The following is a 65,330-nucleotide window of genomic DNA, read 5'->3' as shown; positions in this document are numbered from 1 at the left end:
TTTCATAGGAAAAAATCTCAATCATAATGACCTAATTAATGCTGATCAAGAAGATAAATGAAAAATTAATAGTATTTTTATCTGTTTTTAAACAAGGAATAAATATATATATATAAAATTTCTGTTTATAAAGTTTGCCACCAGTTACATCTGCATTCATCTGCATTATTTCCTCTCTATTTCGGAAGGTTCAGAAGCAGAATAGTAAGGGTTTCATTCTCCTCAGGCAGACTTACCTGTTTTTAAAATACAAAACTCATATATTTGTGTAGTTTGTGCACCAGCAACAGGGACTGACATGTCTGTGCTTTGCCACACAACCTCCTGACATCTTGCAATCCCAGTTCTGTAATGATGTGTCTGTTACAAAGATGAAAAGCAGAAGTGTGCGACAGGGAGTGAGAAAGATCTGCTGACCTGGAACCAGTCAAATCTGCAGAGACGCTGCGATTGAGTAATGCATGAGCCAGGAGCACTACTTAACAAAGCATAAATTAAAACTTGGGAGAGATCAATTTATTCAATGTGTAAAGCATCTGTGATTCCTACTTTGAAAAGCACTTCAACACTCATAAAAATGAGGCATGTCTCAAAACAAAATCTAATAGCTTCGGGAGATTCATAAATTTCAGTAACAATGGTCCTTTGTGCACTGATGAACTTAAGCTGTACATACAGTATAAAGAATTCTATTAAAAATTCACTGCTCATGTAGGTGGACAAAAGAGCTGATTTTTTAATAGGTAATTTGCAATTTCCCTAATTATGATTTCAGTTTGTTCTTACTAGCGATTTGCAAATTTTTTACATGCTGGAGGTATGAGATGCAACCAAGGGGGCCTGAACAGCCTGGAGAGATGGGAACTTCTCATCAAGTTTTTCAACAAGTACTGGTGCTGCGCCTGGGCCAGGGCAACCCCTGGGGCTGATCCATACTGGGGATGAAGTAGGATACAGGGATTTTGATTGTGATGATGACTGTCATTAGATTTTTTGCCAATACAGTTTCTACATAACAATTCCATACTCTATTATCCACTCTTGCAGTATATTCAGATTTTGGTTCCTCCTGTTGAGTCAGAAGCTTCAGTGAGACACCCCTGCTTTCTAAATTACTCAGAGAAGTCTCAGATTAGTCTGAGATTTGGTCACAGTCTACAAAAGGTTACAATTTAACCAGATTCAGCTGGAAACATACTGATTTACAGTCTTTGCCCAGGCAGAATTCACAACTGCAAAGCAACAAAGTACCTATGGAGCTGATTTTCCCTTTTAAGGGTCAAAAACGCACCAAAGACAATGGCAAACATCCGAAGAGACCCCAAGGGGAGATGGAGAGGGACTTTTGAGAAAGGACGTGGAGTGAGAGAACAAGGGAGAATGGCTTTAAAACCAGCTTAACGGAGGAATTGTTCCCTGGGAGGGGGGGGGGAGGCCCTGACACAGGGTGCCCAGAGATGCTGTGGCTGCCCCTGGATCTCTGGCAGTGTCCAAGGCCAGGTTGGACAGGACTTGGAGCAACCTGGGACAGTGGAAAGTGTCCCTGCCCATGGCAGGGGGGGTGGGAGTGAATGGCTTTAAAGGTCCTTTCCAATCCAAACTGATGATCTTAGGTGGAAAAACACTTTTCTTATCTAGTAGTTTGTAAATGTGGCAATAATCTTTAAAGATACTCTAACAAGGTCTTCTACACTCTTATTATCTTGCAGGTGAATCTCATATAAGTTATCTAAAAACAGTAGTTACAACCACTGGGGCTGTGGTTTGCTTTTCAGCCCCGTGAAATCACCATGATTTCTGTTTTCTTCTCATCAGCTTTGCTGGTATGAAAGTCACACTGATGTTACCTGAATTGGAATGGTACAAAATTGGCCACACAGGGAGAGAATCAGGATTTGCACGTTGTCAGTATTATTTAGAACTCTTTGCAGCAAACAGATGCACTTTGAGAAGGCAAAGTATGATCTGCTATCCAAATCTAAGAATTTTGGGCTATTTGCCCTCCAACAATACCTCTGCACAGCTTTCTTTTAAGAGATAATGGTAAAATTCCTGATGTAATTGGGCAAGAAATAGCTTTTTCTCTGTTTTATCAAGTCACATATATACATGTGTGTGAATGCATGTACAACACACACAGAGAGGCTTTATCTACAGGTGGACAAGAAGTCCATGACACATTATTGAGCAAAGCCACCAATATTTGACATTTTCAATAAGGACTGTCCGAAAGAAAAATTACTACAGGCATGCCTTCTTTTGATCCATTAAGAAAGGATTATCCATAGTAGAAAGAGAGGAGTAAGACCAGTGATATTTTCCTTCAGACAGCTATTCGCAAATATCTGTTTATTTTGTTTATGGCACAACCACTGAAAAAATATTGAAAACACCTGGAATGAAAAAGAAACAAATAAAAAAAAAATCATAATCCATTCTTTATTAACTGATATGGAGTTTTCTTGCTCAGTAAATAGACTTTGTATCTCAGGAGTGCAAGCACATCAGTGAGGGAATAATTTTTATTTTCCTCAAGTCATTGGAGTAACTTTTACTAACTGGCCTAGCACTTTAGCAGAGAAGGTTATTTTAATCCATTGTTCCTGCTTGCCTGAGATTTATTTCTAGGATGTAAAAAACCCCTTGCAATAAAATGGAAGAGGAGGTTTCGAAAAACACATTATTGTCTGGATTTATAGCTGCATATTGGTCTTAATGCCGATTGCTGGTCATCGCTGGTCATTTCTCTGGATGCTAGACTTCACTATCTTTGTAAATCTAATCAGAGTGTAACATAATTTGCAGTTGCAATGCACATCTAAATGCTGTTTGTGTGCAGCTCACATGGGTCTTGCCAGAACTAGTCCAGCTGCAGTGATCCAGCCCAGTGGGGGGGTCACATTTCCTGGCTGCAACATCTCTTTCTCTTTCTCTTTCTCTTTCTCTTTCTCTTTCTCTTTCTCTTTCTCTTTCTCTTTCTCTTTCTCTTTCTCTTCTCTTTCTCTTTCTCTTTCTCTTTCTCTTCTCTTCTTTCTCTTTCTCTTTCTCTTTCTCTTTCTCTCTTTCTCTTTCTCTTTCTCTTTCTCTTTTCTCTTTCTCTTTCTCTTCTCTTTCTCTTTCTCTTTCTCTTTCTCTTTCTCTTTCTCTTTCTCTTTCCTTTCTCTTTCTCTTTCTCTTTCTCTTTCTCTTTCTCTTTCCTCTTCCTCTTCCTCTTCCTCTTCCTCTCTCTCTCTCCTTCTTTCCCTCTCTCTCTCTCTGTCTCCCTCTCTTTCTCCTTCTTCTCTCTCTCTCTCCTTTGTTTCTGACATTAACAGCTCAATCCATCCCACACAGCTGGCTTCGCCATGCGCTCTCTCCTTTGCACTTTCCCTCGGGCACAGCCCTTTGGACCATTTTAGGAGGCGGCTCACCCAAGGGCCTGCCAGCCCCCAAGGCCGGGGCTGCTCCAGGCCACTCCCAGCGCCTTGGGCTGTGGAAGGGCTGCCGGGGCGGCCCTTGGGGACACAGGCGTGTTGTGTCAGGGCCCTCGGTGATGTGGGACACCGTGGTGCCCAAAGCCCCTTGTGACATCTCAGAGCCCCGTCTCGGCTGAGGGTATAGAAGGGACAGTGCAGGGCCCCGGGCTGGCCAGTTCCAGAAGAGTGGCTGTGTCCGGGACCTGTCTGTGCCAGAGGATGTCAGACATTAAGGAGGGCAAGGCAAACCCCAGCTCCCAGCCCCCCAACCCCTTGCCCAGGTGGCCGCAAGATCAGGAGCTCAGTGGGCAGTGGCTGCGGGCAGTCGGCAGCTCAGTCGTGCCCCTGTCAGAGACTGAGGAGGAGTAGGAGGAAGACGGGGCCTTTGCAACATGGACCAGGAATACAAATGCTGCATGGACAAAGAGCTTTCCCCATGGGCAGATGACCGCCGTCGAGAGCTTTGCCTGTGGGAGGAAGTGACGATGCAGGACTTCAATCAATGGGAAGAAGTGTCATACAAGGAAGTCTCCCCCGGCGGAGCTGCGAAACCCTGCCACATCGGTGTGAGTGTGCAGAGGGCAGATGTGGGACTGTTACCTCTGTGGGGACAGTGTGTGACAGAGCAGGGGCTGAACCAATGTGACAAAGATGAGGATGACAGATGCCAAGAGCTGCCCCCATGGGAAGGGCAGGGATGCCAGGAAATGTGTCCTTTGGATGAAGAGGTGCAAGAGCAATGGGAAGAGGCCAACAGAGATATCGAGCTGGGTCAAGTGGGAGTCCACAGATTCCAGAAGCAATCCCAACTGGAAGACTCCAGCATCCAAGGGCTGTCCCAGTGGGAAACAACAATGACTGTCAGCAGCTTCACAGGGTCATCTCAGTGGGGAGAAGGTGTGAGTGCACAGGACAAGGCTTATGCTAGCAGGGGCACCAGGGGGGCAGCAGAGGCAGCCCCTACCTGGCCCAGCAGTGCCATGGGGGCCAAGCCAGCAGCAGCTGCTGCGGAGAGCTCCAACTCTGGATGCTCTGAAGGAAAAACAAACCAAGCCGATGTGGACCCAGAACCATCCCAGGGAGATGCCGGCGCCTCCCAGGAAGCGTCCCCAGGGGAAGAGCCATCCTCATAGGATGCCTCTAGCTCTAAAGAGCTCTCTGTATATGAAATAAGGCCTTGAGCAAGAGTTATCCTTAGAAGAATCTAGAAGCTACTAGGATAAAACAAAAGAAATTTGGGTTTAAGAAATAAAAATAGCAAGAAAAAAAAAAACCCAACCAAAAAACCCAAAAAACCAACAAAAAAACCCCAAAACCCACACCAAAAAAAGCACCTACCCCCCCAAACACAAAATGAGTAAGAATAGGAAGAAAAATAACATTAAGAAAAAGATGAAACAGATGAAAAAGTAGTAGTACTAAAAAGAAATAAGGTTAAAAATAGGAATAATTACAAGAATAAAGAAAAGAATAAGAATAGGAATAAGAGTGAAAAAAAGAATAAGAAAATAATCAGAAAAAGAGTAGAAATAATGCAAAGAGTAGGAAGAAAAAGATTAGGAATAAGAATTGAAAGAAGAGGAAGAAGAAGGAATAGAAGTATAACAAGAAGAACAAAACCAAAAAATACATATAAAAAGAGAAAGAAGGAGAAAAGAAACAAGAAGTTTAACAAGAACAAGAGCAACAAGAAGTACGTCAAGAAGACCAAGAAAACCAGGAAGAAGAGGCAATGAGGACAAGTCATGACCCCTCTGAGAGCCCCACACCTCTCCCCAGGCTCCTTGCTGAGGTGTTGCAGCAGAGCACTGCAAGGGATGCAAAGTGATGCAACAGATGCAGAGTCTGCTGCAAGAGACTGTGTCAAATGTCCCCCAGCCAGGGCAGGTACCTGGGCGCTCCCCCTGCCCAAGTGTCTGTCCATGTGCTGAACTCGATGCTCTCAGGGGACCTTCAGCATCAAGGAGACTTGATGGAGAGTGTCAACAGGACACTGCTGGCATGCATGGAGGAGTGAAGTTTTTGTTCTAGTCTGTCCCTTCCTTTTTCCCTTTCTCTTTCTCTCTCTCTCTCTCTCTCTTCCTCTCTTCCTCTCTCTCTCTCTCTCCCTCTCTCTCTCTCTCTCTTTCTCTCCCTTTCCCTTTCTCTCTCTCTCTCTTTCTTTCTCTTTTTCTCACTTCCTCTCTCTATTTCTCTTCTTCTCCCTTTCTTTTCTCTCTCTCTCTTTCCATCCTTTTCAATTTTCTTTCCCACTTTCCTGTCTTTCCTTGTCCTCTCTAGTAGGGCAACTCCTTTTTTAATTTACATAACCAATAAATGGTTTGCAGATACAACGTTGTCTCCTTTGACTTAATTTCATCCTAGAACCTCTATTTTTAAATGAACTCTTCCCAGTTCCCCATAGTTGAACAAGATCCTTCCTTCCTTCCTTCCTTCCTTCCTTCCTTCCTTCCTTCCTTCCTTCCTTCCTTCCTTCCTTCCTTCCTGCCTGCCTGCCTGCCTGCCTGCCTGCCTGCCTGCCTTCCCCCTGCACAACTTTACAACGGATTAGGACTTCACTGGTACATGGCAAGAGTTAAACCTTTACACTTCAAAAACCTTTCAAAAAGTTTTGGACAGGCATTGCCTCACAAGTGAAAAAAGTCACTGACACCCTCAAGCTGTCCAAGTCTGACAGTGAAGAAAGAGATAGAGATGAAAAATCTTGGGATTTGGTCACTCTAAGTGTGCTCTTGACCCAGGGGATCCTGTTCCTCAATGTTAATGTGTTTACTTTATGGTAGTTTTTATCTTGGGGACCAGTGAGAGTTTAGCGAGGAGGAAAAGCAATGGGTGTGTACCTTCTCTAACATGTACACACGTAATTAAATACTTTATGCCCACCCTGGAGACTGTGCAGAGATGGTGCACTTACAGCAACACAAAATGGGCCACTTTAAGAGGTGTTTTTTGTGCTTTTTCAGCGTGTATGTGGTGACTTCAAATAGGGAAGGCCTATTACATTAACAACTCAGGAAGTGTTAAACGAATAAAATGTGAGACACTTAATCTATATTTGAGTGCCAGGGCTTGAGTCCAGCTTTGGAGGATAAAACAGTAAGCTCCAAAGCTTGTAGTGCTCTTTGCAGGGAAAGTTCTCGAGGTGGCTGTGTGGCAGTGAGGGATGGGGACACCAGAGGTGTTGGTTTGTGCAGACAGGGCAGTCCAGGGGGATGGGGTCGGCAGCTGAGGAGGGTCCCTGTCCCTCCATGCCCCTCAGCAGGAGCTGTGAGGGTTTCCAAGCTGACTGTCTCCCATGGGTTATTACACTTTCCTGGAGGGGAAGAACCAATAGGAAAGGAAATCTGCTTGAGTGATGTGGTCTCTGCTTCTTCTGGATGGGGCTTGGACCTTCTTCTGTCACAGAGTTTCATGAAATCAGTCAGTGGAGGCCATCACATATTTTGACAACTGTAATAACAACAGGTATTGATGGCCACCCTTGTTCATGTACTTGCAAGAAGAATGATTAATGTTTCATGTAACAACTCATAGCTGGGGTTTATCACACTTAATTTCCTATGAGTGCATTGCCTCTGATGGACATTTTCTTACTTATAACAGGGCAAAAGATGAAACTTACCATAAAAAACCCACCTGTAATGTCTAGCATGAATGAATGTTAACTAGAGCTAAAGTTACTTGCAAGCGTAATTAAACCCTTTGAAGTAAAGACTCCCTAGGAAATAAGGTGCTTTAAAGAGAAAAATTACTTTACACTCCCTTCTCCTTTTAAAGAAGCCTTAGGTGTATCTTACATCTCTTCCAGGTCATTCTTTGCCCGAAGCCTCTTATGTTATTTGGTCACTTTTCACTGGAATTTGTACAGTAATTTTTGTGCAGAGTCCAAGGTATTCACCAGATATTGACCAAGTGAGGTCATTCAGATGTTTTATTATTTCAGCAAAAGTCCCAAAGATCTGTAAAGTAACAGGGGTCCTGAAAATAATAGGAATGATGTAGTAATAAAAAGACCACTAGAGGCCAATATGGCTCCCTTAATAAAGTGGTATGGTACAGATTTTGTAAAATATTTAATATTTTGCAAGAATCCCATTAAAATAGGTGTGTTATAATGAGGTAAAAGTCAACAGAGTTTAAAGACTTAGCTTTTAGTCTGTAATTACTGCAGTTTCATCAATATTTTTAATTATGGCTTTGCCAATCAAATACATATTTCTTTCTGCCTTTTTTTTTTTTTTTTTTTTTTTTTTTTTTTTTTAAATCAACTGTGCTTATATTCAGCTAGGTTTGGGGTATTTTTTTGGTTGTAAGCTTTTCTCAGAGCAAAAATCAAGTTCACTTTCCCTTGCATTTGAAATTCTCAGTAAGATTAGATTCCTTGTGTCTCTTCTGACAAAACGCTGCAGAAAGAATGGTAGAAAATGAGATGGTGGTTTTCTAAAAAAATATTTCCAGTATGATGCCACAAAGGTGCCTTTTGGCTGGTTTTCTGATACTGTTTCCAGCTCTTAGGGAGCTGGCTTTTATGTCTTTCCCTCTGCCCCTCACATTTGCATTCATGTACTCAGATATGCAGATATGGACATACACATACAGTTGTTTATGTTTATGCAAAAAATAACACAAATGATGCCGTTTGTAGCATGTCACAAGTGTTCTCTAAAACTGTGATTCCACTTCATTTTTTGGCCACTTTCTAGGCTGTACCCGTCTTTCATAGACATTTTTCTTCTTACCACTTTTGAAGTTATTTTTGATGATGCTCCATCCCCTTCCACCCCAGTATTGAAAACTTCTTGGTCTTTCAGTGATTTTATTCTCGAGCCACAGTAGTCACCAGGAGAAAAATATGTTATTTTTCTTTACAGATTTGGAACTCTTTTGTGTAGTATCTGCCAACACTCAATTTAAAAATATTTCAAACTTCATATATTGAATTTCTGGGAGTTTTCCAGCTGTTGTTAGAGCTTTCTCAGAGGCATTGCTTCAAATTTGAGAAATATACTATTTCATTGGTAACTCCTGTGGTAAGATTAATCAGAGTTGTAGCCTTGAGTGAGCATTATGTACCTTTCTGACATATCTTTTGATGGCAGGTGTGTAACAGTAAGACAAACTTTTATGTTGTGACTCCCTTCCTGCTTTTCCATGTGTCTTGTTACACCGGGCTTTTGATTCACACCCGCACAGGAAAAAAAAAAAAAAAGAAATATATTTTCTCATCTCCTGCATCAAATAAGTTTCAGAAGAACGGAAGCCATTAAATATGTTTTGTGCTCATGTTAGGCAGACAAATGTTTTTGATTTCCTTTCCTGTTATGTGATATAGCCCCAAAAAGGGAAAGACTCAGTTTATTAGAGTCACTTCATTGTTCTCTTAAACTGGAAAAGAATCTAGGAATGCTACTTGATATTGAATCCACTTTTCTGCAGTCTACTCTGTCTTCATCTCTTAGGAATTTTACCTTTTTCTTGCCCCAGCTGTCCATTGGGGAATAAGGCTGCATAATTACATGAGAGGGACCCCGCCCTGCAGAGCTCAGGATTTCACTAGTTTCTTTGTAAGATCTGTGACTTGAACATGAAAAATATTTTTAAATCTTCATTCCTGTTTGATTGTAGGATGTCTGCAGCAAAAATAATTTTCATGTATGAAAGGCCTGAGATTATAGTTTGGATTATTATGCTTTATTATTTAGCTCAAATACATTTAGAAACTTATTTTATGCAGGTTTTCCTGGGCTACTGACTGAGAGCTGCAACGTAAGCTTTCACTTGTTGATTTGTTGTAAAAAATCATTGCTTTTGTGGAATAGTAACCATAAATAATCAAACCAACTGCTAGTGGTTGCACTTACCAAAGTAATTTTTAAAGATTTCTCAGTGAACTGTATCTGTTTAGTGGATACATGGTGGTTTCATACAATACTAAGGACTTAAAGATCCTATAAAATTTTTTCTTGAACATGAGAAAGTTACCATTTCTTTCTATTAATATCATTGTTCCCTTTTTGCTGAATACATGACCAAGAGCAGAGAGAGTAAGTGGCAGGATTTGGGGTTACAGATTCTCAATATCCATTTCAAAGTACTTTTCAATGTATTCCTAGGCAAAATAAATAAACAATTGCAAACCAAAGCAGAACAGATATAAGAATATTGAAGCAGGGGAATGTGACTAAAATACCATGTGAAATGAGATAAAGTTCAAAAGGAATTTAGGTGTTTCGTAGTCATCTCCTGATCCAGGATTTGCAATTTGGGTGAAATCAACTTAAGCAGAAGCAAATTTTTCTTTTTATGTAAGTTTATGAAGTCTTGTGCAAGTGGCTGGATGCAGTTAAGGTGTTTAGAGCTTTTCTGAACGTAGACAGGAAAATGTTGCTAGATCATTCCTATGGTATAGTGGTCACACAGGGCCACTGGCAGATAAGGTTTTAGGAAATCTGCTGAAGATAAGGTTCAGGTAATGAAAAGTCACTGTTTGCCAGGGTCCCAATAGTTCAGGCTTATTTTTAAAATGCCTTACGCCCCAAATTGTAATGTTTCCAGCTGGTTGTACAAAATACATACATATAACAAATAAACTTTTTGGGATCCAGTTAGTAAGTTAGCTTCTTTCTCTGTGGATACTGCATTGATACATTGATGAGATTTCAGTTTGCTTAAAGAGAGCCCATTCCCAGAGCTCACCTCCTTGGCTACATTTTCAACACATCACCTGTTTACCTTTCCTTACATAAGTGATGCATGTAAAGATGCTTTCTGAAGATTATGGTTTAATTTAAAAAATCTAACTTCTTTCTAACATCCCTAAACATATGGAGTTTAAAAGTTTGGTTAAAGCTAAAATTTTCTTGAGTTTGTGCTTTTCATGAGTGATTACACTAAAAAAAAGAGAAGAAAAGGCTTATGTGCAATCCAATATAGAAATATGAAAGTGTATTAGAAAGATGATGGGACGGTAAAACAAAAAGGTAGATTATTCTCCCTCTTCCCATAAAACCAGGTAGAGAGACAAAAGAAATACACATCTGAAATTAAATAGAATTCACTTTGCCTAGCTATTTTGAGGGAATATATACATTCTATAAGCTATTTACACATAATTATTGATGCAAAAGCCTCTGTTTTAAAACTGAATTGCTCTTGGGAAAGAAAATGGTGTGAATTAAAGGAATGAAATTTTATATATTCATGCTAGTTTGAAAACTCACTGGTCTGGGAAGATTGCAAGGTGTGGACTTTGCAACATTCTGGCTACTTGTGATTATCCTAAGCTCTGTGGAATTCAGAGATGATCAGAAATGCTCAACAAACTGGAGGTTAACTGTATGGCTGCTAGAAAAATCTGAAAATGATAACATAGTTTGAATGGGGTTTAATCATTCTGAAAACATTTGGAGGAAGAGCCCACAGTGAATTTGGGTGGTTTTGGTTTTTTTGTCTGATTTCATGTTGAGTTTCTACTTGCACCTGTTTACCTCTGGAGACATTACTTCCCCTAAATGATCCAGAAGAAAATGTCTCTTCCATCAGGACGGCAAAAGGGGGAAGCTCTCCTTTGTTCAGCTTTTATTCAGGCCTCCAGCACCTGCTGCCTAAATTTTCATAGTAAATTTTGATTTTGTTCCAGAAGGAAAGACAAACTGAGCAATGATGTCTAGCTGCAGCTGACAATTTTAAGTTATCCATGAAAGTACATACCCAAATTCATCGTAAATTCAATGATAAATGATTCAGTGCATCCACATTTAAATACCCTCCAAATTTACAATATGATAAACCAATTTCCTTGAGAAAATGTATTTCTTTGCAATAGGCTGTGGCTATTTTCGTAGCCCTTGTTGTTTCCTGGATGATGGCAACTCAGCTTTTGGATGCTGTTTATTTTCTCAATTGTGCAGTATAGCCAGAACTGTTTGCTGACAGGGTGAGTGGAGTGTGGTGGGTATCACCTATGTCAGATTTAAAACGCCAGCTGGAAAGTCACTGAAACGGGGAAATGTCTGATTTTATTTCTGAGGGATACGTTGCACACTCTGCAAAAAGATCTGGGAGTGCTTGGCCAACATTGAGCTCCGTGGCCCACTCACTACTTCTACACTATATTTTTTTAAGCTGAAAATACATTTATTTTTGGCCATGGAATGCACTTTGGAGAAACACTGCTTTCTAATTTTCCTCCCACAACCCAATCTGCCTCTGCTCAGCAACTCTGTGGTTTCCCTCTCTTGAGTGAACTGCTCAGTTGTGTAGAGAGCGAAAGAGATATTTTGAAAGCTTTTACCTCATTCTCTCTCCAGGATTTAATTTGAAATCCTGATACTGTTCCTGGCTATATGTTCCTGCTGCACAATTAGGAATTTTAGATTTTAATATGTCAAGAAAAACCATCAGTGTGAATATCTCCAGACACAGTATCCTGCTTGCAAACTCAAAAGATAGGTAATGAAAGCATTGAATAAATAAAAATAAATTACCAGATGAGCAGCAAAAAATGTTTTCTGATGAATATTTTTTGTGATGGTGAAGAATAAGGTGTAGAATAAGGTCACCATATGGCCAGAGGAAATAATTTCCAGGTTCAAATGAGGAATCAGCAGATTTCTCAAGAAAATGTGTAACTCAGATTCACCTCAACCATGAATAAAGACTGTAACCAAGTAATTTTCACCAGAATTGCTGTTACAGCAATATCTTGAGTCCAGAACCATTCTATGTAGAGTTGTAAACACTTGGTAAAAGTGTTTGTCCAAAAATCTAATAATTCTGTAAAATAAAAAAGAATAAATCATTCATCTGCATTCAATAAATATTTATGTGCTCAGTATTCCATTCCCAAGTAATAAACTCAGAGGAATTCCAAGACACCCAGAGACTGGTGAGAGTCCATGAAACATGAGTGTAACACAATTCATACAATAGGAATAAAGCCATATACTCATGCTGCATGAGTTGAAGGCTGTGGTATGTCTGGAAATTAGGAGTGCTCTGGGGATATTTAGGGAAAAAGATATTTTGCTTTGTGGAATGCAAGAATCATTAATTCATAATCTCCTTCTAATTGAATTTTCAAACCAGACAGATTAGCAACATATTTATGGTATCTTGATTCATCATGGTGCAGTTGATTTTTCCAGCCTGTACTTAGCAATTTCCAAAGAATCCTTTTCACTGGTGAAGTTTCACAGGAGAAAAAGAAAATAAGATTTAGACCGTGAAAATTCTTAACAAGGTTGCAAGCCTTTCCCCCACTTTTTTTATAAAATGATTTTGACATGGCTGCTACATACTGAGAGATGTACTGTGGTTTGTGGCTTGGATTTCTATGCACTTCTGTGCTTCATTATTTTCTTTCCTGGTGGCTTTTCATGATACCAGAAAATTAAAATATCCATGGGCCTGTAATTTTTTGGGTAGGATGTAGCTTAAGGTAAACGCATGACATTGTTTCTGATTAGGGGTCCAGCAGGCACATCATGTGTACATAAAGGTTTTGGGAAGAATTTTGCCTCTTTCTTCCTCACGGATTTCCTCTGTTAAGAGGCTATTGCAAAGCTGTGGCTAAGAACAAACGTTTTCATGCCCTGGGCATGGGGCTGAATGTCAATTGCTGTAGTACAGCTGCCTCTGTAATGTGAATATATTTACCTTTATCAGTAATATTTATAATCTCATAACAAATATATATTTTTTTCCTGCCAAGATCCATTTCCCATAAAACTAAGATGATTTGCATTGATATGAACTATGCTGGTGCTTTCTAAGTGAATAGCTCTCCTATCAGCCTTTCATCCATTTTATTTAGATCGAAATCATGCTAGCTGGGCTGTGACTTCTTGTGGTAAGTTGTGTGTGCTTATTAAATTCTAGCACAGTATTCTCTTTTCTCCTAGACCTTTGAAATTTCATCATCATCCAGAACTTTGTTAAAGGCCATTTTCTCTACCTGTAAGGGGTTCAGTTATTCCCTCAACATTATTGATGTTTTTGTTTTAATAAGTAACAATAGTTACTTTTACCTTAATGCCTTCTATGATTGGTTGTAGAATATCTATCTGCAGTATCTGCTTCTGCAATGAGATGACATGCGACCTTTTTCCTCCTGCACTGTGATGGACAAGACACCATCCTTATTTGCGATTGGAAAAATCATAAGGTAAGATTTTACTTTTATTATTTCCTTGTTTACCCTCGTGGCTGAACTCTACACCTCTGTCACCTCTCTGTCTCTTCATTTGTTGCTACCAAGTGTCCCTGTTTGGTACAAGTCTTTATTTCACTTCCATCTCCTTTATTAACCAGGTTTGCACTGGGGTAATCCTTCCCTAATGAGGAATTCTCAGTTATTCTTTGTGTTTCCCTTGGTTACTTTTTCTTCCCTCTTTTCCCCGAAATTAATTTGTTCTAGTAGAACAGATTACCTGATTACTTTTCCTTTTTTTGGAATCTAACAATTTAGAACAATTTTTCCAGCCTCCTCATGGCTGGGCAAACTAAACCATTCAGAGCTGTCTTTGTAACAATTTGAATTCAAATAAAAACAAAGTAATAACTGCTGAAAGTCCTACAGAAGTTACTGGATATGCAAATAATTTGGGAACTTTATAAAGCAGTGTGTATCTTCTCTGCTTTTCTATTTCTGTCATGTAAGCCTTGGCTGCTTGGAAACTTAAATTCAGAAAAATAAGGGGTAAAAAGTTTTCAGGTTGGGTTGTTTTCTACCCACTGAAAAGTGAATATGGACTGGGTAGAGATTACATCTAAATGTTGGCTGCTTTATCAATAAAAGATTTTATTCCTTCTTCCCATTTTTGAGAGCCAACTAGGAACTACTGGGGAAAAAATGATGAACATTTGTGTTAATATCAGCATTAAGTGGACTTTGATGTAGAAAGAGGTAATGTCATGGGTCATAATGGAGTGGTACTAGTTGGCAGCTTTGTTAAGAATCTCTGCTTGCTTACACAGACTTTATTAGCCCCTACAAAACCCTTTATAATTAGAAACCACAGCAGAGCTGTGGCTTCAGATGTTTCTCTTTCCTGTCAGTACAAAGAACTTTCCCTTTCTCTGTCACAGTTAGTGCAATAGAATGCTTTATTTTCACATACTTCTTGCAAATTAAAGGGGAAAAAATGACAAATATTTACAAAAGAGAGACTGCCCCCAGGACAGAGCGGATTTTAAGCTGTATCTTTTGGGTTGGACCTTCTGTCAGGAATGTGGCTCTTGCTTCCAAGAGATGGCACAATTCTATGAATTATAGCAGCTCCTTCATGAGCTTCCAATGGGGCAGGTGCTAATGCCTCCTTGAACTATTAATACAAGGAGATGAGATGGCATCTAGAAGATGGTCCTAGAAGAAAGCCACAGTCCTCCTCTGTTGTTCTTTGTACTGATTTGGGGTCAGCTCTGCTTTCTGAGACTGCCCTCCTCCTCCTCCTCCTGTTCAAACTCAGCACTGCCATGTGAGACCACAGGGATGGGAATGGCCCAACCCCGCTCTGTGCACGGCAAGGAAAATTAGAAACTTACAGAACAATCATCTGGATTATGGTAGTGCTCCTGTGAAGAAAACGTGGAGTAGAGTAACAAAAAACAAGCAAACAAACCAACCAACGCCCCCCACTCCCCCCCACCAAAAAAAAAAAAAAAAAAAAAAAAAAAAAAAAAAAAAAAGAGATTAAAAAAGGCCTCAGGGACTGCAATGAAAAATCTCCAGAGTTTAGCAGCATAAAGGGAGTCTTTAACAGAGGAAAAAAAAGCCTTCCAAATCAGAAACAAAGAAGATTTAAAAAGAATCTCACAGCTCTTCTGGCTTTGCTTTCGAAAATCAGTTACCAGAGGTGACTGTATTTCTAATATGGTTTTATTTAAAAGCTTTTAAACAATGTTGGGGGAAAAAAAACCTGCTACTCGGCTTGACCTTAGCTTGGTGTGTTAGGAGTACACATGCTAGGAGGCCTTTTTGGTAACAAGAAGCAGCTGTTACTGCCCTCAGCACATAATCTACAAAGCTATTCAGTGGAAGTGAATAACTATTTATTATCCCTTTTCTTGCAAAACTTTTAGGACTAAACAGTAGGTTCATAAGCATGCCAGAAATAGCACCTCATTTTCCATTGAATAAGGTCGAAACAAGTCATTGGAAACTGATGATCACCTACTTTAGCAAATAAGAAATGCATGAAATATCCAGGGCAAATCAACCAACAAGAACATCTTGCTGTCCAGCACTGCAAAGTGGGCAGCTCCTGGTACCTAACTGTTGGGATTTTCCCTGGATGACATCACCACTGGATTTACAGTTTGGTCAATGTTATGTCATATATTTACTCGTCTCAAGGGAGATTTGAAAAAAAATACCCTGAAAAAAACCTCAGGAAGACCAAAGAAAACAGCCTCAGGACACAGTCTCTGTTCCCCTTTTCTTGATGGGGGCATTGAGAATTAAAAATTATTAGGATTTTAACTGTTTCATTGTCCAAAAAATAAGGTGTTTCACCCAGAAAATCTCACATCTTTCACAGGTCATTGTGAAAATCCAAATTAATGTTAAAGTTTCACCTCAGTAGGGTGTAGCTGCTGTCTCAGGGAAGTCTGAACCCAAAGTTTCCTTTGCTCTGACAGTCTAAGCAAGAAGAGGCTTCTAGAACATATATATGAAAAAGATTAAATCTGATCTAATAATTGATGCTACTTCAGGAGGATTAGACTAACCTGAATTACAACCATTAAATCATACAGATCCCTGTGACTATCAGCTACAATGGACTCCAGAACTTCTTAGCACAGCAAATTAAAAGTAAGGAATTTGTGTAGAGAGTGCAGTGTGGCTCATATGGTTCAGTTGCTGAATACTAAATTCTCAGAGATACATAAAGAGTTTTCAACATAAATTCACAAATTCTGTCTTATTTAGTGGATATATTTGAAAAAATGGAAAATATCCTTAATAACCACTTTCTCCCTGCTCTCTTCTCACCAGGATTTCTGGTGTATTCCCTTAGAGTGTATCAGAGTAAAGTCTGCCATCCTGCACTGACTGTTTTAGTACTGGAGCTCTGAACACTGTGACTTTGTGAGCAGGTGAGTGGACAACAGGAACAGCTGGGGAACCAACTGAGAGGTTTGGAAATCTCCTGGGAACAGGGCCACCAGTTGAAAAGACATGAAGCTCTAGAGATGTTGGATAAAACACAGAGATTTTGCATTGCAGAAATATAGAATTACTTTTTGTGCAAGAAAGAAGTAAAAACCCCAAACCAACAGACAAAAAAAAAAAGAAAAAAAAAAAAGAAAAAAAAAGAAAAAAAAAGACTCCTTAATATTTGCTATAATATCTCTAAAATAAAGTGAATAGATTGAATAGATTTCTGAATGCATTGTTATGAGTTAATTTCTCTGCCTAAAACCCAACAAACTTGGTTTTGTTTGGCAGGTTCTTGGTTATCCATTTGGGTTAATAGCAATGATGTTTTATTTAAAAAAGAGTATTTGAACTCATGTTTCTCATGTTAATAGGGAAGCTAAGAAAGGTAACCTTCTTTGAGGAATCCTAGTATGTCTTTCTCTTGGGTTTGCAGATTATATTTGACTTGAATGACTAACTCAGTCCACATTTTGAACTAAATAACTAAACATGTATTGAAGTAGTTGAGGTGTTTTTATGCTATAAGTTTTAATTAACGTAAGACTATGGCACAAAGAATTTTTGTTTCCACAATAGTTTCCACAGAAACATGACCCACCTCTAACCTTATATATTGCAGAATAAATATGAAAATGGTTAATGACAGAGCAGTATTTTCCATTTACTACTTCTGAGAAAATTGGAAGCATATGTTTAAACTGGGTGTCTTCCCCCACCCTCCCACCCCGCCTTTTCATTTATCTGATAATGTACAAATGAGAGCAGGTTCAGGCCTTATTAGCTCCTTCAGTAACTGAAGGATTCCTATTCATACCTGGCTCCTTTGGCTTTCATATTTCCCTGGTTGCCCAATTAGGTAGGAAAATGAAATCTCTGAGCTGGTGTGTGAAGAGGTGACGGCACAGCTGAGGCTCGATTGCATTCAGCAGAGATGCTCTGGCTTTGCCCCTGTGGAAATTGGCCTCCTGCTTCTGAGGGGCTGTAGGGTCTCAGGGAGATTTTGGGGGCTGTTGGTCACTAATGCTGAAGGGATGGGCACAGTTTGTGAGGTCCCTGGGGGAAAACACCCCCCCTTTTGCAGAAAGCTAAGGATAGCACCATTGCAGAGTGTGGCAGCTTCACCACCTCGTGTCTGCTGCTAATGAGAGATCACCCCCTTCCCTCTTCTCAGTCTTAATTAATATAAAGTCATTAATAAGTGTGAAACACACCTGGGCTGTGAGGAGCATTGGGTGCATATTAGAGTTGTGTGGAAAAGAGACTGGTTTTAATTAGTCATTATCCTGAGAGAAGCTCAAGAAGGAGCAAAGCCACATGGATAGATGTTAGGTACAGGCTGATATTTTTATGGTTATTCTCCAGCAGTTTGTGCCAAACTCACATCTTGCATCCACTGCTTGTTTCCAGCTCCTGGGCAGCAGTGCTGGAGCCTCTGGTGGTTGTGCACCTTTTTCACGGTTCTTAAATTTATTTGGCTTTCCCAGGCTGATTTAGGGAATAGAGAGCTGAAAGCACCATCCTCCCTCTTGATTTGTGCATGTCTGGGATGGCAGACCTGCTGTAGAAGATAAAGTAGCAGAAGAAGTTTAAAGCTTTAGAGGTTATCTGTTTTTTTTTTTTTTTTTAAATGCTCTTTAGATAATAAAATTTATTTAGTTGTCACTGGAGGGAGTTGCACTTTAGAAATGAGAAGTGCTGAGTTTTGGGCATAATTTTGCAACCAAGATCTCTTTGACCGACTTTTTGTACTTATTTGTGTGTGAATGTGAGGCAGAGTAGTGAACTGAATGCTCCATCCACCAGAAGCAAGTGAAAGCCCTGATTTTGGAAACCCTGAGTAGTACTGTTGGCATTTTCTGTGGAGGTGCAATGTGGATCTGTTCTTTAGAGGGGGTGTTTTCTGGGTGTTTTTGCACCACAGAGCATAGCACAATGACCTAGCATCTGCATGGGGCACACTTGTGGTGGGCACACCATGCTCAAAGGTTTGACTGTGTGGCTCTTCAAAGACCTGTGGTGCTCTGTCTAGTAATTTTTTTTTTTTTTAATGCTCCCAAGCTCTAGATTTTACTTTTGAAATTTGACTGGCAGCACAGGTCAGCGAGTCAAGTCACAAATCCCTCATGCTGATGTCTCCCTTTCAGGTATCAAACAAAAGCATGTTTGAGGAACATAGCTCTTCAGGCTAGAAAAACAAACACTTGGATGAGACCCTTCTCCCACTGCTACCACAACCCTAACTCACAGACAAATGAAAACCTGATGAAGGATATATGACAGGACCTCTTCCATTCCCCCTCCACGACCTCAATCTATCTCAAATGCAACTGGCCTGTATCATGGCAAGCAACCCAGACAACTGTCAGTGCTGCCCATAAATCACCTCGATCCTGCAGTTATGAGCTCCCACATAACTCCTGGTCTTCAAGTAGCCACATGCCTCAGGGTTGCAAAATTCTTGAACAGGGTTTGCTGGTGTTGTGCTCATTAGATCAAAGGTACCCTCCTCACAGAGGAAGGGACAGGAGCAGGTATCAGGTTTTGTGTGGCTTCATTCTTGGGGCAAAAGCCTCCTTTGTTCTACTGCTGAGGCACCCACCAAGATGGAGGAGCATATGACAGCTGCCTCTGGTTCCTGGGAGAACAGAAGGTTTTCTAAAATGAGTGGGGCTTCTGGCACCTCTGCAAGAGCTGCTGTGTGAACAGTGGCTGGAAGGTAGAGCTGTGCTAGGGGAAGCTCCTGGCCTGCTCTGCACAAGCTGCAGTGCCCATGGCACACATGATGCCTTAGGATTTTAGCTTTTATATTTTTCAAATCCTGTACTGCATTAGTGTATAACTCTAAATTCCATACAGAGTGTCAGCTACTGTCTTCACAATTTGGTCAGACAAAACAATCGCTCCAGGCCAGAAATCCAAAGACACCCTACTGTCACAGGCCCCCAAAAGTATAAACAACAGTGAGTTGGGGGGGCAGCAAACTCAGGGTAAATATGCTTCATTACCTGAAGCTGTAATTAACCCCTGATATACAAATGGACCAAACTTATAACTATCTGAAAAATTTGTGACCATCGTCCATCTTGGGTGTAGCCTCTGGGAGGCTTCTGACTGCTCAAAATGCACCTTTTGTAGGCCTTTAATAAATACCTACTTTTATTTTCTTAACCTTGTCTAGCCTCTCTTCTAGGTAGCCACTCCAAGGCATCAGGAGCCTGGCTGAGCACTTTTAATTCTCTTACCCCTTTTTTGCCTTTCATCCCATCTGCCATGAAACAGGTAGTTTTCAAAAAATGGAGAAACTTTCATTTCCACATTTTGGCCACTGATTCTCCACACTGAAGTAATAGCCCCAATAATAACATGGTAATAACTCTCTGTTATGTCCATTTCTGCAGTGTAAATGTGATTCCAGTTAGTCCAACACAGGAAAGTTTCAACAGGTCAGAGCCCAGAGAATATTCCATGCAGGAATAATATCAGTGTTCCCCACAGATGGCACCATGGCCAGTCCTTGCATTACACCACAGAGCCCTGAGCCCTTTGTACAACGCTGAACTGGGAGCAAATTGCTCCTGCCTTTGTCCATTCCTAACAGGAGTTTGTTGTTTCATTGCATAATTTTAATTTTTTTTTAAGTGCACAATGCAGCAACTGCTTCTGTGCTGAAAAGAGAGATGCTTTGGGAGTGACTGTTGGATGTCTCAGTTCAATCTTTTTTTCTTTTTCTTTTCCATTTTAGTGGCGTTATGATCAAGGAACACAGCACCTCTCTTGATATCCTCATCCTATGCTGGATGTAATTTCTGTCATTTTTCTTCCTTCAGGATGACAGTTACATTGCTCTGAGCAAGCAGAGGCTTCTTATCAATCAGTCAAATGTAGTTCTGCTTACACTGAACAAGCTATGCATTTACTGGCACACACAAGAATAAAAAGACAAGGGAAAATAAAACCTGTGGGTTTTTTTTTTTTTTTTTTAAAGCCTTTCCAGATGTGATAAGAAAAGCATCAGTCTTCTTAGAGAAACAGGAACTGAACATGTAATTTTAAAATCTGCTTTGAAATATAGTAGTAAGAATGTTGTTGCGGGTAGTAAGATGCAGGAATAGGAATAAAGTTTGTAGGGAGGAGCTAGAGTATTTGTTAAATCAACTGGTAGAATACTAAAAGAAACAAGCTTTAGGGCATGAAAGAAAAAAAAAAAGGCTTTTCAAGGTCTGAAATATAAGTATGAAATACCAAACTAGAGAGTATCCAAATGCTCTGCTCTTGCCTTGATTGTAGTAATCAATTACCAATCTGTGAGCAAAGAGGGCAGCAACATCTGAGAACTCAGCTAGTGGAAATACTGTTCAACTATTCCTTACTATTCCTTCTGTGACCCTGGGGTGAAGTCATTATCCACAGAACTCAGCAAAGAGCAATATATTTAACACACTTATGAAAAAAATGTTAAATAAGAAAAGAGTCACTGAGCATGGTCTACTTAAAAGGGAAGAAAAAGTTCTTTCTGTGTCCTGCCCTGAAACAAAGTTATAGCACCGAGTCTGAAATATCAATCTGGAATTACCAAACTATGCTGCTAAAAGACTCAGGTATCACTTCGTTAATTTTATTTTGCCTTTTCCTCTCACCATAACATTATGTTTATCTCTTCAGTTATCTTCTCCCAAAAATCCTGGAAGACCCAGGCATGGAAGAAGGCTCTTAACTGGAGTCCTTTATTGTCCTCAAGGTCTCATCAAGTGGTTTAACATCAAAAATGCCTCTATAATGTGCAGCTCAGGGCACATATTTATAAATTTGGCCTGAAACTCACATTGTTTTGCCAAAAATATCTTGCTGCTACTTTTATAGATAACTTCACTTTGTCAGGATCATTCCTGTGTTTCGATTTTCTCACAGGTTTTGGGAGGAGTCAGGCAAGGGATGAAGGGGCTGAAGGATCCACATCACCTCTTCTATGCAAACACCCAGCCACTGGTGGAGCTGTGCCAGTGGGAAAATACTGCCCCTAAATCCTACGGCAGAAAAGGCCTTTGCATAGGTCAAAGGAGGAATTTCCCCCACCCCCTCCCTTGTCCCACTACAGCTGGATAAACAGGGTTAATTTTAATGTCTCTTATTACTCAGATCTCATTCCATATGTCCTAATTAACCCTGTCCAATTCCGGCTAAAGGTTTCTGTTAACACCTTCTTTTCAGTGTTTCTGGCATGCTGAATAAACAGCCTCGTGCACAAAGCCCCATTAACATGCAAATGCCCAAGCTGCACTTTGTCTTGGGCTTCATTAGTATGGAGAGATGCATTTCCCAGTGGGAGGTCCCTTGGAAAAGAAATAGTGCAATAATGCAGTTTGGGTGACAGCTCAATATCACGTGCGTGGGTGAATACTGCAACATTTTCTTGAAGTCTTTTAGCGAAAAATGAATTTTCTTTGAGAATGCACTGCACCCATTTTCTTAACTTTTCTGCTGAACAGATACATTGCCAAGCAATCTCCAGAAATTTGAAATCAGTTTATGGGAAGGTTTGTGTAAGGTAACTTTTGAATGTATAAGAAAAGTTTTCCAGGGCCAAATTGAAGAAATGTACTTTCAGAATAATTTTTAACTAGTCAGCAAGTATAGATAAGTGTATGTCCAGTAAAACAAATTTGCCTTGAATTTTGCTGCTGATTTTCCAAAGAATCAAACAGAATGCTTATGAAACATCTTCAGTTCAATATTAAAAAACCCCACCCAAACCCCAGAGAACAGAACTGTCCCCCACAGCTAATTATAATTTGTAATATAATTTTAGATTTTAAGATCTGAGTGGTTTAGAATTCATACACACAAAATGAAGATAAATTGATTAAGAATTTTATTACTTGAACTCCTTTCCTCCTATTGTACTTCTCATTATAAATTACTCACTCTCTGTGGTTAATGTAGAACACTGATATATGTTATATTTAATTTTAATTTAGAAAGCAAAATATTTTTATTATCTTATTCATTCTAATGCATAATAAAGATATAATATTTGGACTGTAATGTTATAATGGGCTCAGCTAGGTTCCTTAAGTAACTGTCTAGCCTTAGATGCTTACATAATAAGTGTAGGGATATGCAATTAGCTGTGTGACCAGTTAAAAATATTATAAGAGTGGTTGTGATTCTGAGGAGAATGAGAGTCTCACTAAGAGTTGCTTTGCTCCTTTTTATATCATTTGAGGAATTACATTACTTGAAGGAAGTTGTATGCATTTTGGACCTGTGGTATGTTTTGGCTGCAATTCTGCCCAGTGACAATCAACTTCACAGCTTTATTATTATATGGTATAAATGAAAGTATTATAGCCTTTAATTAATTGCTGCCAGGTCATTAAACAGTCTATGGGTTTATAATTGTTTTGAGAAAACACAAGGCAACCACTCTTCCAGTCAATGAACTCTTGAAATATGCCTATCAGTTATCTTCTCTGAGTACCCTCTCTGAAATAAATGGGCCAGATATTGCCAGTTTCTCTTCTTATGGAGCCCTTCCCATGTTTTTATGCCATTCTTTTGAGACCCTTTCTGTTGTTTTTTGCAGTAGGCAGTGTTGTAGACAAGTTCTCCACTGATCTACTGAGTGACTCCATAATCCCTTTTGTATATTTTTATGCATGTGTGCTTTGTATATATCCTTAAAACCCCACATCTGTCCCTGCACATTTCCAAAGATATTTGCATAGATCTCTCCGTGATGTCACCAGATTTTTTTTAACGAATTGTTTTCCTGCAGTATAAGACATTATTTCTTACAAAAAACCCACAGTTTTTTGTCTCTTTCACCTTCCAGGTTGGTGTATAACAGTAGCTTTTCCAAATTTTCTGAGTGTTCTCTTTTGTCAGCAGATTGGAATGAGTTTGCCTCTATTCATAATTGGTTTCTTTTTCTCTTCTGGTGGCTCTTTCTACCATACTTGAATTCCTTCTTTAAAGATGTTCTTGAAAAGCTCTCTACTGCCAAGTACAGTGCCTTTGCAGAATAGCATCTATTTCTCTCACAACTATTCCTTCTCCTTGTCTGGCATTTCCTGTGAAAAGGAATCTATTGAAACATGAAATATATATGTTACATGGAAAATTTCGGATAATAATTTTTTCTCAAGGTATTAATTTCTTTGTTTTATGCCAACAATATTTGGGGTCTATCACAGAGCTGTGGTTTGTGCAACACCACAAACCTTTTCCAGGGGACAAAAGGACAGGTTGCTCTCCAGATGAAATATTAACTTCCTGCGTATTGTCAAGAGAGGTATAATTTTACCTGTCTTCTGTAGACCGACAACTGTACCTGTTTCTGGTAGACTTAACTCTCTGTTGGGTAATGACTGAGCTGAGTGGAGAACTGCTGGAGTTTCCTAGTAAATTTTTTAGAGTATTAAAAAAGCACAAAAGTTGAAGACTGTCCAGACTGAATAGCACTGGAGCGTGTGTGTTGGGGAACAAATGTCTTGTGCTCGTTGTGGAATTTTATTTTGAGGGAGATCTTGAGGGATCTGTAATATCTGCAGCTTGCTACCGTGCACTGTGAACAGCTTAGCTCAACTGAGAAGTGGTGCCAGAACAATTACAACTTTCAGGTCTCTGGTTCCACCCTCTCCAGAGAGCTCAAACTGCTTCAGCATCCAGCTGCATTTATTTCACCTTGTGAAATAAATGTGACAGAAGTCCCCCAGCTTCAGTTGTGCCTTGCTGGGTTTCAACTGGAGGTGCCTCTCAAATAGCAGCAGCGGAATTTCTCCTGATTTATTGGAGGATTTGAGTGCAGAACCCCTCAACAGTGTCCCTGCTCCAACCCAGGGCAGCAGCACGTGTCAGATAAAAGGGAGATGAAGCTCTTGCTGGGGAGAGGAAAGCTGACAGAACCTGTGAGCTCCAGGGGAGAGAGACAGAAAATGGGTGGCATCTCTAAATAAGCTTGTAAATAAAAAGCTTTCAATTTAATTTTACGTAACTTCAGAATGGACAAATCTGAATTAAAGCCTAAATCACATTGCAGATAATTTAGATTATCTAAATAATCAGCTTCCAGGTAACTAATTAAAAAAGATAACACTGTCCCTCACAACCCCTCCCTCTATGATAAGAATAGTAGGGTAGAAGACCAAAAAACATAGTTCCAATGTAGACAAAAATACAGTAGTTTTGTAAAATCTCTCTTCTTTTTCTTAAGGGGATCTTTCCTACTTTTCCAGGATAGTGTGCTGGTAGCAATATACTATGCAGCAGTATTTTTCCAATGTACACAATTTTACAATGTCTCCTATTAGCTAAGAGATTAAAAATTCAATTTCCTTTGTTCCTTAAAAGGTAGAGAGTTGACTTGAGATTAAAAAGTTCCACCTTTTATCTCACTTGAAAAAAAGAAATTTTACTTCTAAATTTTAATGAAATCAAAAGCAAATTCATATTGTTTTTGTATCTTAGAAGAACAAAGATTTCATAACTACTTTTTAATTTTTTTTCATTTTTAATTCTACAGTGTTTGCTAGGAATACCTTCATTAACAAGTTTGCAATACAGGAATCTGAAGTTTTCTCAATCCACATTGTTCCACATGTAAAGTACTGTTTACAACACAAAATAATTAGTTTCTACAGGAAATTTTTATAGTGAATTGACTTATCAGAGAAAGCTCTAAAAGAAAAAAAAAGAAAACTACCCACACTGGTTTTATTTGGAGAGAACTCTTCCATGGTCATGCCATTTTCTTGAAAAAAACCACTCCCAACTGCAATTTTTTGATGAGGTGGTGATCTGATATTGGGATAAAGGTGGTATAGAGACAGGACATTATGGAGGCAAAGCCAAATGTATCCTCAAAAATAAAATAAATACAATGCTCAGAAATAAAAACATCTGTTTTCTTGTGCCCATATTGCTCTGCATCTTTTTGCTTGCACCAAGATGTTAATATTTAGGGAGCAAAGTTTTGTTACCATATTGTTTTGAATTCCTCACTGGTATTTTCTTGTGAGCTCCCAGCACGTGTAGAAACGACTGCAAAAGAGAAGTCTGCCAAAATCCTCATTTTGGGTGGGGGGAGGACCCCCTCATACCTCTCCAAGTCACAGCAACAGCTCATTTCTAGCACTTAACATCACAGTAAGTGCACATTACATGTGTACTCTGCATGAACTGCTTTTTGAAGTAAATGAAGTTACAAGCCCTGTTCTTTAAATTCATCTGACTCCCAGCAGAGCATATGTAATGTCTCATAACAGACTGCAGACAGGATAATATTTCTGCCATTTGAATTACCAACAAATCTAATTCACGAGTTTTAGTCCATTTTTAAAAGAGTGCTTGGCCAAGTGGTTTTGTTTTCTTGTTAAATATTATGCACAGAGTTCCTTGAAAAGTTACCAAGGTCATGTTAATAAAAACTTACCTTTTAGCAGATTTATTTCAAATGTATGATATGGGAGAAACGAGATTTTCAAGCAGTTTGAAAAGGAAAAAAAAATCAAAACCCTTCAACAAACCTGTTAGGATACAGACTTTTATGAGACATTTGAAATTAATGCAGTTTTAGAAAGTTTGATTTCTGCACTGTAGCAGCACCCAAAGCTGTTGTCCTGTGGTAATTTGGGGATGTTGTATCATGATTCAAAAGAGTTCCCAGGTGTGCAATCAGTCAACATCAAAATTTGCAGCATGGATGGAGTTATGGCTGAATATGGGTTTTCCTGTCATCTGCACCTATTCACAGGTTTGGAGCAGCACAACGAAACACTGTGCATGTCTGTGATTCAGAATCTGTTGTAGTGAGCTGCATCATCTATGTAAGGATTTGAAGGAATTAGCTGGGCAATCTTACAATTCTGAGTGTGTACAGAAGTGTCACTATAAATCTTGGTTGTGAGATGGGACTACAACTGGATTTTGCTGTGAGGAACTGTAAGAATGGTTGTGTTTCATCTCTACAGATGGGCTGAGAAGCTGAAAATACAATTTTTTGGGGGGAAGGAGTATAAGGCAGGATACATTTGGCCTGGATATATTTGAATTTTTCAAGTGAAATGAAAAAAATCAAAATCTGTTTCAGCCTAAACAGCAGTTTAATGGACACTTAATTTAACCCACTCTCACCCCAAAAAGGCAACCAAATAAAAAAGTATTTAAAAGTGAAACATTCATGTATGCTGTTAGGAAAAAAATATTTTAAAAATTTAAATGAAAATTTACTTTGTTTTCTTTCACTTAGTTAAAAGCCTTTGTAAGCACTTGACCATGGTCTTTAGTCTGATCTTGCATTGTGGATTAGGAGTTATAATATCGGTTTCTGCCCACAACTGCAAAAATAATGGTCCAGGGGCAAACTTGGGTCCTTATTTTGCATAGAATTGAAAGCAGAGAGAGAAGCCAGTCCACAGGGAACCCTGTGTAGCACAGAAATTATAGAAACAACATGTTGGGGGTTAGGTTTGTTCTTATTTTTTTTCTTTTAACTCCAAAGAATTCTTTTCCCCATAAGTTACTGAGGAGACTAAGTGTTGGGTACTTAAGAGTACTTGACCAAAACAAAGAAGTGGCCAAAGCTCGGAGGGGGAGATAACGCCAGTTTTGGGGCAGGTAAAGGATGGAGCTGGAGGCAGTTTCGCTCTGATTTTCCGGCGTCCGGGGAGAGAGAACGGCTGGGTTGCTTCTTGCTGCGAGAGGGGTTCACTGTCGCCGGAGGGGTCCAGTCCTGGGAGGTCGGCCGTCATCTGCTCTCCTGCCCTGGAATTCTGAGCTTCTCCGCCGCCCTGCTGGAGCTGGGCCAGCCCTGCTCCGCTGTCGGCTTCTTCGGCGCTGCTCCTCTTGCTACGGTGTGACCCTGTACCCCCTGCCTGCCGGGACACCCTGCCATCCCAGCCACCAGCCCGGGACTTTTCCACTGTTCCAGCTTGATGCTCTGAGGATCCTGCAAAGGGCACCGAGACTAAACTGCCCTGGGTTTTTGTGAAGCAAAGCCCTCAAGGTTCTTGGTGCTGTTTTATTATTAATGCTGTAGTTGTTTTTGTTTGCCTTTTTATACATACTAGTAAAGAATTGCTATTTTCTATCCCCAAATCATTGCCTAAAAGCCTCTAACTGCAAATTTATAATTGGGAAAAGGAGGGGGGTGGGGGTGGTTTACATTCTCCATTCTAAGGGAAACTCCAGCTTTCTCTGGCAGATACCTGTCTTCCCAAACCAAAACACAACATTACTTGTTTGAGCAAACTAAGACAGCTAGAAATAAGTGATATTATAACCCTAATGCACCTACTGATTGGAGAGAGAGAAAGGCCTTGAATCTTTGAGCTATGGTGATGTGTAGAAACAGGGATGCTAAATACATTTTGAATAATTTTGAATCCTACTGAATATTCAACAATTGACAGTAATCTTTGGTGTTCAGAGGGTTTTCATTTACAGTGTGATTTCCATGGGTGCATTCTTTGCAGCTTTGGCACAATGGCTGGAGGTTATTGATAGAACACCACTGTTGCTGCAGGTTTCTCTGCTAACTCACCTCATTCAGGACTTTTGCCCTTTAAATGACTTATTAAAACCTTTGAATGACAATTCTGCCCCGCAAACTGCAGTAGCACAGCTCAAGCATCATACTGTGCTTTGAAACTTCATCCTTTCCTGTGGAAGCTGTTACACTAAAGAAACATATTTTTCAACCTTAATGATCTTATGATTCCATACAATCCTCGACATCTTATTTGTATAGCTGAGGCGGTAAGGAAACAGAGGATGTAGCAAGATTTTATCCTTGTTCCTTGAATATCTTAAAAAAATAAATTTATTGTTTTGACAGTATTAGAGAGTAACAAAGAGTTACAAGCTTTTGCTTTATTGTGCTTTTTGGGCTCTTAGTCAGTGTTGCGGCCTGTATGCTTTCTCACAGACTTTCATCCAAGGATTTGCCTAGGGACAATTAGGCAAGCAGTCATTTTGAGTGTACATTATGAGGCAATTAAATCAGAGCTGCGCTCCTCAGAGGGGAGATGGAGCGAGATCTGGGGCATTAATTACTGAGCTGTCATGAGGAGCTGTGTTGAGTTAACTCATCTGGCTCCAGGGCCGGCCGCCCAGCCAAGGCTGCAAACCCGCTGCAACGCGATCCGGCAGCCCAGGCCCCGCCTGCTCGGGGGAAGGCAGGCCGGAGCAGGGAAAAGAAACGCTCCTCAAACCTTCTGGGGGACCTGGGAGCTCCTCGCGAGCAAATAAAGCAGCTGCTGTTAACCCTTCCAACAGAAAATGGAGGAAATGCTGATGGCACCCATTGGTTTTAATTTTCATGTTGTTGGCTGTGGTGAGGAAAGGCTGGGAGAGCTGGGAATGTCCAGCCTGGGGAAGAGAAGTGCCCGGAGGGGCTACAGGAGAGCTGGAGAGGGACTGGGGACAAGGGCTGGAGGGACAGGACACAGGGAACGGCTTCCCAGTGCCAGAGGGCAGGGATGGATGGGATATTGGGAAGGAATTGTTCCCTGGGATGGTGGGGAGGCCCTGGCACAGGGTGCCCACAGAAGCTGTGGCTGCCCCTGGATCCCTGGCAGTGTCCAAGGCCAGGCTGGACACTGGGGCTTGGAGCAGTCTGGGACAGTGGAAGGTGTCCCTGCCCATGGCACGGGGTGGAATGAGACAGATTTTAAGGTCCCTCCCAGCTCAAACCATTTCATGACTCTGAATCTGTGATTCTGTGCTTTAGCAAACTGTTTAACCTAAGAAGATTCAAAACCTGCAATTTATCAAGTTCTTAGTGTGTCAGGCTGCTTGCTTGTACGTTACACACACTTTCTTGTGGTTATTAGTAAAGTAAAATTCAAAAAATCTTTCTAAATTAATCAATGGATGAATTTTGAGTAGCAAAACCTTGAAACATCCAGATGCTGCAAAGTTTGCTGTAAGGCACACTTGGAAGAATTGAGCCAAACTAGTGAGAAGGTGGCTGTAAAACTGGTGATTTGTTTCATGCTTTCCAAGACAGTCACATTTTTTTCTTCTGAGTGTTGTGTGACTAACTTATATGTTTAACAACTCCTTCCTGCTTTTTGTGACAAGATGTCAGGCATGATGGCTGCAAGAAGGCATTCATGTGTGATGAAGAGGAGAAAGAGGAGGAAGATGTAGAGGATGCTGCTGCTGCTGCTGCAGGAGGACCAGGCCATGATCAGCAGCAATATTTTGAGTGGAGGTGAGAAGTGTGAGTTACAGTGACACAGCTGGTGGCCACAGGAAAAACTGAAATAGGTGTCTGGGCAATAGAGAAGGCCAGTTAACTTTGGGCACAGCATTCCTTAAATGCCTTTGCAGGGTTTTAAGGCTCAGCTGCCTCATGCCTCTCTGCCTTGGAAAGCCAGCACTTTCCTGACACCACGCCTGCGTGTAGACATTTCCAGGGATGATTCAGTCCTAAATAAGGTGTAGGCAGGAAGGATTAAATCTTCAGATATTGTGAAACAGGAGGTGGGAGGTGAAAGGCATGACCTGCAGACACGAGGTAGGGACTGACAGCAGTGCTCAGGTTATGAACTTCTGATGGGACGATGGAGGAATCACCCGTGATGGTGCTGGAAATCAAGCTGAGAAAGGGGAAGAGATGGGGAGGAACAGATCAGAACTTTTTCCTGAGAAGTTTGGGTTGGTAGATGGACCTGCAGCAGTGAGTGCTGTCAGGGTGGTGAGAGAGCCATAACAGCATGTTAGGAAGTGGGTGTAGCCTTGTCAAGGATGGACTTGAACAGACATCATGGAGGTGTTATCAGAATGATGGCACTCAAGAAACCTGACGGATTTCCTTTTGTTATATTAATTATTTTTACACTTGTTGCTTTCCCTGCGCATTGGGTCTGTCCAGAAATTCAACTGGCCACAGCACCCTCCCTACTGGGGCCCCAGCCTCCCATAATGCCACATGGTCTCACCAAATCATTGTTAGGAGAGAAATACCACATGAATCAGAGAATTCCAGACTGATTTGGGTTGGGAGAGTCCTTAAAGTCTGTCCCATCCCACCTCCTGCCATGGGCAGGGACACCTTCCACCATCCCAGGTTGCTCTAAGCCCCAGTGTCCAACCTGGCCTTGGACACTGCCAGGGATCCAGGGGCAGCCACAGCTTCTCTGGGCACCCTGTGCCAGCCTCTAAGTAAAGAACTTCATCCTAATGTCCATCCTAAATCTTTCCTCTGCTTATCTCCTTTTCTTCATGTCCTTTCACTATCTCTTCACAAGAAGAACACTGCGTGTGGCCCAGACTTCAGCCTGAACCTGTGGACATCTGACACTGGCAGCAAAGCTGAGCATCACAGGGAAGAATTTAAATGTCCTCTATGTCAGTTTATGGAAGCTGATTTCTGCAAAAAGCATCAAAACATGACCATAGTGGACACATTGAACAGGCCCTGTGAGGAAGTGCCTTTCCTGGCAGCAAGAGAGCTCTGTGCACAGGTGAGTGGAACTCAACTCCTAAAATTTACCGGGAATACCTTTTGTCTGCACTCAGATCTGGTTTTCAAAAGTATTATCTATTGGGAGATGCTTACAGCTGGCTCTTTACATTTTTGGGGATTAAAAAAAAAAAAAAAAGAAAAAAAAAGAAAAAAAAAAATCTTGCTAACTCATAGCTCAACTTCCTCTTCTATTAGGTTTGGAGCAAAAAGCAAAGAATCTTGAAAGCCCACAAATATTTGTATTTAGCAATTCAGTGGTTTTATCTCTGCATGAGACCAGGCTAGGATAGAAAATGCCTTGGAAACACAGATTAAAACAGCTCCTTAAGTAGTGGTTCCCAACACCCTCCCTGAAGTTTCTCATGGCAATTTAATTAAATAAAGAGAATAAGTCTGACTAACACCTCTGAAACTCAGGGACTGAAATACCTGGAACTTTGTTCCACTTATGTAATATTTCCAAGTACAAATACTGAGCAACAATTTAGTATAGGTCCCATGTCTGCATACCAGACTTCTTAAAAATGTCGTCTTCTTCCTCTTCTTCCTCTTCTTCCTCTTCTTCCTCTTCTTCCTCTTCTTCCTCTTCTTCCTCTTCTTCCTCTTCTTCCTCTTCTTCCTCTTCTTCCTCTTCTTCCTCTTCTTCCTCTTCTTCCTCTTCTTCCTCTTCTTCCTCTTCTTCCTCTTCTTCCTCTTCTTCCTCTTCTTCCTCTTCTTCCTCTTCTTCCTCTTCTTCCTCTTCTTCCTCTTCTTCCTCTTCTTCCTCTTCTTCCTCTTCTTCCTCTTCTTCTTCTCCTGCTTCTTTCTGAATTCTCCATCCAGGAAAGCCAGTGGGAAACAAAACATATTTGTTTAAAGCAGTCCAAAAAGTCTTCCCTGTGAACAAGCTTTCTTCAGACTAAGCCTGAAGCCAGCCTGCAGTCTGACAAGCCTTTGACTTAATTGCACCCCTCTTTGCTAGCAAATGAGAGGCTTTTAAACATCCTTTTAATCTTGCTGAGTGATTTTTTTAAGTTTTCATAGTGTGCTGCTGCAGAATATTGTGATTTTTCGTGATGTAATTAGTGATTGTTCACGTTTGGGATAATTGTCATCATCCAGGGTTGATTGCACCCAGTTTGCTGGCCCAAAGTATTTATCTGTGATGAACTGTGCTTTGGGATGAGGGCAGTCAACAGCTTCCATGTGCTACATAGTGGCAGTGGCAGAAGGATATGGAGGGGACACACAGGGACATGCTGAGGCAGTGAGTCTGGTTTTGATACCATGAAAGAAATTCAGTTTGTCCTAGCCTTCCTTGCAGCTGGGACCCAGGGCAGGTATCTTGATCACTGTGACATTTTCAGGGACGTTTGTGGGGATGAGAAGGGTCAGGAGGGAAAACTTTTCTCCCTGAACTCTTATCATATGTGTTGATTCATGTCTCCTTACAGTTTTCAGTCAATCTTTTCTCCAAAGTATCAAGTGGTAGGACAAAAGGAAACAGCCTCAGGGGTGGTTTACATTGAATGTTTTCTTCACTGAAAGGGCTGACAAACATTGGAGTGGGCTGCCCAGGGCAGTGGTAGAGTCACCAGCCCTGGAGGTGTTCAAAAGACTTGTGGATGTGACACCTGGGGATGTTGGTTTGTGGTGGGCTTGGCAACACTGGGGGAACAATTGCACTCAATGGTCTCAGAGGACTTTTTCACCCTTAATAATTCTGTGATTTCCATATGACACTGCTGGGATGGTAGGGGAGGTCACAGGGCTGAGCTGCAGTGGCTGGAAGCTGGGTGAAGAGAAGCAAACGTCTCCGGAGGGGATTTTTCACACCCATCCTGGCTGAGGACAGGATGAATCAGTCATCAGGAGGGGATGTCTCTTCCCTCTGACCACAAAGGAAGAAGAGGCTTCTGGTTTAGGCAAGATTGTCAGTTTTCAGTGAATGGAATTGAGTGGGATGAGGCTTGCCCTCAGAAAATGGGTGTGGAGATGCAGATTAACATGACATTTGCTATGGCAAAAAAGCAGTGTCACTGTCCTGGAAGCCAGGAAGCCACAGGATTTCTCTTCACACTTAATAATGGGTAAAGCAGCTATTGTTTTGGGATGCAATTCCTCTTACAACTCATACTGTTCTCCCACAGCATCCACAAGAGTCTCTGCTTCTGGTTCTCTGCAACCTGGGCAGAGATTTCATCAGATCAAAAGGTGTTTTCAGGCTTTGTCCAAATTCAGCAGGCATTTTTTGGGTTTTTCCTAAATTTAGAGGCATCCTCCTCCCTCTGGAGTCACCACCAGCACAGTCAGATGCACTAAACCCCAGGGACCAAATACACCAAAATGGAGACTGCAGCCAATAATTCACCTTGTCTGCCACGCCCATGACTTGTGAAAGCTTCAGGTGTGTGTCTGCATGGAAATCCACAGCCACTTTTCTTTGCCCAAAACCGCCTACTTTGATTTTTCTGATTTTCCTCAGTTAGAGAACCCTTAACTGGTGAACACCTCAAGGAGAGAGGTTTTCCCTCAGCAGACTAAGTGATGCTTTCTCATGCTTTTATGATGTGCCTGAATTTCTGAGTGTAAAATATCCAACACCTCTTTGCCAGATGTATTAGGGATACTTCAAAATTAAACTGCCTTGGTCTGAGCATTGATTGTTCTGTGGAAGCCACTGATCTAAAATTGAGAGAAATAATGCATTTGGTGATTATCTTGATGTAAAAAGGAGTTTCTTGATGTTGTCGCATAAATAGTCCTTTAAAACAGTACATAAAAAGTGTAGACATGAGAAAAAAATTCAAGGCTCACAAATTCGTACTCTTGGGTGGAAAACAGCAGTGGAAATGTATATGAAAACCAGCTCTGCCACCAGACATCCCCATGAACTGGCACTGGAAGCTAGTGGCACAGGCTGAGCCTTGACTAATCTTGTTTAAAGGATCTGGCTTACAAAGGGAAAAAAAAAAAAAAAGTAGTCTAATAAAGGCATCCAAGGATTTCGAAACCCAGCACAAAATTGCTGATGCAAGGGAAAATGTGAAATAATTCCAGTGTGGGTCTGTAAAGTCACACACTCAAAGGACTTGAACAACTGCAAATGCAGTTCACACATCCAACATGAGGAATAATTAACAATATTAAATGAAAAATGGAAGCTGAGCACACATAAAGAGGGAACCAGCATGAAATGTCTTACTGCTTCCAATAAAACCTCTTTCATGAACAGCCAAAATATGTCCCTTCACAATACTTTTTTGACACAAAAGGTAATCTTTGGTGCTCTGAATGGTCAACTGGCTGCGCAGGGGATGAATAGAAGAGACACACACACAAATTAGGACTCACAGCATCTTTTTCTCACTTCTGTAGTTTTTACTGGATTTTTAAAAATATTTGTCTCATTGAAACTAGTAGGATTTTTACTTTCTAAATGAGTGAAAAGCTCCTTATTTGAGCCACATAGCCTAAAAAAAATCAGGAGCTAGCACTCAAATCTTTTTTTATAAAAAAAAAATTTTAAACTTTTTCTACTGAGGTCTACCCTTCTGCTTCTAAACATTTATATTTATGATGAATAACAAGTTTTGGCTGCGTTTAATGGACTTTATTAATATTGTCATACTGGCATCAATTTCTGTTCCATGGAAGATGCCAGGACTCAGGAAAGCCTTTCTAAGAACACAGAGTTTTATCCAAACACAACTGATTTCAAAATTAATTGCTTTGCTCCGTAAAAAAAAAAAAAAAAAAAAAAAAAAAAAGAAAAAAAGAAGAAGTTTGGAGCTAGCATCTTGTTTAATTTTGTGGGTTGGAAGAAATTAGTATTAACTTTGTACTGTTACCTCTTTTTTGTTTACATCTGGTCACAGCAAAATGCACATCAGAGGAATAATCTCATTGCATTTTTATTATGGAATTATAAAATATTTTAAAATGTATTATATTGTAATATTTATTTTCTTATTTTGCTTATTATTTAAAACCATTTTATTGTTTTCATTTGTGCAACGGTACAGGCCAGAAGCAAGAACACTTCTGAGTTGGGTACTCTCCAACCCAAGAATAAAAAGATGATTCCCTCCCTCCAAAATCTCACATCAAGGAAAAAATGAGTCTGTATAATTTGGCAGGAATCACAGTAATCACAGCATTTCAGCAACTGAGCTTATATCAAGTAACTTTTATGCCACTTCCTGATGAGAAGAGAGTGCCTGTGAGATATCAGCAATTTACCTGCCGCCTGTGAGACTTACGAACATTCCTAATTCTTTTAGAAAGCTCGGAACCAGTCATTTTGAATTTTGATGCTTAAAATAATTCCTAGGGTTAAGTGAAATTCCTGCCTCCATAAAAAAAAATTATTTGTGAGATGAATTGGGGTTCTTTACAATGCTTAAAAGCCCCTGATTTCCAAACTGTTCTTGTGAATTTTATTCAGTTCCACCTGGAGGGGAAATCAAGTTACTGCCTGCATAGACGACTCACTTGTGCATGTGTACACACAGAGACAGTTTCCCTCTCACTTTTAGTCTCATATTTTGACTTAAAGGAGAAAACTACCCAATAAATAAATAATAAACGTCTAATCTTCAGTGTTTTCTATTCTCTCTGTCCAGAGGCTCCACTGAAGGGCAAGTCTGACCAGGAATGACAAAACCCCTACAGGTGGAAAAAGACAGAACACTTATTTCTCTGCTCCAAAGAAATTGCAACAATATGATATTAATAGACCATGTTTAGCCTACAAACCCCCTCCTGTGGCTCGAAACATTGACATTTCCAATGCCTATGTGGAAGATCAGCTTTAGCCAGTTCAGTAGTTACCCAGTGGAGATTTGAACTGGGCTGCCCACAATGACAGGGGATGTAAAACTGCTCCTTGGGATCATCAGGAGCAGACCAAGCCCCTGATGTGAAGTCTGGAGAGCTTCCCCCAGACCACAAAGAGACTGGACAACACAGGAAACTCATGAAGCAGCAAGTCGACCCCCCTTTCTTTTGCAAGAATCTACCATATTTCAAGTAGTTCTCTTTGGTGCCAATAAGATTTCAGGGAAGCAGATGGGGGACCCATAACACTTTTCTGCTGAAAGAATAAGTGATATTCCTTTGACTAAGAATCAGGCTACACTGTGCAGTTCTCTCTTCTTAGCTGGGGCAGACTAAAAGAAAGTTAAGCAATAAACACTGTTCTTAGAAAAATGCAGTTAAATTAGCACCTTTATGGCAGAGCTTACATGAGTGTGTGTATAACTGGTGCATCCTTTTCCCCCCTCAAATCCTGAACTGTGTGTGAAATTGCCTCTTTTTTTGCAATACAAGCTCCATATCTGTGAGGTTGAGCCTTGTTGAGGTAAGCAGAAAAAAAGAGGTTTGCTGGATTGGTAATGCTTTAAAGCTTTGAAACTGTCTCTCATCACCCAGAAACAGCTTGGCTGAGGCGAGATCTTGTGGGCTTGCTGGAAACCTCCTTTGTTTTTCTGGGATGTAAGGGAGCTCATGGGAAAACCTGTGGCTGAAGATGTGACCTGAAGCCACTATCCTGTTTCAAGCTGGGCAAAAGCCACTATCTGTGTCTGTGTGTGTAGGTGAGTGCTCTTTTAGAATGGTTCTAGGAACCAAAACTGGGGAATTAAATCTGCATATACTTAACGAAAAGATGGTAAACCAAGCTTATCTCTTGTCCTTCAGCAACCACTTTTACTTTATCTGCCTTCTGTTATGAAGCTGATGTTCCCTCAGGCAAGGGGCAGAAATCTACATCATTCTCAAACGTGATTACAAATTAGGTGAATGCTATGAATTAGCCAAGAGTTCAGGCTGATCTAAGCCTTTATTTTAACCAAGTTATCTAAACTGGTTAATTAAATGACTATAAAGCAATTTAAGGCCTGGTTTCCTATGGTTCTTTTAACTCTCTTGAGTGAAAACATTTAGAAATAATTTATGAAAATCCAGTGCGCTGGAAAATATATTCTCCCAGTTCCTTTCTCAGCTTAGTTCAGCTGCATTATTCTGCAGTCTGCAGAAAATTGGCATTACTCTCCCCTGTTTCTTCAAAATGCTCAGTGAATTCAAATGGCTCTCAAATCTTCTGAGACAGTTGAATTATTGCAAAAGTCTGTCTAGGGCTGTAGACATGTGTTCTTTTGACTCCCCCTCCATCCTACTGAAAAATAAACTACTGTTCTTCATGGCTTATTTTGTCTCTGTCAAGGAAACTTTCTGCTCCCATCTCAGGAGGATTGTACAATAGCAATCTGATCCTGACCTTTCTACCTCTTCCTTGAATAACAGATGAAAATTGGACAGTGAGAAGTGGTGTACGCTCCATAACTTGTATCCCAGGCACAATCTAATGACACTCTTCTAGTAAAAACAACAGTTGCAGCAAAGGTTAAGGTAAACAGGTTTAGCTAATTACCTCTTAATCAAATCCAGTTATAATTTACTGATGTCCTCTGAAGCTCTGTGCCTGCTAAACCATGGGCTTTGGTTGGATTAGCTTATCTCTGATAAATGCAGTGTGATTAATTTCTCCCACAGTACAGCAGCACGTAAATATCAAGTGAGAATAATATATGACCAAATAAACTCAGCTCACACACCATCACAGCAGAACTCTCCAAGGCCCCCATGTACCAGGCACTGAAATAGAATCCCTTTATTTTTTTTTACAGAAGGTGATGGTGGGGAAGAAATCATTTTTGTGTTATTCTTTGTCCCAGGGACAAAAAAGAAAACACCAGAAGTGAAACACACTGGCGCTTTCTGCATTAGGAAAGTCACATTGCACTCAAGTAATGTGCACTTTTGTGTGTGAAAATCCTTGCTACAGGTAAATCAGGTGTGTACATGTGACAGAAGCATACATTTGTCCAATTGAAACTGTGGCTGTGGACAGCTCAAGTGTCTTATTTTTTGTAAGTTGTCTTTCTAGAATACGAAATAGTCTGTTTCTCAAGGAAGTGAGAGGAAATAAAGAGAGCTCAATTAAAAATCGATTTGAAATGTTTATGTGAGATGTGAAACTACATATACTTCTTGAGTTTATACTTTGATTTCAAGCTCAGACTGGTTTAATCAAAACATTTGTTACTTCTGAGCAAACTTTAGACTATTTTTTTAAAGAAGCAGCTCGGAGGTAAAGTTCTGTGTCAAAATAGTAAGGAAGCCATAATCCCCAGAGTTTTCCTAGAAGCCCTGTGAAATGCAGCAGTTTTGATTCAGCTGGAGTTTGTTTTTTTAACTTTATACAAATCCGAAACCTGAGGCAGACAGAAAATGTCTGCATGAAGTCCTTGCTGTGGCAGGAAGCAGCAAGGCTGGATTATGTCTCAGTGTGCTGTCAGTGCTCTGTCATCCTCAATGGGGTAGAACCAATTTGTGTGATCTTAGACACAAATCTCACCTTGCTTTGGCATTAACTTCAGTGCCACTCCTACTGCAAAGCAGCAATTTTTTTGTAGTTTGCAAAACAATGATTTCATCAAAACCTTGCTCTCACTCTCAGCACTGTAGATTTGGATTAGACAGCATGGAAAATTTCGTCATGGAACAGGCTGCCCAGAGCAGAGGTAGATTCTCTGGAGGTGTTCAAAAATGTGTGGCATTTGAGGACGTGGTTAATGGTGAACATAGTGGTGCTGGGTTGACAGCTGGACTTGATGGTCTTAAGGTCTTTACCAGCCTTCATGGTTCTGTGATTTTGTGTCCTTTTCCCGAGATGTTGAAGAGCTGCTGCTACACTCAGCAAACTTTGAACACAAATTTTCATTTCTTCATTGTCAACCACAGAGTGATTGGCTTTTTTTTTTCCACTAGCAAAAGCCAGGACAAATTGTTTCTTAAATCCCAGCAGCAGCCTACATTTAGTGTGTTGGGTAGTCCTGATGGGCAGGGACACCTTCCAGGTTGCTCCAAAACCCTCTCCAACCTGGCCTTGGACATTTCCAGGGATCCAGGGGCAGCCACAGCTTCTCTGGGCAATTCACACTTTGTCTCTGCTGCTCTACAGTCATCAGGGTTCAGCATTTGAAGGGAGCAGTGAAAGGAAACTGAGAAACTCAAGCTGGGCACAGCAGGTTTGAATATTTTCTAAACAAGGACCTAAACTTCCGCTGAACTCTACTTTGCAACTCTGAATCAAACACGACAGGTTTTCTGCACTGTTGAACTGGCCAACCTGTTGAAGGAAGGCAAAATTCAAAAATAAAGAGCTGGATGTAATAGCGGTCCTGAAGTAACAGTGGTAGAAAATGACTTTGAAACAGATCCAATCCTTTCACAGAAATTATTAAATCCCTTCACTGGGATTGTTTCATAGTGACATGCACACTATAAACAAATGATAGGCTGAGTTATAGGAGCATTCATACCTTCATTTTGCTGTGTTGCAGTTCTCTACTCTTTGGTTTTCTCCTGCTTACACATATTTTTTTCCAGCTCTTCTGTTGCGCGCCTCATGAAAAGAGAGCTCAAGTTCAAGGCTGTGTGGGATTTTTCTCAAGCCATTGGAGTTCCAGCCAGTAAGTAAGCAAGCATCCCAGCACACAGGCCAAATTAATTCCATCATCATCAAATGGAAACAAAGTGCCTGAGACAAAGTGACTGAGAGGTCAAGGAAATCTGCAGCTGAGAATCAAACTGGGGCCAGTTGGGAATTCAATACGTTAAAGGTGAACGAGGGGGCATTTTTGGAGCTTGGGGTACACTCCAGTGATTGCACGCAATCCTTCATGCTTCTTGTGGCTTTATCTCAGATTTATTGTTGACTGATGCACAAGATGAAACAACAAGGGTTGTTCTGGTATGTGAATTTCCTTCTTTGAATTAATTTTGCACTGCTGAGGCAATTGCTGTATGAAGTGACTCCTTAGAAAACATTTTTAAACTCTACACCAATGCAGGAAAGCTTTAGTGTGTCTGACAGCTCTGGAACTGCCTGGTCAGAAGACAGGTCAGGGTTCAACCTATTAAACTTTTGGTAGCTGCAAGATGCGACAAGAGCTGAATTGCCCATCCACCAACACAGACCTGATTGCTGCTCCCATTTCCTGATGCAGCAAAGGACAAAGCACAAAAGAAATCAATGCACGCATTTTATCCCCTGCAGGGCTGACATCTTTCTGGCTGACTGATAAAAACCCTTCAGATGATCAGATAGGAGAAATTTCTCAGCTACATGGTTGGTTTGCCTCAGAGCAGCACTGTTCTTTTAGAGTCACTTCCAGTCAATGGCAGGTCTGGGAAAACAGGCAAAAAATCATAAAATAGCTTTTGGGTGAAAACAGCTGTGTGTTTTCAGAGCAATTGTAATCTGGCACCTTGAATTTGTGACCCTTTACATTTGCTGTCATGTGAACCCTGATTACTCATCCCATGGGAGAAAGGAAGCCTATCTGAGAAGCTCTCACACTTCCAAACTGCCCCACTCTTCGTGGCTTTAAGCCACATAAAATTAAAAACCCTTCCACAAGATATTGCTTGGTGGCTCTTGGAATAGGACTTACTCAGCAGATCTGAATAAATCCAATCTCTTGTTTTTACAGTGTCTGTGGATTAAAGTGTGAAATGTAACCATTCTGATTAAAATATGTACCTTTCCACAACCCTGTTTTGTATCAAACCTGGAGCATTTTGGGTGCCTGTTGTGGGATGCCATCTGGCTCTGTTCTGCCCTAACAGGGCACTGGGATTGTGAGCATTGTTCATGTTTCCAAAAAGCATCTTTTTTTGTCTGCCCAAGCCACCCAACACAGCCATGCTAACCCTGAATATTCTCATCTGGCCTCCTTTCTTGTATCCTTGCTCCTATTTCTTTCAGCTCCTCTTTGCACACCCTCACAGAGGAGTGGGCTCATAATTTAGTTAATCTTACCTCAGCCAAAATCTTCTTTCAGAGCTTTGCCTCTTGGCCCAGACTCACCCTCCACACAAGGTGTAGCGGAAATCCTATGGAGAGGGTTATTCAAACTGTCACCATCTAAATGTAAAGTTAATTATCCTGGAAGGCTCCAGGACACCGGACACTTCAACTTTTCATTGCTTTATTAGGGACTCTTGTCTGGTCTAACCCCCTTAATATCCTCCATTGTTAAGGAAGGCACCTAAAAAAATGGTCCTTTAAGGTTTTGTTTCATCTCATGACTGAAGTTAGGGAGATAAATCCCTCTCTGGTGTTCTCAGGGGACAGTGGGATTGCAGGGGGATATGGATCTGAGGTGAAATGTGGCATCTGGCTATACTTGGAGTCAGTCCCCAGTTTGCTGAGGAATCCCATCCAGGAGTGACTGGATTTTGAAGTCAGGAGCCTCCAGTTAAATTCTGATAGTTTTTTTTTAGGAGAAATCTTGGCTAAGAGAACCTGTTTTTTTGAAACGGTTCCTCTGTGGGACAATTAACTCCGTTGAGCTGTGCTTAGTCTCTTAAAAACAGATAATTCTTGGCAGATGTTAAGAGAGTATGTGTTGCACATTATTTGCATTTAATTGTTGAATCCTATTGAGCTAAGTAAATTTTATCTTTTCTTTACCCATCTCATTAATGCACAAAAATAAATACTTCCTTTCCACATGGCCTGTTTAGTTTTACCTTGGCAGTTTTCAAACCTAGTTCGTAAGGTTCGTCAGCTGACCATGAAACAAATGAATTTGGAGGTATTGGTAAACATAACCTGCACCGGGAGGGTTCCATCAACTGGAAGTTTGAGTGCTTAGTTCCAGTGACATCAACTCTGAAGAGCCTTTCACTTTTGAAAGAGCGTGGAATTCTTCTTTTGGTGTCTGTGGTGAAAACTACAGATTAAAATGTGTGTTTGTGCTTTTCTCTGCCATTGTTCATGAGCGGGAATTGTCTGTGTGTTTATGGCGGCCTTGCCATGTGGCACAGGGCTCTGTCGCTCGTTTGTCAACACCCATGGGCTTGTTGGTCTGTAATGCTCAAGGCACTGGGAAAAGGATGATGCTCTGAATCCTTTTCATCTTGAGCTCATCCAGGAGTTTTTCCTCACTGTGGTGCTTCTCCTGTGCTCCATGAGGGCCCCAGATACAGCTCCATGGGTCCTGGTTGGAGTGAGCTGCTGAAAAGCTGAACCTAAATCCTCTTTGTGAATCCAGTCCCTTTGTAGATGCCAGCTGTGCTTGGAAATTTGGCTTAGGATCTTAAAATCATTTTGTAGATCCAGCCCTCAGGCACCTTTGACAATCCCTCCATAGGAAATGAGGGTTTTTTCACCGTAAGTGTGAAATAGGGTGTAACTCTGACTGGTTTTAGTGCAGCTAAGATCATGTAGCACTTTTTATAGACTGCCAAAGGGTCTAAATATGGTCAGTAAACCAGAAGGTGTTTTAAGGGGAGTAGACAGAAAGGGGTTAGGTCTGCATGGGCTCATTTACTTCTGTATTTAAGGCATGGGGGGTACAGTGATGCCTTTGGGGAAGAATATAGCTACTTGCACTTTATTTCATTCCTGCAATTTCAGTGCCAAGTCACTGGACTTAAGGAGAGATGATTCTTTTCCTTTTTCTTGCCTTTGAACATACAGGCAAGCAAATAATGAGGCATTGTACCCTGATTCACTGTACAGAAAACAAATTCATTGAATAATTTGGCCTTTCAGTGATTACTTTTATGTCCAATTCATTATTTTAAGCAGGTTGGGTTTTCAGCACTCAGCTTCCCCTAGCAGAAAAACAAACCAACACTTTCATACATTAAGGTGTGTGCAAGAGTTTTGAAGCAAAATTGACTGTGGACCCTTGAAGGCCCAAGCTGAAAACACCCTGAACTCTGCAGCTGAATGGATGGATGCTTTGCTATAGTGAAGGGCTCTTACAAGCAGGCTGCTGTCTTTTACCTCTTGGACTCTCAGGTCTCATGGAGACAACAATTGCTTTTGTTTTGTGAAGGAAAAATATGTAATAGTATATTTGTTTTAACAAAGAAAGGTATCCTGCGAAGTGGGCTCCCTGGGACCTGAATTTTTACCATACAGTCTCCAGGTTGCAACTCTAAGAAAGTTTGGGATGGTTTGTGGTCTACAGACACTCTGACAAATGTGTGATTTAATGTGGAGAAACACCAGCACAATGACCCTTTCATAGACCTCTTTAAAACATTATTGTTTCCTGTCTTCCAGCAGTCACTTCTGGAAACTTGAATGTAACGCTGAACCCTTCACTGGTTTTAATGTCACCTTCACACAACTGCTCCCCTTTGGAAAGAGATACACAGGTGTTAATCTACTTATGCTTTTCATCTGTTTTAAAGGGGGCTACAAGAAAATGCTCTCTGTGTTTCGCATCGACCAACTTCCTTTGCCTTGTGTTACAAGAAGGCTTTGTGAGTACACCCGAAGAGTTTTTCTTTTGCAAGCCCCTGGAATCTTCAGAGGAATTGCTTCCTGAGTTTTATTTTGTGCAGCAGGGCTGTGGGAAAACCATATCAAAACCATCTTTGCTTTGAAGTAGGTTGATGTTTTCTGGAAGAGGGTTTTGGATACTGGAGCTAAGGACATGAAAATTTCTCCTTGTATCCACACAAAATCACATTTGTGAGACTCAGTTGCATCCCACGTGCAACCCCAGGTTGCTCAGCTCTTTAGATGACAGTCACTAAAAGTCTACTTTTGCTAGCAACTAATACCACAGTTTGCTTATTACCCTTGAGGTTTTTAACTCAAATTTTGACTTCAACATGTGGGTGCATAGAAACCCTAGCACTGCAGTGTGTTTACTCATCACCTTTTTATGCTGTCCGACAGTGGTTTAGTTGCTTAAGGGACACATGGTTAGGTTGATGGTTGGAGTTGGTGATCTTAAAGGTATTTTCCAACACAATTCTCTGATTCTGTTGTATGAATATGAAAATGTGAGGCTGTTGAAGCAAATGAGCCTTGTCCAGGAGGAGCAAACTAATAAAATAGATTTTTCTTTTCCCCCTGACAGAGCTACAATTGCAGTTTTTCACTATCTTTCCTTCCAGCAGAAAAATCTATTTCCACAGAACCTCCTTGATCAGCTCATTGGCTCAGCACCAGCCCAAGCCAGAGGGAGTCAGAGCACCCTGTGTGCATGAGGTTGCACCAGACATACACTTCGGAGGTACAACGAGGTGTCTGTGGTCTGGGGATCTCGGGAAGTGACAACAAGGAGCAAATGGGCACCTTCTGGGAGTGTTGTGGGCTGCCCAGGGCTGGCTTGGGCATGCCAGGGCAGGTGGAGCCTGTGATGCCTTTTTTGGGCTTACCTAAAATCAGAGGCCAGACAGAATTAGGAGAATAAAAACAGATATATTTATTGAAGGGCCTTCAGGTACATTTAGGGTAGATGAAGCCCCTGCCCCCCAGGGGCTACACCCAAAATGGATGATGATCATGAGTTTTTCAGACAATTATAAGTGTGGTTCATTTACACACCAGGGGTTAATCCTCCAATTACAGCTTCAGGTAGTGAAGCTATTTACTCCCAGTTCCCCCCACCCCCAACTCGTTTTTTTGTTTATACCTTTCAGGGCCTGAGACAGGAGGGCATCCTGGAGTTTCAGGCCCAGAGGGATTGTTTTGTCTGACCCAAATGTGAAGGCAGTTAATTAACACTATATATGGAGCTTAGAGTTATACACTAAAGCAGTACAAGATTTGAGAAACAGAAAAGCTAAAATCCTAAGGCATCACTGGGACCCCTCAGCCCCATCCTGTGCCAGGGTCTCTGATTCCTGCCAGGCATCAGAGTCTCTTGTAGGTGCCAGGGTGTCTGCCAGAGGTGCTGGGCTGTGCATGTTGCTTTTTGCCCACCATAGATCTGTCAGCTCCACGCCCACCATCTGCTGCTGTGCAGTCTCCCCTTTAATCACATCTGTTTGATTTTCCAGGGGCTGGGTGGATAAATGAGGTGTGATTGCTGTGAGCACTCCTCAGAGGGGCAGAGGAGCTGGTCAGTGAGGTCATGCTGCAGCTTCAGGATCCTGACAGTCCAAGCTCTGGTTATCAGACCTGAGCTTTCTAGGTTTGCAGTTTGATTTTAGCATCTCACAATATCCTCTTGATTTGCCTCGGTGGATCACAACTCCACATGAGCAGTGATTTTCTTTCAGGTACAGATGAAGCTGGGAGCTTTAAGGTGAGAGAGGAATTAAGCAGAACAAGATGTACAGTTCTTCTAGATGTGAGTTCTTTTTTTGATGTGAGCTTTCTACTCCTGTGCTTTCTGCTCAATCAAGAGGTTTACCTAAAAATAAACATTTCAAAAATTTAAATAAAATTCCCCCGTCTTCACCAGCTCTTTGACTGTTCTGTCAGGACAGCACAGTGGAACAGAGCCAAACCTGATAGTGGGCTCTGATTTTGAAGTCATGTTTTCTGAAAAACCAGAAAACCTCCTTTTGAATTCCTTCAACAAATGTTTTCTTTTTTACCTTTAAATTCACAAAGAGGATCTGAGGACAAGGAGACCCAAACAACAGCTTCATAAATGGAAGAAGTCAGTCTATTTTGTCACCGGCAGCTGAAAAAATCTTCTTTCTATACTTTGTCTGTGCACAGTAATTAAATGTGGGTGTTAATTGGAGCCTCAGCTGAGGCATTAACAGGTTTTACTGTCATGTAACAGTGTCAGACATACGTGGAAAAATGTTCAGCAACACATGTGGACAAGAAGGAGAAGATGGTAAATGCCCCCAGCCAGTTTAAAATAATGAATCTTGTGGCAGGAGAGAGCGAAAATCATCTTGTAAAGGATGGGAGAGACATGGGATCAGGGATGGTTCCTGCAGGTCAGTATGAACATGTCTGACAGGGAAGCAGGAACACAGAAGTCTCACGTGCCAGGAAAACATCACGCTGCCATTCCCAGGAGTGAGAAGAAACAAGTTTAGATTAACAGAGAAGTGCTTCGCCAGAAATGACAAGCAAAAAGGGATTTAGAGGGATGTCTGACTGGATCCCAGCCATGACCCTGAAGGTCAGGGATGACCAGGAGATCCCAGATGAGAGGGGGGCTGAGGGAGAAGACAAAGTTTTGTTCCAGTACCTTGGAGGTGGACTCTGGCATTTCACAAGGAGGTACCAAAGAGGTGGCCTGAGAGGACACAAAACAGTTTAGGTATGTCAAATTAAGCAAAAGGAGACAAATCAGAGCAGAGAATATCTGCAAGGAGCCAGCATGGAGATGCCAGTGGAATTAATGGGAATGAGAGATCTTCAGGAGGGGCACGAGGTTCCCTGAGGTGCAAGTAAAGATTTGTAATGCAGGAAATAAATAAATATATCTATAAAATGTGTAACATAATCATTGTAAAGCTCCCCTCTTTTCCCAAAGAATGTAAGAATGAGTACTGTGGCACTAGTTGCTGTGATGGAGACTTATTCAAGGTATAAAGGAATTTTGCAGCCAGCTGTTCTCTGTGATCTATCAAACAGGGACTCCGTATACATGAAATATCACCGTACCTCAGCACAGGAGAAATCACATAACTGTTTTCTGAGAAATAAAATACCACAGTCTTCCCATTATTGTGAATAGCTCTCAGTTGCAACTGGGAAACCTTGAAGATAGTTAATCTTTTGTCATATTCTGCACAAGTAGAGACAAAACTGAATATATTTCCAGTATTGAATTACTTCTTCATTTATTCCAAGTTAAAGATGCTAATTACTATCTGTATTTTCACAGCCTTATCTGATTATATTAACCTGACAAAAGGGCAGCCAAAATTCAAGATTAAGTTTCCAGATAATGCTAATAGATTCATTTTCCCTCATCTCTTCTGTCTTTTGGCTGATTTTCCTTAGTTGATTTGTAAGGCTCGTGTTAGCCCATGGTTATTTCAACACAACATGCAACATAGATGTGGAATTTGATCTTGATGTTATTCTCCACTATTTAAAATCTGACTTCAGATCTGTCTGTCACCCGAGGGAAACAGGAGAATGCAAATAATGATCTAAGATTCAAAAAAACAAGTAGGCAGAGAAGTAGGAAAGCCTGCTTTGAAAATGCCTGCTGGAAAGGAGATGCAGAAGGATGGTGACAAGGAGGCACAGAGATGTGTTTTACTCACTTTCAGGATGAGAGAACCAGTCAGCAACACATTCTGAAAATTATCCAGAGTACCTGTCATGTCAGTGGCCTTATTATTCTCTATGGGATGTGGGAATTGCAAAAAGGCAGAAAAAAGACAGCAGTTTTGTCAGTGTTTTCAAAGTTATCATCAGTTTTAGGATTAAAGACTCAGCTCCCAAATTTTACGCTGAGGTAGAAACTACGTTTTGCCTTAAAGGAAGGGTACATTGCTGACCCTCAAAATCCTGTGTCTGTCCGAGGCTATGACAAAAAAACTCCACTATTTTTAAAAGTCTCATGGAGCTCCAGCTGATGATCTGAGGTCCTAAGTCATGATCTTTAGATGACTACTGTTAGCCCTGGGGAAATTATTTTTTTTTTGTCTTATTTTTGTCAGAATTAGTGGTAAGTGATAGCTGGAATCAACTTATTCTACTAGCTGATTGGATTTTCAACCATTTGGGATTTTCAGCGTTAGGAAGATGCTGATGTCTTGCACTTGTCTTCATACCTCCAGACTTCAGAAGCTCATTGACACATGTGTGGGTGTATATTCTTTGAAATGAGGATGATAGGAGTTTCTGTGGAGACAAAAGTAAAAACATGGGGTGGAGAAACCTGAGGGAAAAGAAGAATAGGAATTAATGGTCTGTGAGTTCCAGTTCTGAGGGGATGGAGTTTGCTCTTATGTATATTTGCTATGTTTTTATAATCCTTCCCCAAGAGCGACCAAGCTCTGACTGTTCCTTACATTCAAGGAAATGTTTTACAGGAAGGATGATGAAAAACATCATTCTTTTGCTGCTCAGACACTGTGAGAACACCAAATTACATACATGTTCTGTCTCAAGCCCTGTACCTCGGCTGCTTCGCATGGAAAAGTGACTGGGAAATTATTGTTTCCTATGGAAGAGCTGTAACAACCCAAGCACTCGGAAAATCTACATCCCATCTGCTGAAAGCTCGTTTGTCTGGCTCGCTGTCCTTTATGAAAAATTTGCTGAATCTATTCCCACAGCTCTTGCACACAGGGCAGCACAGAGCTCCCTCCCCTTGGTGTTTCTCTGCTTGCTTTGCCCTGGCAGAAGGAAAGGACTCCTGTGCAAATTCAGTATGGCAAGCTGAGATCCATTTCCCCAAACTGGGGAAGTGAACATATATTACAGGGACTTGTTTCTTCCCTTGGATGAGGGAGAACGTTCAGGTGGAGGGGTCAGATGTAGCTTTGTTTTTTTGGGTGATGGCTGGAGGGCTGTGCTGGGTGAAGGCTGCTCTGCTGCATTGCTGGGGCTGTTCTCCTCCCTCCTCCCAAAGCTTGTGGCTATGAACACTCCTAAACCCACTCCAGTCAAAATGAGTCTGCAAAAAAACATCCCTACCCAAACTTTGCCTTCCCTAAAAGGCATTTTAGGGGTGTAGGAGCTGATTTGCACAGCCTGGGACCTGCCAAGGGGTGAGTGCTGGGACACTGAGGGTGGTCTTGGGTCATGGGGTCCTGGTTGGAGAGGGGTCTGTGCCTGGGACCCCTGGCTCAGGTCATTGCCCGAGGGACCACCATCTCCCACAGGCATGGGTGACAGGCTGAAATCATTTGGTCCTATTTTAAATTATTTCATTTCTTCAACGAAAACAATGTCAGATGGAGGTTTTTGGTGTGGGTTTCACTCGTCTGGCTATCAAAATAGGAGAAATAGTTGTCATGGATCCTGAAACAGGAGCAGAGGATCTGGAGCAGGCAGAGTCCCCTGAATGAGTGACTACATGTGCTAGTTTGCTTGCCTGGCAGAAACTGGAAACAATCTGTCCTTCTTAGATGGTCCAAAAAACCTACTTAAAAAATCAAACATTGAGGTTGGGTTTAGCTCAAATTATTTGTGGTGGATGCATTTTATATTTTCAAAAGGATTTGATGCCTATATACATATCTATGACTTTATATTAAATATTATATAAAAATAATGATAACACTGGTGAAACAACCTCTGAACTGATCACAGAATTCATTAGTTTACTGAAAGTAACCTTTTCCATTTTACTGAGAAGAAATTGGCAACAGTGTATTTATTTAAATTATTTCCTAAAGTATGTTGATAAGGAAAGAATAAAATCAAAAATGTGCTAACTCAGTGTAAATACTTTCACAAACCAGGGCCTTTTTTTGGAGACAAGTATTTCCCACCTGAGCTACTCACCTGAAAATTTTACTGATTAATTTAGGAATGTGTGTGTTTGCATCTGCTGATTATCAGAAATTTGCTCTTCCAGCTATCTACTTCTATTATCACTCTTTTTACTGCCATATCTGCAGATCTGTGTGCTGCTACACCCACAGCCTTGGCGCTGAAACCTTGAGATATTGTAAATCAAAACCCTCTTTACATTGATACGTGTTCCAAATTAATTACATGTAATATTTTTAGCACTGTCATATTTTGTGTGAGATGTGCACGAATGCTTAGGCACCCTTTAAATAAGGACAGGGGGAAAAAAATTACCTGTTTGTGTTATGCCAGCAGGGGCCAAATCTGGGATTTCTGTAGAGAGCTGGCTTGCAAAACAGTGACTTAATAAAAAAGGAGAGGCCAGTTCCTCCTAATCATGAACCTGTATCTACAGGCTGCCTTTCTACCATTCCAGGTAAATTTAAATTGCATTTAAATAGTGAAATTACTTGGCAAGGCATTGAATAGGGCATGTGTGGCGGACTGCTGCAGGTACAACATCCAAACATGTCCAAACATGCTGCGCACCGCACCCTGAACCCTCTGATTGCAGGATTTCCGATGGTTTTCACTCCTGGAGCCGGATCCAGACAGCACTAGAGGGCAGGCTAGACTAGAGTTACCCCCCCAAAACAGCAATAAAAGGACTCAAGTGCACAATTCCACTCCAAAATACAGCTGGAACCAGAATGAAAGCCTTGCCTCTTACTGGAAGTCTTTAAGGGGAATCAAGGCACTTCACGAGGATTATTTTGCTCTTATTGGGGCATTTTAATTCAGAGCACAGTGACGAATGGGTCTGCAAAGAAACAGACGAACGTTGCAGGTCGGTGCAGCTCCCGTGGGGGGCTTGCTCTTCCCTCCCCACTCAAGGAGATGCTGAGAGCCTGTGCTCTTCCATCTTCCTCCTTCACCCTTCCTGGACCTGTTCTGAGCCATGCTTAGCAAGCTTGTAGAAGCAATTTACTATTTAAAGATTTTATTTTATTTTATTTTATTTTATTTTATTTTATTTTATTTTATTTTATTTTATTTTATTTTATTTTATTTTATTTTATTTTATTTTATTTTATTTTATTTTATTTTATTTTATTTTATTTTATTTTATTTTGCTATTATTGTCTCAATTCTGCAAGTGTTCCTAATTGCAAAGTTGTGTTTGCTTCGGCCACCCATGCATTGGGGCAGAACGAGGAAAAGAGAAGGACTGGGGTGATCTCATTGTGGTCTTCCAGTGCCTGAAGGAGCTGCAGGAAAGATGACAAGGGCTGGAGGGACAGGACACAGGGAACAGCTTCCCAGTGCCAGAGGGCAGGGATGGATGGGGTATTGGGAAGGAATTGTTCCCTGTGAGAGTGGGGAGGCCCTGGCACAGGGTGCCCAGAGAAGCTGTGGCTGCCCCTGGATCCCTGGCAGTGTCCAAGGCCAGGCTGGACACTGGGGCTTGGAGCAGCCTGGGACAGTGGAAGGTGTCCCTGCCCATGGCAGGGGTGGGGCTGGATGGGCTTTAGGGCGCCTTCCAACCCACACCCTTCTACAATCTGATTCTGTGGTTCAGTGTGTTGGGATGCTGAGCTGACCCCTCCAACCCCTGTCCTACAGGGAATACTCCCAGTCTCTCAATTCTGAAGAACCCAAACTGCAGAGATCCATCCTGGGTCACTCCTGATGCTGGGATATGATTCCTTTCCTCCTCACGCAGTCAGGTGCCATACCTCTGAGTTGAGCAGGGGGGAAGCAGCCTGACCTGGTGGCATGGAGCCACTGACTGAGAAAAAAATACTGGTGTGAATAAATTACCCCTGCAGCAGTTCACACAGGAGCCACAGAGTTGGAATGGAAGTGGAAATATTGGGTTTTCTTTTTGTTCTCTCTCTTGCGTTTCATTTTCATCCCTTATCACTTTCTGTTCAGATTAACCAACCATCCCAAATTATCAAGGAAACCTTAGGTCTGGGAAGTGATTTACATTAAGTGTAGTTTTAAAAAAACATATCCAAACTGTGAAGGAAATGTGTTTTTATCCACTCCTCAGTCAAGATGCATTTTTTCTTTATAGTGTGTTTCTTACCACTCTGTCCAGCTTGAAAGTGCCTGTAAGAGTTTATTCAAGCATTTTTGAGGCCAACTTTGTCTCTGATATTACATGAATTATTGAAACTGATCTTTGGTCAAGGTGATCTGCATTAAGATTAGATGTTCAAGGTGTACTTTCTGGTTTCTTATGATGTCCTTCCCAGATTTTCCCACTGCTGCTCAGCCTACTTAGGCTATCAGCTCCTCTTTTACCTTCTAATACCAAGCTGGAGTAATTGTCCTAGACAGAAAACAAAGTTAACAAATTTTCGTAGGGCTACCAGGGACATATAATTTGAAGAGTACATTGCTCTGCACTGTTTTTTTCTGACACAGCAGTGATGGACAAAATGAGATGAATTATCAGTCTGCTCCTATTTTAGTTTTTTTCTTGAGACTTCTCTTTGTGAGTAGAACAAATCCTGAGTTCCCTGGATAAACAGGAATTTAGCTGAGCACCAGCCAAATAAAACCTCCCTTAACACCTTTGGACTGTGCCCTGACTGAACAAACATCCTGGAGGGGGTTTTCTTAAGCTTTCTGCCTTCTCTTGACCTCCTGTCAGGGGAACTGGAGGAGGTTTGATATTGGTTTTCGGGGAATGGGTTTGTTCTGGTGCTGACTTCTCAGTGCACCACAGCAAGGCTTTACACCATGACATCCTGACTGGTGGCTAACCCAAGCTGAGGTGTGCCCACAGGCTGGTTAGGGCTCAGGGAAGAAGGTTTTCTTGTTAAGGAGAGATCAATAGCATCAAAAAGTCACACTTTTCCTAGTAAAATTTGCCTTCTCCCACCTGTTACCTTCTGTGTGTGCTCCACAAGGTGCTGGGGATAGAAGTGAGAGTACAACAGCAGATGAAAAATGGAGAGCACACACTGAAGTCTGTTGGAGATGGTGGATGAATCCCCTTGGCTTTTGAGGGGCTGGAGCGCATCCAGAGAAGGGAATGGAGCTGGGGAGGGGTCTGGGGCCCCAGGAGCAGCTGAGGGAGCTGGGAAAGGGGCTCAGCCTGGAGAAAAGGAGGCTCAGGAGGGACCTTCTGGCTCTGCACAACTCCTTGAGAGAAGGGGACAACTGGTGGAGGGGGGTGTCAGGCTCTGGTCCCAGGGAACAGGGACAGGAGGAGAGGGAACAGCCTCGGGCTGGGCCAGGGAGGACATCAGGAAGGGATGAAAAGGCTGTGAAACACTGAAATGGACAGCCTGAGGAAGTGATGGAATCACTGTTCCTGGAAGAGTTCAAAAAGTGTGTGGATGTGGCACATGGGGACATGGGTAAGTGCTGGGGGAGTGGTTGGACCTGATGATCTCAGAGGGCTTTTCCAACCTGTAATAACTCTGTGATTGTCTGAACCCAGCCTCGAAGGCCAATAGCAGGACCTTCACTCACTCAGTCCCTGCCAGACTCCCTGCTGAGGATGAATTAAAAAACTGAACCTTATCTGAGTGCCTTTATTTCCTGTCTTGCACAGCTCCATGGAGTACCAGAGTGTTTTTTTGTAAGCCAACTGCCTTCTGGCTATTAAGGAATTCATTCCATATTGTCTTGAAATCCTGTATGAACACAGCTAATCTGTGAGATTTTACAGAGTAGATGGTGATGATTCCTTGTGTTACTGTCCAGCCCTTCTGAAATTCTTCTGCAGAACCCCACACTCAAATTTAAAGGCATTATTAGCTGTAAATAACAAGTTTCAGCAAAACATTTCAGCATGAACTTAGCATCTTTATGAGGTTTCACTTCATCCTTGTGCTACTGAATTGCAACTTAGGCTCTTTCTGGTACAACACTTGTTCCATGGATCATTAGACAATTTATGACCTCTGTACTGTATTAAACAAGCCTATTATTATAAATTATCTATAATTTATGATACATTATATAATAAATATAATAAACTATAGCAGTAATATATCTTATATAATACATAATGTATCATGCAAAATTTGTAATAAATCATATTTAATATATTATCTACAATATAAAATATATAATACACAATTATATTGCATAATGTATAATAGACAGTATCATATATGGGACTCCAATTATTACAATAGATGCATTTTATATTATATATTGCATTCTACATATTTATTACATATTAATTAGTAATATACAATTGATATTTCAGCATAATACTATGCATTTATAAAGCATTTGCAAAATTTATAGCTATTATATTTCTATATTATTTTTACTGTAATTTTAATATATAATTTTATATAAAGTAGTAGATAACATTCAACATAAAATGCAACATATAATTCATATACCCTATGTATGATATATAGCAGTTCAATTTTATATTGAGTTTTACACCCATGTTTGACATTTTGAACTTCTATTTTAATGTTTGTTCCTTCAGATTAGTTTTCCAAATATTGTCCAGTAAAGTGCATACAAAAGTTTCACTAAATCCCAGCCTTTGCACTTTTAGAACATTGATCCAATATTCTTCCTCTTGCAGGAAGGAGGTGTAAGAGCAATGAGGGAATACACGTATGAATGGGGTTGTGGTGAATAACTCTGGTGGGCTTTAGTCACTGTACAGTTATTTAATTTCCTGTGACTTTCTTGGTTCGTTTGTTGGTTTGTGGTTTTTTTTTGTGTGTGTGTGTGTGTTTTGTTTTGTTTTTTTTTTTTTTTCTGTTTGGTTGATCTGAATGAAAATTTCTTCAGAATGGAGAAACAGCTCTAATCCATGAAATTAAAAATAATGTGCACAAATTACATGTGAATTACACTCACAGTAACCCATTTTCCTGCAGAGAGCCTAATTTCTCTATTAATGAAGTCAAGATTATGTGTTTGAAGCAAAAACTAATCTTCAAGTCATTCTAGAGGCCTTTCAATCCCATCCCTTAATACCTGTACTTACATAACATCCATGTTACACAGCCCATTCCTGTTTTTCTACTTTTCCATGTAAGAAAAGCAGGTAATGTTCCTGCTATTTAATTGTAAGTTTGATCCTTGTTCTCAGAAACAAGCACGAACTATGTGACTGGACAATTTGTGGCATGCTGGGCAAACGGAATCTAATCCTGTATAAATATTTTAAAAGTTCTCTGTATTTATAAGAGCGATTCCCTCGGGGAAGCAGGAGCCTCTCAGGGCAGGAGTTAATTCAAAGCCAGGGCAGAGCAGCTGACTTTTCCTATCCCCCAACACTGCTGAAATGTTGATTGATTCAGGAGCTGCTCTGGAAAGTGATGGCATTGACATTAAAAGAAAATATAGAATTACCCGCCCTCAGTAAAATACACAGAGAAGGGAACCCCACAGCAAGGTCTAATCCCAGCTGAGATGTCACACAGGAGAATTACCGAGGAGGGAAGTGTGACTGAAGGTTTTTGGGCAGATTTGTGCTGTTTGCTCTTGCTCTGAGCACGCTGGGGCTCGTCAGACAGGAGGGAAGCACATGGAGATCTCCTGCTTGAGGTGGAGACTGTTCCTGGGGTAAAATCATCATCCCATGGACCTGCCTGGGGATACTCTGTACTTGGGGAAGGGCATGCTCAGAAAAACAGCTGAAAACCAGCAGGGGAGTGATTTAGACAAGAACTTCAATTAACTGGAACCTTTTCTACCCACAACTTGGTCAATATCAACACAATTTGCACGCTTTCTACTTAACACCACAGCAGTGCCCCAGACCTCTCTGTTGTGACATCAGAGAGGAGCAGAAAGGTAATTATCTTGGAGAAAATTCAGATTTAATCTTCCCAAGGCACACTTTCACTGTTAAAAGGAAGTTAGTGTTAATAAAAAAAACCCCCAAAAACCTTAGTGTGCTAGAGATTCCTGCCTGCATTCTTTCATGCTCTTTCATGAAAACAATACTGTTTTCAGAGTTCAAAATAGATTTTTTTAAATAAAAAGTTAAGCTTTATTTATAGTAACCAACTGCAAGGAAGCATTAATAAATTTTTGCCATAATTTTAAGCCAAAAATATGTGTGGAAATTAAAAGAGATTAGAATGTAATTTCTAATATTGAATCGCAATTTATAATTTAAGTTCTGGAGGAAATGAAAAAACATTTAAAAATATTTTGCAGCAGAAGGATAACTTCTGCTGCAAAAAATTAAGTACCTTTAGTTTTTTCATTAAAAAAAGCAAATACAAACCTTCCCTTCTACACATTCTGTCATGGGCAATATTATTCCTAAGATTTGGCTCTTTGGTGTGTTGTTGTCCCTGGGCAGAAAAATCAACAATAATAATCTTTACCATAAGCAAACTGTAGCATTTTCTATTTCTTAGTTATTTTTGCAGTGTTTTAGGATTGTGCCTGGAAGTGCCTCTGTTTCTCAAATGTTACATATAGAAAATCAGAAGAAATCCTCCCTAAATTTTTAACATTTCACTGCTTTTGTAATGATTTCATTTTTAAAATTTTAAGCACTGAAGTCTTGAACACAGGACTGGGAGGCATTTCTGGCGAAACGGGTGAGTTTTTGTTGATTCCCTTACTGCAGGGCTTAGCTGAGGTGAGAACACAACTGTTCTTGGAACTGTGGAAACCCTTTGGGATGAGTTTTGGCCTGTTAAATGCAGTGTCACTGATGCCTTTTTGGGGCTACCAGCAAACGAGGCCAGACAAAATAAAGGAATAAAAAGCGGTTATATTTACTGAAGGGCCTTCAGGTACATTTTGGGCAGACAAAGTCCCCCAGGGACTACACCCAAAAGTGGACCACGGTTCACAGGTTTTCACACTTTTATAAGTTTGGTCCATTTGCATACTGGGGGTTAATATTCCAGTTACAGCTTCAGGTAATGAAGTCATTTACCCCAAGTTTACTCCCCCCAACTCACTTTTGTTTACATTTCTCAGGGCCTGAGACAGTGAGGTGTCCTTGATTCCCAGGCCTAGGGAGGAATTGTTCTGTCTGACCAAAATGGGAGAACAGTAGCTGACACTGTATATAGAGTTAAGAGTTATACACTAAAGACTGGAGGATTACAAATATATGAAAAATATAAAAGCTAAAATCCTAAGGCATCGCCAGGAATCCCTTTTGCTTTCATGGCACCAAGGTTTCACTCACAGTGAGAGAGAGATGGTTCCTGCCTGGGAACTCGACCTCACCACCCTTTTTTGCTGAGCCAGGAAACCTCTTCAGCAACCATCACACAGACTAAAGGCTCCTACTAAGGACTCAAAACCAAACAAAACCCAAGGATGGGGCCCTTGTGACAGCCAAAGTCCCTTTGTCTCTTCTCTGGCATTATTTCCAGGCCCCTTCATTACAAATCGGAGTCTACGAAATGACAATTTCATTATTATTATTATTATTATTATTATTATTATTAGTCTCTGTGTGGTGTTTCTGGGCAGAGACAAAAGCTGTTGTATGTCATTGCTGGTGTCACACATTTAGACACATTGACACCGTCTTCATTTAGTATTGGACAACTCCTTTCCCTGCAGTTTATTTTTTGACTGGAGCTCCCTGAATATTTTATCTCTTCTTTTGGAAATACCTTCACAGTAGGAAACTCCCAAGCTCAGTGTCCGCAGTGCTCTCAGCTTGTAAGGTTTTCAACATGTCTTATATTTTAAGCCTGGAGAATTCTGCTGAAAGAGAAAAGTCACAGGTGGGCGTGTGCTGTGTCTCTTTTATGCTGGAGATGAAGGGCTTCGAAAGTGGAGGGGGCAAAAATTCAGAGTGAAAGAAACAGAGTATTTAACTATTTTCCTTTCAAAGTGCCTCTTGCTTCTCCTGATATATTTCAGAGGAAACAGAATGACTGCATTTATGAGTTTAATGTGGCAGATTCCACCTGAATGAACTTTTCTAGATAGGAGATACAAATAAATCATGCTGTTAACCCAGCCTGTCCCTCTCTTCTTCTGGTAAGTACGATCTGTTGCACAAGATGAATTTACATCTGCAGCAGGTTTGCGTGAAAAGTTAATATTAACAGTTTCAGTCAGAAAAAAAGGGGAAAGATCTTGGGTATCTAAGTTTACTGGCTACCTCAGCTATTTTATTGGTTCTTCCCTGCAAATGTTGTCTCAGTTATAAACTAAGGGCATCACACCCACCAGTTAAAGCACATTTGCTGTGTTCTATCTGTCCATGCACATGGTATTCCTTGGGAACTTCTTTGAGAGGCAATGAAGAACTGGTAAACTCCACATTTCAAAGTGTTTGGTCCATGTTCTCCTGCAGAATGTAAACAGGTGAGGCTCTGATACACTGGCATGGTTCCAAAAGCAGTCCAACTGATCTTTTCATTCATGTTTTTCAGACAATTTGCACTGTATCCCACTTGTGGCATTGTGAAGCTTTAGAAGAATGGATTACTGAAACTCTTCAAACTGTTTTTTAAAAGCCTCTTATTCTGTCAGCAGATTGCCTGTTTCAGTAGGCTTCTGCACATTTCAGTTCTATCATTGTTCCCAGAGCTCAAGTGGAAAAAAGCCAGGGATGGCTGAGAAACATAAAAGGAAAATATCAGCAAAATAATCATCCCAAGCCAAATGTTGGTGGGAGGTACTATGCCTAATGGGGTAAGCCTACATTCCTACAATAAAACAATCAAATGATAGAGGATAAAGAGGACTCACAAATAATAGTGGGAAAGCCTTCTGTAAAGAACTTCAAGAACAAAAGTAATTACCAAAGGAGTTGTTAATTGTGGGGAAAAACACTTTGACCAGCCTTTCCTATGGTTTAAAATGTCTACCAATGGTGCACTCACAACTTGTCAGGCCAGTGGGAACCAAAGGCTATAGAAGTGTCAGCAGAGGGAGGGAGGAGCCTCTGTGTGTGTCTCCAAGGGCATTTTGGTAGTGCTGAACGATCCTCTTAATTTACCCAAGCTTGATTCATCTTGTGCCTGGAGCAGTGTGTGATGTGACCTTGCCAGGCTGCACTGCCAGCCGTTACCATACATATAAAATACACCTATTAAAAATATCTCTTTTGTGTCTGAAGCTGGCTCTGTACAGTGCCATGGTTCCAGCTGCTGTTTCCACCCTGTTCCCAGCAGCATAATCCATGTTGTCTAATGGAATGTGGGAGGACGTGGAACAAGAGGAGATTTAGGGTCGCTTCCAACCTATTCTATTCTATTCTATTCTATTCTATTCTATTCTATTCTATTCTATTCTATTCTATTCTATTCTATTCTATTCTATTCTATTCTATTCTATTCTATTCTATTCTATTCTATTCTATTCTATTCTATTCTGTTCCGTTCCGTTCCGTTCCGTTCCGTTCCGTTCCGTTCCGTTCCGTTCCGTTCCATCCTATCCTATCCTATCCTATCCTATCCTATCCTATCCTATCCTATCCTATCCTATCCTATCCCATCCCATCCCATCCCATCCCATCCCATCCCATCCCATCCCATCCCATCCCATCCCATCCCATTCTGAAACCTGGCTGACAAAAATCACAGCACTCTTTACATTGATTTTGCAAATCCCTGCACTATTCCACCACATCAAGATTCATGTTGATATGGCCTAGGCTGAGTTAGTTGTTGCTAGCTAGAAACTATATTTTTGTATATGTCATAGTGTCACAAGGATGTATGACCATCTTTGCAAGCTTCAAGATAAATCACAATATTTCTTATTTTTATTTTTAGCTGTAACAGTATGAAATATTTCCTACTGTAAACTGGTGAAAAGGGAAGTGAAGTCACAAAAGATTGTAAGCCAAATGAAATGAAATCTGGGGACGATCTCTTTGAAGAAATATACACTAATTGGGCAGAAAAATACTGTTTCTGGTTCCAGTGACTAGAAATCTGGAAAATTTATCATGCATAGAGCTCCAGCTTCTTTCTAAAATGGTATGTAATCCCGATTTATACATATAAATTCTGTATAATATTTGAATGGGAAAGGTCAGCATATTCATGGGTGAATTGTACCATAGAGCCTGGGGCCTATTTCTGTGCTAAACTTCATATGCTTTTACAGTCCTATCATAGGACTGACTGTAGAGAAAGCTCATTGTTTGCGAGCTGCAAAGAGAAGCCCACTCCTTCATGAAACAAAACAGCTTTTAACTCTGTGGCACATCCCTCAGCAGAAGCATGTCCTCAGAATGGCAATTCATCACCGAAAAATGGCAAGTGGACCTGGGGACTTGACAGCAGTGTCCTCTGGAAAGACCCGGTTTCAAAAATTTCTGTTTCCTCGGCCTAAAGCAAGTTGAAAAAGCCCCTTGTGGCTCTTTGCAAAGGACCCTGCCCACTGCAGTGAGCTTCCAGACAGCTGCCAGTATTTATCTCACTGAGTCATTCATTTCTTCTTTCTGTGCAATCAGATGAGAAGGGAGAAAAAGACACACACATAACTTTACAAGCACTGAGCCCAGGGGACATTTGATATTTTGGCAGCGAGCTTTCTATTTTCCAGCTGTGCCAAGTCAAGAAGCATGCTAGGAAAAGAAACGGGTGCATAATTAAGTCTTCCTTTTTTTTTTCTTTTTTTTTTTTTTTTCCTTCCCCTTGGAGACTTCTCAGTTGACTTTTATTCTTCTTCTCTCTCTTTTTGTCTCCTGTCTTGAGAATTTTCTTTGTTTTTAATTTTTTTCAAGGGAGCTTTCCCGCGAAACAGGTTTGTTTAAGTTCTCACCATTCTCCTGATTGCTAACAAAACAACTCAGCTTTCAAATACCAAGCCAGAAGAAGGGTTATATTGTGGGGAAAGGGAAATGGGGATGCAGCACTTATTTTTATTTTATTACTATTGATTGTCACACACTGTCAGTGTTGTTACATGACTCCTGCTGTTGGTGTCATTTCAGTCATGGATTCTTCCCCTTTGCTTCCTGCTCCTGGTTATGGTCTGTGTCCTTTTCTCTGTCCCTTAGGTGAGGCTTTCCTCTGTCGTCTTAACACCCAGCTTCTTTATAATGTGATTGGTTTGGCTCCTTGGGCAGATAAGAGGAGTTACTGTAGGAAAAGACAAAAAAGATGTTAAAAACAGAAGTTCTTGGGCTGTGCCCTTCCTTGATTGTATCTTTCCTTTCAAACAGTGCTGAATCCAGATTTGTGGGCATTCTGAAATGTAATTATTAATAAAGGAACTCTGGAAGCATGATTGCAAACCTCTCAGTTGAAGGTCCAATATAATTGTGATCTTGAGGACCCTAGAGCAGAATGCATACACACCTACATTATTTTCCTTTATTGTCTGCCATACTGGGGAATTGTTATGTTTCTGCTCATTTAAAGGAAAAATACCAATTTTCATTACCTGAGTGTGACTTCTCATGGAACAGATCCTTTACTGGTAAAACTTAGGATAGTGAGAGCCAGGTTGGTGGTGTTGGGAGCCCACTGCATCTGTTTTTGGGGTTGTGCTGGTTTTGGCTGGGTAGAGCTCCTCTATCTCCTAGTGGCTGCTGTGGGTCCGTGTTTGGGTTTGTGCTGAACATGGGTTAATAATTCAGAGATGTTTTTGTTACTGCTGAGCTCGCCCAGAGCCGAGGCCTTTTTCTGCCCTTCGTGTGGCCACGCTGGGACGGGCTGGGGGTGCGTGGGAGGTTGGAGGGGACACAGCCAGGATAGGTGACCCAAACTGACCCAAGGGATGCTCCAGACCATTTGGCATAGTGCTCAGGTGGAAAGTGGAGGGAAGAGGGAGGAAGGGGGATGTTGGCAGCGGTGGCGTTTGTCTCCCCAAGTCACAGTTACAGGTGACGGGGCTCTGCTCTCCGGGAGGTGCTGAAGGGGAAGCAGGGAATGAATTCCTTGTCTTGCTTTGCTTGTGTGCCTGGATTTTGAACTATTGAACTGTCTTTATCTCAACCCACAAGTTCTCTGTGGTTTACCCACCCAGTTCTGAAAAGGAGACATCCAGCTGCTGATGTGGAGATGGAATGAAATAAAAAAAGGGTTGTTTGTTATTCAGTTCTTTGTCTTCTTCCTACAATAGCATCAAGGAGGCTCTAGATCAATTAATGTGAATGCTGTTAATCACCAGGCTTAGTCTTAGTTTCAGGCTGCATTGGGGAATCTCTGGTCCTTCTACTCATGGGAACCATGTAATCATGCAAGTGGAAAAAGCTGGTTTTCACAGGATGGACTTGCAAGCAAATCCATTTGATAATTTAGCTAAGAAAAGGAATGTGTTTTGGGTTTTTTTAAAATTCTGAAATATATTAAACAAATTTTGTTAAATTGTCAAAAGATATTTTCCTTTAAAAAGAAAACATTTGGGTTTTTTGGTGGTTTGTTTGGTGTTTGGGTTTTTTGGGGTTTTTTTTGGTTGGGTTTTTTTTGGTTTGTTTTTTCTTTTTTTTTTTTTTCCTAATTATGTAAGTTTAGAAGTTGAAAAGATCTTCTGAGCTAAATGAAAGAGGTGTCTTGTCTCAAAATGAAAAGTTTTCAGAGTGATCTTTAAAAAACAAAAATGCCTGAAGATGTGTTTTTCAGCTTAAGCATATTTTCTTCCTCTTTTAAAAAAAGCTGTCCATCGAAAGACAAGAATTGTTTTTCCCCAGGTGTAATTAGGATCTTCTGTGCTGTCATCCACAGTAAAAGCTGTCTTTGTCGCATGTTTTCCTGACCATAAAACCAAGAGACTGAAAAGGGAACCTATGCAAAACAACTGCTTTATTGGGCTGAATTTTCTAATGCTTAGAAAAAATTGTAAGGGAGATATTTTCTACCATATCCTGAAAGTTGTTGAGGAGAATATTGAAGTTTCCCTGCTTTGCAAAATTTAGCTGTAAATGTTCAGTCAGTTGGTCTGTTCCTGCCTTCTGACTCCTGCCATTGTACTCAGATAAGATTTTTCTTGGGATTCCAGGAAGAAGGGACTGCCAAGTGCTCAAATTTGATTTTTACAACCACATTTAAACTGAGGCTGATTTTTGCAGAGGTGCCTAGGGGATCCAGATGCTTCTTTTCAAGAAAAATGACCATTAACTTGGAATTACCAGATAAAAAGTTTTCACTCCATTCAAAAAGAACATCTTTTTACATATTCAAAGTATTAGGGAAGAGTCTGGTGTTGGTAATTTTGTTTTCTTCATTTGTTTTATATGTTTTGTACAAGGAAGAGGAATTTGGATCTCGCACCACAGACTGGAGAGGCAGCTCAAGTTGACTCAGACAATGAACAATGGGGTGGAGGAATGCATCCACAAAACCAGTCAGGAGAGGCATTTCTGCCCACCAGAGGAGAACTCCTCTTGGCCAGCTGTGATATCATTTAACAATGACAGCTCTCTGGTTTGGGGAGTGCAGCATGTGTTTTCAATGCCTGGTTTGCAACTGCTCCACCAGATAATGTTTTAAAGTCACATCCTGCTCGGCCTGGCCCTGCCTGTGGTGGTTTCTGTGACAACTACCACCATGGAGGCGAATGGCCTTGTGTCCTCCCAGAGACAATTCCCAAAACCTTGGACCCATCCCTACCCAAGAAGAGGTGGGGATAAACTTTCTCCCTGGGTGGCCTGGAGAACTGGACATCTGGCTTTGAAGTGGACCACACTGGCCACATTTGGTGGTGACAAGGTATCAGATGAGACAGCGGCTCCCCAGGTCCCCCTGAGGTTTTGCCCTGGAAGCATCACAAATACCTTGCTAACAACATTTTGCAGGGACTGCTTTGGGAATGGAAGGGACTGGAGACATTCCCATGAACTTTGTTACCCCTTCCTCTGCCCACCCCCCGGAAACCTCAGCCTCAGAGCAGGCAGCATGTGTCTGATGAAAAGCCACTAATGTATGTGCTCATCTTGCACTGAGTGAGGCGTAGCTGGATATTTACATGGCTCAAGGAATGCTTGGTCTTTCTCAGGGCCAAGAAAAATAAAGTCACCAGCCACCCCCCATGATGAAAAGTGAGGTGCCGCTCCCAGCCATCTGCAGCAAGCTTTGCTCGATTGTTTGTTTGTTTTATTTTTTTTAATAACCTTCTAAAACTTGGTTCAGATTATTTTGTTTCCAAAGCCTTTGCCCCAAAAGAAGCAAATAACCATTTGTTTTTCTTTTCCAAAGAAATATATTTATGGAGGGACATCTCCGCCTATTTTTTGAAAAGCATGGCACATGAGAAAGCAGGTTACTCCGGGACAGCTGGAACTACAGACTAGCAGCAGGAGGTGCAAAGAGGAGTATTGTCTTTGTCAAAAATAAATGAAAGCTGGAAGAAACTTTATCCTTATATTGAAAACAGCATAATCCAAAGAGCTTGCAGCATTAATTAGACCACCTATCCCTAAACCACAATTTTTAAAATTTTGTGTCATAGGCAAGAGATGTCTGATTCTTGCCCTGATCATGAGCAGGTGAGGGTGTGTTTGAATAAAGGATTGTCATTTATGAAAGCCTTGGACAAGGGTGAGGGGGAAGAAAATGAAAATCCTAATCCACAATATGAATCACCACAAACCATGCTTTGCTGGGAGCTCAGCCTACAGGAGGGGAACCCCACCTGCCAAACACACAGTGATCTGCAAGCACCAGGATAAGCCACTGCTGGCTGTGCACTCAGGAAGGCAGGTGTTTCTGAGTGAGATAAGGCCTTTTCTCTGCCAGCACAGAAACTCCTGTCTGGTATTGGCACAAGGTACAAAAATCCATGTTGCAAACAACAGTGGAAGAAAAAAAATCACTGATCTGAGAGATTCTGATTTACTCTTTTTAAATTCAGAATGTATATTATCTTGTGGCAGTACAAAACCTACTGAGATGAATAGGGAAAGGGTCTCAAGAAATTAAAGCTTTAAAACCATTTACATTTAGAAAAGTGGAGCGTTTTGCTGCAGGTTTTGGTCCAGACGTGTTTTGCTTTCGTAAGCTGGGCACCACAGCCTGCTGCACCTCATAGCATTGAAGTTCCTCTATAACAGGAAGAAAAACTGTTTTGCTGTAGGAAATATGCTCATGCAAAGGAGCCCAGGACATGAGAGAGATGACAACTCCCAGCATGACTCCATGGATGTTCACATTGTTAAGAAAGGAAGGAAAAATTCCTAACAAATCCAATCACCTACCTGTAGGTAATTCCTGGTCAACTCCAGGGACTGATTGGTGCTCTAAGATGTGAAACTTGATGTAGTTCCCCAAAAAAGCAAATTCAAAAATGCAATATAGATGCTTTGCTGTGCAAAATCCTAAAGCATAGTTAAGTTTCTCTTAAAACAGGGCCTGAGCGTTTCTTGGGAGAGTCAAAAGAAAAAAATTACTGAATCAAATGAAACACCTGAAACAACTACCCAAACATTTACCTAAGAGATGGTGGATTTGTCTTCACTCTGAGTGTTTAAGGCAAACCAGAGACAATTTTGTCCAACCGCCAGCAAAGGCTGGAATCACAGATAGCTGGAAGAAACAGTGGTATTATAAAGGTCTGTTTCTTTCTAGTGAAGGTCACAGGCATGTTATGGTTTAGGTTGGAAGAAACATTAAAACTCATCCCATTCCACCCCTGCCTTGGGCAGGGACACCTTACAATAGACCAGGTTGCTCCAACCCTGTCCAAGCCAGCCTTGGACACTCCCAGGGATGGGGCAGGGTGTTTGTACTAAAATCTCCATTTTTTTCCCCATCAGTTGTGTGCTCCCCTCTGCCAGAATCACTCTGAGAAAGGGAATTAAGTAGAACTGAACTGTTCATCACAAGTCTTCTGACTGGAACAGGCAGAAAAGTCCCTTCCAGAGACGCCTCTGATTTTCTACTGTATTTTTGACGTTGATCAATAAAAATATATGACCTAACTTGTAACTCTGGTACAAGAGCTGCATGAGACCACTGTCCATGCATGGGATCTTCTATCACGAGCCCTGCATCATGGTTGTGTTCAGATGGCATGGGAACTCAAAAACATTGCTCGGGTACATCTCCTCTTTGCCTATGATCCCCTTAGAAGTGTTTTAATTGATTTTGGGAGTCTGTGCTCTGGGCT

At 41.0% G+C, this 65,330-nt stretch overlaps 1 long non-coding RNA gene across 1 annotated transcript; it reads left to right on the top strand.

The window, feature by feature from the left end:
• The first annotated feature begins 28,763 nt into the window (after window positions 1-28,763).
• On the top strand, window positions 28,764-35,646 carry LOC136288966 (uncharacterized). Its single transcript, XR_010720680.1, has 4 exons — window positions 28,764-28,948; window positions 29,698-29,830; window positions 30,873-31,085; window positions 32,521-35,646. It is a non-coding gene; the product is annotated as an uncharacterized lncRNA (long non-coding RNA).
• Window positions 35,647-65,330: the final 29,684 nt, after the last annotated feature.

This window comes from Chamaea fasciata, unplaced genomic scaffold (assembly GCF_029207755.1).
Source record: "Chamaea fasciata isolate MVZ Bird 193981 ecotype frontalis unplaced genomic scaffold, bChaFas1.0.hap1 SCAF_4, whole genome shotgun sequence".
Classification (NCBI taxonomy): domain Eukaryota; kingdom Metazoa; phylum Chordata; class Aves; order Passeriformes; family Sylviidae; genus Chamaea; species Chamaea fasciata.
The sequence above is the reverse complement of the archived record's forward strand: the minus strand, read 5'-3'. Positions and strand labels throughout refer to the sequence as shown.